Source organism: Phyllobates terribilis, unplaced genomic scaffold, assembly GCF_046119375.1.
Source record: "Phyllobates terribilis strain yellow unplaced genomic scaffold, ASM4611937v1 Scaffold_8__6_contigs__length_399053987, whole genome shotgun sequence".
Lineage (NCBI taxonomy): Eukaryota > Metazoa > Chordata > Amphibia > Anura > Dendrobatidae > Phyllobates > Phyllobates terribilis.
In genome coordinates this window covers 58,578,459-58,650,547 of record NW_027362768.1, presented here as the reverse complement: position 1 = coordinate 58,650,547, position 72,089 = coordinate 58,578,459, and positions in this window count along the sequence as shown.

The following is a 72,089-nucleotide window of genomic DNA, read 5'->3' as shown; positions in this document are numbered from 1 at the left end:
CAGCACATGCACTGTGCGCCGCAGGGGTTCTTCGGTTTCTGACCCGGGACCAGAGGGTATGTATGGGTTATACATACTACCGGCCAGTAGACGTGGCCTCGCTTCCATACATTTCTATGAACCAAGGCCGCGCCCTCTAGTCAGCCATGCCCACTGGACGACCGCGAAATCGGCGAATCTCCGCAGGGCACAGTGCATGCGTTGGGGAGATTCATAAGTCTACAGTCACACAAAGTCACTGCAGAATTATCAATTTGAACAGGAGAAGACTTTTTACTTTGCTTCAGCTTAGTTTTCAAAGGAACCATCAGCAGAAGCTGAAGTATGCATTGTAAGGGATAATGTATTCCAATTCCCTGTCTATAAATGATTAGAAATGTTAGTAGTCATCTCAGATTTATTTCATTTACGTATCACATGTGTACTTGTTATTTTGCTTTGTGATTTCTACATTTTTGTAATTTGCATTAAAAGATAGTTTATTGTAAACAATTTTTTCATCTATTGAAACATAGAGATGATGATGATAAAAAGACTTTTTATTCACAATGCATTTCAACGCCTTACTGGTGTCTTTTTCAAGTGAAAAAACAAATGACATTTGTTTTTTTCACTTGAAAAAGACGCTGGTACGACGTTGAAATGCATTGTGAATAAAAAGCCTTTTCATCGTCATCAACTCTGAAGAATTGATTTACTTCAGCAGCACAGTCCACTTACGTGTTCATCCAACTGGATCCAATATCTCCTGGAAGATTTATCCACCAGCCACAGGGCAGCAGCAGCTGTTTTTCTTCATGCCTTCATAGGAGTTGTGCCTGTCACAACTCCATCAGGTGAGTGTAACCAGCACTCTCTTACTCTCCCTCCATAGGGTATCACCCTGTGGCACCCTTCTGTTCACAGGTATCACAGGACCCAAAAGGGTACATGGATGGACTTCTCCACAAGAGGCCCTCGTTACAAACAAACACCTCCATCCTTCCACCTCATACCACCAGAGAGAGCCTGTTAGGGATATATATATATGGAGGGTGGAGCCAGGCAGTCAGAGTGAGTTTTTCAGAGGGTGTGCTGCCACTGAGAGCAGTGAAGACGCAGCACGTCTGCTGCTGTATTGAGGGCCCCGAGTGTGGCCGGAGGCAAAGAGGAGAGGAGAGAGGAATTGAGGGGGCAGAGAAGCATCATAGGCTCACCCCAAGACACAAATCGGACACCGGGCCCACGCCTACAGGGTCCTTTATACCCAGTAGGGATCACTGGCATACCAGAAGGACTTACAAGTCCCTGGTTGACCTGAAGCTAAACCCTTGACAGGACTAGGAACCACGAAGGCCCTGGCGGCCAGGGATAGTGGTTGCCAGAAAAAGGTCCTACTACCAAGCGACAGGTGAAGGAACAGCACGACACAGAAGCTAGGCCCAGTTGCAGACTGGCCAGGAGCTTAGAGAGAGGGAGACACAGACCAGGAGGCCTTATACCCGCTCACTGGGGAGAAGTCCTGAAGTGCACCCTTCCTACCGAGTACCCTGGACCATACCTGACATCCGCACCAGTAAAGGTACTGAAGTGAATCCCCTGTCTCTCAGTTACTCCTGCTGCGCCATCTCTCCTGCACCACAATCCCCAGCATCACCACCATCTTCACCTACACTGCCCCGGGGGCCCGCTCCGCCTGTGGGGAGCAGGAACATCCCAGCGGCCATCCCTTCACCCCCGGAGGTCTGCAGCAGCGCCGGTAACCATTACCAGAAACCACAGGTAGCGTCACGAGACAAACTGTACACTAAAGCCCCTTTTTAAAGAGAGACCCAGAGTACGGGCCCGGGAGCCGACTGCCGTGCCCTCCTAAACAAGGTAAAAGGCCCGGGGTACCGAGTCCCCTTTATTCCGCCTGGGTGACACAATCCTATTGTGCGCTCTGTTCCCCACATTTATATTTACATATACAGTGGTGGCCAAAAGTATTAGCACCCCTGCAATTCTGTCAGATAATACTCAGTTTCTTCCTGAAAATGATTGCAATCACAAATTCTTTGGTATTATTATCTTCATTTAATTTGCTTGCAAGGAAAAAACACAAAAGAGAATGAAGCAAAAATCAAATCATTGATCATTTCACACAAAACTCCAAAAATGGGCCAGACGAAAGTATTGGCATCTTCAGCCTAATACTTGGTTGCACAACCTTTAGCCAAAATAACTGCGAACAACCGCTTCCGGTAACCATCAATGAGTTTCTTACAATGCTCTGCTGGAATTGTAGACCATTCTTCTTTGGCAAACTGCTCCAGGTCCCTGATATTTGAAGGGTGCTTTCTCCAAACTGCCATTTTGAGATCTCTCCACAGGTGTTCTATGGGATTCAGGTCTGGACTCATTGCTGGCCACCTTAGAAGTCTCCAGTGCTTTCTTTCAAACCATTTTATAGTGCTTTTGGAAGTGTGTTTTGGGTCATTGTCCTGCTGGAAGACCAATGACCTCTGAGGGAGACCCAGGTTTCTCACACTGGGCCCTACATTATGCTGCAAAATTTGTTGGTAGTCTTCAGACTTCATAATGTCATGCACACGGTCAAGCAGTCCAGTGCCAGAGGCAGCAAAGCAACTCCAAAACATCAGGGAACCTCCGCCATGTTTGACTGTAGGGACCGTGTTCTTTTCTTTGAATGCCTCTTTTTTTTTCCTGTACACTCTATGTTGATGCTTTTTCCCAAAAAGCTCTACTTTTGTCTCATCTGACCAGAGAACATTCTTCCAAAACGTTTTAGGCTTTCATAGGTAAGTTTTGGCAAACTCCAGCCTGGCTTTTTTATGTCTCGGGGTAAGAAGTGGGGTCTTCCTGAGTATCCTACCATACAGTCCCTTTTCATTCAGACGCCGACGGATAGTACGGGTTGACACTGTTGTACTCTCGGACTGCAGGGCAGCTTGAACTTGTTTGGATGTTAGTCGAGGTTCTTTATCCACCATCCGCACAATCTTGCCTTGAAATCTCTCATCAATTTTTCTTTTCCGTCCACATCTAGGGAGGTTAGCCACAGTGCCATGGGCTTTAAACTTCTTGATGACACTGCGCACGGAAGACACAGGAACATTCAGGTCTTTGGAGATGGACTTGTAGCCTTGAGATTGCTCATGCTTCCTCACAATTTGGTTTCTCAAGTCCTCAGACTGTTCTTTGGTCTTCTTTCTTTTCTCCATGCTCAATGTGGTACACATAAGGACACAGGACAGAGGTTGAGTCAACTTTAATCCATGTTAACTGGCTGCAAGTGTGATTTAGTTATTGCCAACACCTGTTAGGTGCCACAGGTAAGTTACAGGTGCTGTTAATTCCACGAATTAGAGAAGCATCACATGATTTTTCAAACAGTGCCAATACTTTTGTCCACCCCCTTTTTTAGGTTTGGTGTGGAATTATATCCAATTTGGCTTTAGGACAATTTTTTTTGTGTTTTTTCATTGAAGACAAATTAAATGAAGATAATAATACCAAAGAATTTGTCATTGCAATCATTTTCAGGAAGAAACTGAGTATTATCTGACAGAATTGCAGGGGTGCCAAATTCTAGCAGTCTATTCAGTAGGGCTATCAGCTGTGTATCCACCAGACTTCTGCACAACACAACTGATGGTCCCAACCCCATTTATAAGGCAAGAAATCCCACTTATTAAACCTGACAGGGCACACCTGTGAAGTGAAAACCATTTCCGGTGACTACCTCTTGAAGCTCATCAAGAGAATGCCAAGAGTGTGCAAAGCAGTCATCAAAGCAAAAGGTAGCTACTTTGAAGAACCTAGAATATAAAACATATTTTCAGTTGTTTCACACTTTTTTGTTAAGTATATAATTCCACATGTGTTAATTCATAGTTTTGATTCCTTCAGTGTGAATGTACAATTTTCATAGTCATGAAAATACAGAAAAATCTTTAAATGAGAAGGTGGGTCCAAACTTTTGGTCTGTACTGTACATAGCCATCAGCTTTTGTTTTGGCCAAAAGATTTTTTTAAGCTGCAACCACAACAAGGTAGACTCTTCTGGCAGGGCCATACTCTACTCTGACCTATTAAACATTTCTTATAATATTCACTACTCTTTTTAGGTATATTTTTGTTTATTTTTCTTTAAGGGAATCTGTCACATATTTTTTTTAAAATGATCAATAATATCACATACAGTGAAGGAAATAATTATTTGATCCCTTGCTGTTTTTGTAAATGCAAATAAATGTATCTAATTTATACAATGTGATTTTCTTGATTTTTGGGGATATTCTATCTCTGAATGTTAAAATTAACCTACCCTTAAAATTATAGACTGTTCATATCTTTGTCAGTGGGCAAACTTACAAAAGCAGCAAGGGATCAAATAATTATTTCCTTCACTGTACAAGGGACAAATACCGTCACACCATTGCCGAGCCACATATTACCACCACATAGTGACCGAATAATACTACATTCAAGGAAGAAATACTGCCACACCATGACCAGACCACATATTACCACCACATAGTGACCGAATAATAACACATACAAGGTACAAATACCTCCACACCGTGACCAAACCACATATTATCACCACATAGTGACCGAATACTACAATACTGATCATTAATAAAAAAAAAATACAATACTAATATTACCATAAGTGCCATTGTACACAGGAGCTCTGTACATAGTATACAGTGTATAATATCAGTGTACAGGTAATACGGTAATCACCAGTGACATTATAAACAGAAGCTCTGTATATAGTGTCAGTGTACAGGTAATACAGTGATCACCAGTGACATTATACACAGGAGCTCTGTATTTAGGGTCAGTGTACAGGTAATACAGTGATCACCAATGACATTATACACAGGAGCTCTGTATATAGTGTACAGGTAATACAGGGATCACTAGTGACATTATACACAGGAGCTCTGTATATAGTGTATAGCGTACAGGTAATACAGTGATCACCAGTGACATACACAGGAGCTCTGTATATAGTGTACAGGTAATACAGGAATCACCAGTGACAAGATACACAGGAGCTCTGTATATAGTAGATAGTATATAGTGTCAGTGTACAGATAACACACTAATGTCTCTATTTGAAATCCTTCATCTTCGCTTTTCTCCTTCACCAAGCACAGACCTCCATCCTTCTTCCAGCCAGGACTCGTCTCTGCATAAAATAACACACATTTATATAGAGCATATTCACCAACTTCTACCCTACGCAGCTGAATATAGACATGCACCCACCATTAATATATTAGTTATTATGCAACCCACCATTCCAAATATAAATTGTGTCCCCACTAACTGTAAATAGACACTTTCCCCACCTAATAAATATATAAATTAATTAGAACCTGTACTCTTTCCCACAATTCATTACCAGTTACACTTCGTCATCCACTACGCCCCCCACTCTCCCTATTCATTATATTTACATGCCCCCCTCCACCCCAATTCATTTTGTCATGTCCTCTCTCTCTCCCACCCCACATCATCATCATTTACTCTACCCACCTCCAATTCATCATCATTTGTTGTCCCCCACCCTCAATTCATTATCATTTGCTCTCCCCACTCCCACCCTCAATTCATCATTATTTGTGCTCCCCATACCCCACTTCCAATTCATTTGCTCTCCCTACCCCCCGCTCCCAATTCATCATTTGCTCTTCCCCCTCCATTCCTAATTCATCATTAGCTCTCCCAACCCCCACTCCCATTTCATCATATGCTCTCCCCACCCCCACTTCCAATTTATCATGTCCTTCCCCCACTCCCAGTTCATCATGTGTTCTCCTCACCTCCCACTCCCAGTTCATCATGTGCTCTCCCCATCCCCCACTCCCAGTTCATCATTTGCTCTCCCCACTCCCCACTTCGAGTTCAGCGTCTGCTCTGCCCACTCCAAGTTCATCATGTACTCTGCTCACCCTTCACTCCCAGTTCATCATATGCTCTCCCCATCCCCCACTCCCAGTTCATCATGTGCTCTCCCCACCTCCCATTCCCAGTTCATCATATGGCCTCTACACCCCCAATCCCAGTTCATCATATGCTCTCCCCACCCCCCACTCTCAGTTCATCAAATGCTCTCCTAGTTCATCATGTGCTCTCCTTACCTCCCAAGACCATTTCATTATTTCTATTGAAAAAAAAAGTTTCATACTTACCTCAGTCTGGCATCTTGGCGCTCGATGACGGTGAGTATGCAATGACGTCATCGCGTATGTGCCATCTCCAGTGCATCACAGAAGACGTGGAGGGACTCCCTTGGAGTTGCACGGCCGTCCGAGCATGAGAGGTCCAAGGCTAAACTCCCTGTGCTGAGATGTACGCCAGTGGTGGCAAGCCAGCGCGCTATACCTGGGGATCGGTGAGCAGAAGCACAAGAGGGGGGGCCTCGGGCCTCCTTACTGCTGTTCACTGGGCCCCATACAGCAGTAAGGGCAGTAATGCGCTGATGGCAGCCCTGTCAGCAGGAGATAATTCCTACATGACTAGGTCTCGTGTGCATGGCAGTCAGGCTTATCTGGGTAACCCCCCCACCACTGATTGGCAGCTTGTTGACCATGTACACTGTACACAGGAAGCTGCTGATCAGGGGTGTGGGTGGTGTTATACAAGGCTTAGCATTCTGACAACTACTACATCTATAACAGATAAAACAGGGATTTTATCAAAACTACTAAAGCAGCCCAGCACAGTAAGTGACACATTACTGAAATCAGGCTGTCTTTCTCTATATTATGTTGCTCTCAGATCACATAACAAAACCTTGCTGACAGATTCGCTTTAAAAACGTCCCACGACACAAAAGGAAGCGCTCAGTCAGCTCCATCAACAGAAAAATAAAAATGTAGCAGGTCTAGTAAAATGGAGTCACAAAGCAAAAAAATTTGTTTCACAAAATTGAGATTTTTTTCATCACTTAAATAGATGCAAGTTTAGTATCAACATATTCACACTGACCTCTACAATCATGCTGGCAGGTCATTTTTACCACACGATGAACACTTTAAAATAAAAAATCCAAAAAACAATGGCAGAATTGCATTTTTTCACCATTTCATCCCACTTAGCATTCTTGTCCCATTTTTTAGTAAAAGCTTTGGTAAAATGAATGGTGTTATTCAAAACTACAGCTTCTTCTTCAAAAAAAAAACCTCATACATCTATGTAGACAAACAATAAAAAAGTTATTGCTCTTGGAAGAAGGTTGAAGTACAAAATCAAAAAATTCCTTAGTTATTAAAGGGATAATTTACTGAATTTGGGGAACATAAATTTGGGTTTATTTTCATAGAGAGCAGATCTTTTGAAATTCGAATTCTCAAAGTTTGCCAAATTTTCCCCAAAAATTTGATTTTCGTCAAAAAATTGGCACAAATTTCTATACAAGAAAAGGAGAAGAGAGGGCAGGGAAATGTGTAGGAGTGAGAACGGCCACTCAAAATGACATTAGCCAATTCAGCAATGGTGCCGGGCAAGAGAAACTGGCTTCCGGTTATGTTCAATATGACATATTTAAATATATTCCCCTTATCTGTGCAATCTGGAGATGAAAACCTCAATTTGGAGATACAGACAAGTCAGCAGGGCATTATGCAGAAATGAATACTGCCAACTGGGAACACTGATCTCTCACCACCAATGTACAAGATATGATAATCCTATAAGTGTCACAACGGCAATGCAGTCTGGAGAAGCGAACACGGTCACACAACATGACCTTATCCCACTCAGCAATAGTGCCAGGCAAGATTTTTTTTATATCTGGGAAATCACTAATTTTCATGTTATACATTATTTGGTTACAAAACAATCATATATACATTTTTCTTTAAAAATCCTAGTTATGTTTTGTTGGGAAAAAGAAACTATTAGGCTATGTGCCCAAGATGCAGAAATGCTCTGGATTTTTCCCTGAGCATTTCTGCATCTCCCTGGCAGAAAAAAACGCATGCGGATTGTATATGCGTTTTTCCTGCCAGGGACAAGCGGAAGTGAAGCGTTCTTCACATGCATTACCGCTTGAGGGTTGTCAAGCGCTTTCCAAGCGATTTTACCATCACTTGGAAAGTGCTTGTCAACTTGGTCACTCGTATAAATCCATGCAACCGGCATGAATTTATATAGTGTGACCGAAAGAATAGTAAAAAATAAAAAAAAAAATCTATACTTACCTTCTGATGGCCCCCGGAGTCTTGATTCGATGCGTCTCGGCTTGCCGGCAGCTCGCGATACACTGAAGGACCTGCCGTCACATGACTAAATGACGTTAGCGCAGGTCCTTCAGTCCACCGCGATCTGCCGGCAAGCGAAGACCAGCGCATCGTGGGCCATCAGAAGGTAAGTATAATATTTATTTTTTATTTTATTCTTTTTTTTACAGGTTCTATGGTACCCGGGTCTGGAGGAGAGTCTCCTCCTCTCCATACCCGGGTACCATCCGCACATTGAAACGCATGGAATGCGCATCTACAGATCCAGTGATGCGTAATCCATGCGTTCCAATGCAAGTCAATGGCGGCGAAAATGTAGCGCTTCCGCAAAATAATTGGTAGTGCTGCATTTTTTTCCGCAATGATAATCCGCAGCGGAAATTTTTGCAGCATGTGCACAGCACATGCGGATTATCATTGGGGAACATGGCAGGCCTTCTACCAAGCGTTTTTTAAGCATTTCTGCAGCGGAATTTCCGCTGCAAAAGCGCTTAAAAAATTCATCGTGGGCACACAGCCTTAATATTTGTTTTCCATAAATATTTTCAACCATTTAATATCATACTAAGAAGATAAATTATACATGTTTTTGCAGTTCTTGCAAGGCTCAAAGATTGTAACATGGTTCAAAAACAAGACGCCCGATTCATTAAGACTGGCATTCAGGGTGAAGATCTGAAGCCTCTGTCAATCCTTTACCTGAAATCACACAGCATAGCGGCTGTCAGTCATGGAGGTGGCAGTGCTGTGCAGAGAATAGAGCTGGACTGACAGAGGTTCTCTATACACAGGAACGCTTGGCTCAGCTGACTGCTCCTGTATTCTTTATTAAAACTCCTCTAGCAGCAGCATAGCTCCCAAGGACAAGAGGATCAGCCATTGGAAATCTAAAGTGCCAGATCCACCAGATGAGGTCAGGAGTGGGTCAAGAAGACCCATACACATTCAGACATCCATTTTTTTCACTAAGACCACTGCCCCACTATCAGTATTGGGTCAGAATTCGGTCAGTACTTTTTCTCAGGAGTGGGAGACAAAACCAGGAGTGGGTGATAAATGCAGAATTGATGCACTTGTTTCTATTATACCTTTTCTCAGATTGTTCTTCACCTGGTTTTGGCTCCACTCCTGAGAAAAAATACTAACCAAATACTGATCAAATAATGATAGTGGGGCCGTGGTCTAACAAGAAAAATGAACCAAGCATTTTTGATCAGAGTTTAAAATGTGATTCAACCCAAGTTTCATTAGTGTCATCAGTTTGTTCTTGAATTTCATCAGTTATTCTCTGATGAGAAAAAAATGTTTCTCTAGCTTCTCCTATAAACCAGTCCATGAAATATGGCATCCCGGTGATGTTTCATTTTTTAACTGACCAATTGTCGATTTTGATCCGACCCTTGGATCAATATCAGACAAGTCTTTGTGCTTTTGTGCAGACCACTCGGTGACTCCATAGACTATTAGGTCCAAGTTCTATGCATGAAACACAAGGATAGAACACATGTATGAAAAACAGATGTCTGAATAAGCCATTAGACTGTCTTCTGATTCGGCCAATATCTGCAGATTCGGCCAACTATAGTCTAATGTGCATAGGGCTCTGAAGTGTACTAAAGGGAAACTACTTTGTAATAGAAACAATTTCTATTTCATGGGGCAACAGACTTGAAAGTGCTACTATTGATAACTTAAAAAGGTGAGGTTTGTCAAGTAAAATATGCACATATGTAAAATACATAAAATATGTATTGAAATTCCGTACATTTAAGCATTGGGCAAGGCTTGGAGCAGTATTTCTATCTTAAACTTTGATCAGCAACTGGTGGATGAGTGATAAGTGTAGGCCTGGTGCTCTGAGAGCTCTGCGAAATTCAGGCAACACACATGAAGGAGACCCAACTTGGAGACCAAACATTTCCAATAATTATGGGCAGATAATAATGATGAGCGAGCACTAAAATACTCGGGTACTCTTTGTTTGAGTCAAACATATTGGAATGCTCGAGTTCTCGGTCCGAGTAACAAGCCCAAAGTAAGTCTATAGGAAACTCAAGCATTTTTCCGGCAGCTCCCCCAGGCGGTATGCAGAGGGCCTAAAAATTGCCCAAATCCTTGGGAACAGTGCTCGAATGACACGGGAACAGTATGGGGAAGACCCCTGGAAGCATCTCTGACTCCCAGGTCAATGCTGTCAATAATATTGTCAGAGTTATTACGCCACTTTTACAGACTCACAATAAAACATACAAAAACAAAACCAAAATGGATTTTCCTGGGAAATATGTTAAGGAGCATCCGTTTCAGGGTAATGACTTGTATATAAGGCAAAATAAATATCCAAAAACCAAAATGCTCCTCCACACCTTGGGCTATGTTCACACGTAGCGTTTTTGATGCATTTTTGCACTTTTGCATTGCTTTCAACCAAGACAAATGCATTAACCAGAAAATGTAATTTTAACATTTTACATTTACTATTCTTAAAGGGCCAGCAGTCGGCCCTTGCTATTGTTAGCCATCAGCCGGCTATGCTTTGTTGTTGCCATTATTAACAAGTGGGTTTCCTATACTGTTATTGCGTATGCAGTGACTGCAAGGGCAGCCAAAAATTTGGACGCAACTCAATACCCCTTTGAAGAGACATAGAGGAGGGTCTCAGTAAAAAAATTGTTCCCATTATAAATGAGCAGGTCTCCAATAGTGGTAATGCCCATGCTGTGACTGCAAGGGCTGCCAAAATTTGGGAAAAAATGCACTAACAATTTAAAGACACATAGAGCTAGGCCACAGTAATGAGTATGACATGTTCCCATTAGAAAGGAGAGGGTCTGCTATACAGTAATAGGGTTTGCAGTGAGTCCAACGGCTGCCAAAATTTATGAAAAACCCCACTAACAATTTAAAGACACATAGAGCTGGGCCACAGTAACGACATGTTCCCATTAGAAAGGAGAGGGTCTGCTATTCAGTTATAGGGTATGTAGTGAGTCCACTGGCTGCCAAAATTTAGGAAAAACCCAACTAACAATTTAATGACACATAGAGCTGGGCCACAGTAACGAGTACTGCATGTTCCCGTTAGAAAGGAGAGGGTCTGCTATTCAGTTATAGGATATTCAGTGAGTGCAACGGCTGCAAAAATTTAGGAAAAACCCTACTAACAATTTAAAGACACATAAAGCGTGCACGCACAACAGTGGAACAAGCAGTGGTGTCACCCACAGACACTGTTGCTGGACCCTGGGGTTCGGCCCACTTAGTCGGGTGCTTTGCTGCCATGTGCCTGATCATGTTGGTGGTGGTCAGGCTGCTAGTTTTGCTACCCCTGATGATGCTAGCCTGGCAGGTGGTGTAAATTACCTTTTTGGGGTTATCTGCAGAGTCTTTAAAAAATAACCAGACTCGGGAAGACCTAACAGTTGTACTGGCAACTTCCGTCGTGTTGGCATTACGAGGAGATCTTTCCCGCCTTGTGGCCACCACACTGCTTCTTCCTGTCTTTTGTGGTGCTATGCCTCCATCCCCCTGTGTGATGCTGTCCTCGCTCTGTATGTCCCCCTGCCAGGTTGGGTCAGTTACTATATCATCCACCACTTCATCTTCCACTTCCGCACCCCGGTCCTCCTCCTGACTTTCTGGCAATTGTGTCTCATCATCATCATCATCATCCACCTCTTGCAACAGTAATTGCACTTTCCCATCGTCGCCTTCATGTGACCGTGGCTGCTTCAATATTTGGGCATTGCTACATGCGTTCTCCTCTTGACTCTTTTGAAGTTGGCCAGGAGAGAGGCCTGAATCTACAAATGGAAAAATGAACAGCTCTTCTGAGTGTCCAAGTATGAGATCAGTTGTCTCCAGGCACTCGGCATGGTGGTAGGAAGGAGGATCAAGGTGAGGAATATGCGATCCAGACTCACGGCTACTGAGACTTGTCCGTGTGGAAGACAGGGTGGTGGCAAAGTGACTGGAAGCATTATCTGCTATCCAACCAACACATTTTTGACACTGCTCTGTGTTCAATAGTGTTGTACTGCGGTCCCCTAGTAATTAGGACAGGAAGGTCGAGCGACAAGATGTGGGTGTTTGTTGTGGCACAATTTCAGCTTGCCCACGGCCACGTCCTCGGCCTCTGCATGCACCATCACGTCCACTTCCCCGTCCCTTGCCATGCACCTTGCCCATTTTTAATGGAGGATAATATTTCTCACGTTCACGAGAAATGGCTGATTTTGGAACTCAATTATATGTGATATGTCTGACAGAGAACCACAATTCTAAATAGCAGGTCTGTAATTTGCTAATACTATTCTTCACAGACACCTAGTGTGAATAGCTTGACTGACACACTGCAACAAAATGAAAATGGAAGAAATGTCTGATTTTGGAACAGTCTTATAGGTGATATGCCTTACAGAGAACCACGGTTTTAAATAGCAGGCCTGTAATTTACTAATATTATTCCACACAGAGACGTAGTGTAAATAGCTTGACTGACACAATATAACAAAATGGAAATGCAAGAAATGTCTGATTTTGGAACAGTCTTATAAGTGATATGTCTGACAGAGAACCACGGTTTTAGATAGCAGGCCTGTAATTTGCTAATACTATTCTTCACAGACAACTAGTGTGAATAGCTTGACTGACACACAGCAACAGAATGAAAATGGAAGAAATGTCTGATTTTGGAACAGTCTTATAGGTGATATGCCTGACAGAGAACCACGGTTTTAAATAGCAGCCCTGTAATTTACTAATATTATTCCACACAGAGACCTATGGTGAATAGCTTGACCGACAGACTGCAATGGAATGAAAATGGAAGAATTGTCTGATTTTGGAACAGTCTTATAGGTGATATGTCTGAAAGAGAACAATGATTTTTAATAGCAGGCCTGTAATTTACTAATACTATTCCTCACAGACACCTAGTGTGAATAGCTTGACCGACACACTGCAATATAATGGAAAATGAGGCCAGTATTTTCCACGTTCAGTTTAAATTTCTAGATATTTATCGCTGAAATATGGAACAGATCTGACTTTATTCTGCAGTGAGAACAAGCAAATGGAGCAGAAAAATGGTGTACTCTGGATTGCGTTTTAAGCAAATATCCAGGATTAAGATAAAAAAAAATTTGCCCTGGCCTCTGATATCTGGAGCTATGTCTATAAATATCTGTAATTATTACAGTAGCAGCAGAAAGAACGTTCAATGGACCCTCTTGTGCTATATCATACACTGCAGTCTGTCACATACACTGCCTGCCTGCCTAGCACTGATTATATGCAGCTGGATTAGCTCTCAGAAGGACTGTTAGTTCAGATGGATATATATATATATATTTGTTGTGGAATACCTATACTAACAGGACGTTCAATGGACCCTCTTGCACTATATGCACTGCACTCTGCCACATACCCTGCCTCCCTGCCTAACTCCTGCTATCACCACAGAATATATGCAGCTGGATTAGTCCTCAGAAGGACTGTTAGTTCAGCTGGATATATATATATATATATATATATATATATATATATATATACACTAGCTATTGAACCCGTTCTACGCCCAGATGGCGAGCATTTTTATTGGTATATAGTCTCCCATGCTGGTATGTGCTGTCCTCCTACTGGTATTTGTGCTGCCCCCATCCTGTCCCCACCATCCTATCCTGGTATGCATGACACCCCTCATCACTATCCTGGTATGCATGGCACCCCTCACCCTGAATCCTTGTATGCATGGCACCCCTCACCCCCAATCCTGGTATGCATGGCACCCCTCACCCCCAATCCTGGTATGCATGGCACCCCTCAACCCCAATTCTGGTATGTATGGCACCCTTCACCCCCAATCCTGGTATGCGTGGCACCCCTCATCCCCATCCTGTAATGCATGGTACCCCATCTCTCATCCTATCCTGGTATGTATGGTATCCCTCATCCTGATATGCATGGGACCCTCACCCGAATCCTGGCATGCATGGCACCCCTCACGCCCATCCTGGTATGCATGGCACTCCTCATCCCTATCCTGGTATGCATGGCCCCACATCCGAATCCTAGTATGCATGGTACCCCTCATCCCCAATCCCGGTATGCATGGCACCCCTCATCCCCAATCCTGGTATGCATGGCACCCCTCATCCCCAATCCCGGTATGCATGGCACCCCTCATCCCCAATCCCGGTATGCATGGCACCCCTCATCCCCAATCCCGGTATGCATGGCACCCCTCATCCCCAATCCTGGTATGAAAGGCACCCCTCATCACCAATCCTGGTATGCATGGCATTCCTCATCCCCATTCCTGGTATGCATGGCACCCCTCATCCCCAATCCTGGTATGCCTGGCTCCCTCAACCCCAATCCTGGTATGCATGGCACCCCTCACCCCCAATCCTGGTATGCTTGGCTCCCCTCATCCCCAATCCTGGTATGCATGGCTCCCCTCATCCCCAATCCTGGCAAGCCTGGCACCCCTCATCCCCAATCCTGGTATGCATGGCTCCCTCATCCCCAATCCTGGTATGCATGGCACCCATCATCCCCAATCCTGGTATGCATGGCACTCCTCATCCCTATCCTGGTATGCATGGGCCCCACATCCGAATTCTGGTATGCATGGCACCCCTCAGCCTCAATACCGGTATGCATGGCACCCCTCATCCCCAATCCTGGTATGCATGGCACCCCTTATCCCCCATCCTGGTATGCATGGCTCCCTCATCTCCAATCCCAGTATGCATGGCTCCCTCATCCCCAATCCTGGTATACATGGTACCCCTCATCCCCAATCCTGGTATGCATGGCACCCCTCATCCCCAATCCTGGTATGCATGGCTCCCCTCATCCCCAATCCTGGTATGCATGGCACCCCTCATCACCAATACTGGTATGCATGGCACCCCTCATGTCCAATCCTGGTATGCATGGCTCCCTCATCCCCAATTCTGGTATGCATGGCACCCCTCATCCCCAATCTTGGTATGCATAACTTCCTCATCCCCAATCTTGGTATGCATGGCTCCGTCATCCCCAATCCTGGTACGCATGGCACCCCTCATCCCCAATCCTGGTATGCATGGCTCCGTCATCCCCAATCCTGGTATGCATGGCACCCCTCATCCCCAATCCTGGTATGCATGGCTCCCTCATTTCCAATCCTGGCATGCATGGCTCCCTCATCCCCAATCCTGGTATGCATGGCTCCCTCATCCCCAATCCTGGTATGCATGGCTCCCTCGTCCCCAATCCTGGTATATATGGTACCCCTCATCCCCAATCCTGGAATGCCTGGCACTCCTCATCCCCAATCCTGGTATGCATGGCTCCCTCATCTCCAATCCTGGTATGCATGGCACCCCTCATCCCCAACCCTGGTATGCATGGCTCTCCTCATCCCTATCCTGGTATGCATGGGCCCCACATCCGAATTCTGGTATGCATGGCACCCCTCATCCCCAATTGTGGTATGAATGGCACCCCTCATCCCCAATCCTGGTATGCATGGCACCCCTTATCCCCAATCCTGGTATGCATGGCTCCCTCATCCCCAATCCTGGTATGCATGGCACACCTCAACCCCAATCCTGGTATGTATGGCACCCTCACCCCCAATCCTGGTATGCGTGGCACCCCTCATCCCCATCCTGTAATGCATGGTACCCCATCCCTCATTCCTATCCTGGTATGTATGGTATCCCTCATCCTAGTATGCATGGGACCCTCACCCGAATCCTGGCATGCATGGCACCCCTCACCCCCATCCTGGTATGCATGGCACTCCTTATCCCTATCCTGGTATGCATGGCCCCACATCCGAATCCTGGTATGCATGGCACCCCTCATCCCCAATCCCGGTATGCATGGCACCCCTCATCCCCAATCCTGGTATGCATGGCACCCCTCATCACCAATCCTGGTATGCATGGCATTCCTCATCCCAATTCCTGGTATGCATGGCACCCCTCATCCCCAATCCTGGTATGCCTGGCTCCCCTCATCCACAATCCTGGTATGCATGGCTCCCTCATCCCCAATCCTGGTATGCATGGCACCCATCATCCCCAATCCTGGTATGCATGGCACTCCTCATCCCTATCCTGGTATGCATGGGCCCCACATCCGAATTCTGGTATGCATGGCACCCCTCATCCAACTCTGGTATGTGTGACCCCCCTCAACACCCAATCCTGGTATGTGTGGCCCCCTCACCCCCCAATCCTGATATGTGTGGCCCCCTCACCCCCCAATCCTGGAATGTGTGGCCCCCTCACCCCCCAATCCTGGTATGTGTGGCCCCCTCACCCACCAATCCTGGTATGTGAGGCCCCCTCACCCCCCAATCCTGGTGTGTGTGCCCCCCACACCCACCAATCCTGGTATGCGTGGCTTCCTCATCCTGGTATGTGTGACACCCTCATCCCCCAATCCTGGTATGTGTGACCCCCTCATCCCTGTCACGCTGTTCACACATACAAAAAAATAAACACTTATACTCACCTTTCTTCCCTGTGCTCCAGCGCTGCTGCGTCCTGTTCTGCCGGAGGCCGAGGGAGGAGTGTGGCTCCGGAGTATGCGCATGCCCATATTGCGCTGTCTGGCACCATTTTGCTGAAGACACACTACAAATGTTTCTTCAGTAAAATGGCGCCGGATAGCGCTATGCGCATGCGCCAATCCAACGCCTCACTCTTGCCCCGGTCTCCGGCGAAGAGAGGCGCTGCGGCAACGCTCCTCCCCGTCAGGTAAGTATGTAAGTATGGTGCCGGAGATCGCAGTATGCGTTCAGTGGATACGCATACTGTGATCTCCGGCGCCATACACTCCTCTTACATGTAACAGCTGGATGCATGCTTCTGTCTGGAGCCAGACTGTGCGTTGCACATGAGCAGTCTATAAAGGCTTCAGACAGAGACACGCATCTCCCGTTATATTATAGATATATATCTATATATATGTTGTGGAAAACCTATACTAACTATAAAAAAGCAAATCTCTCCCTGACGCAGGAGCACCTCTCCCTACTCTACCTGATTACATAGGGTACACTGTGACGAGCACAGCGGCGCCAGGTCTTATATAGACCTGATGATGTTGTGCGGCCAGCCAATCACTGTAATGCCCACAACCAACATGGCTACGGCATTACAGTGCGTGGAAGGCAATCCCTGCATGTTCATTGGCTCTCTAAAGAGCGCCAAACATGCAGGGAGGGGACCCAAGTTCTCGCCCGAGCAACCCGGAAATACTCGCCGAGCGCAAAGTTCGTCGAGCACAGTGATGCTCGGGCGAGTACTGAGCAGTGGCGAGCACATTCGCTCATCACTAGCAGATACCACTGAAGTTGCACCAATTTCAAGTTATTTATTTATTTTACTCACTTATATAGCTCCAATAATTCCACAGCGCTTTACAGACATTAGTGGCACTCTCCCCATTGGGGCTCATAATCTAAATTTCCTATCAGTCTGTCTTTGGAGTGTGGGAAGAAAAATGAGTACCCAGAGGAAACCGTTGCAAACACGGGATAACCTACAAACTCCTTGCAAATGCTGTCCTTGGTGGGGTTGGAACCCAGGACCCCAGAGCTGCAAGGCTGCTAATGTTTTTGCATTGATGACTCAATGTTCCCAGAGTTTGAAGCGTATCACTGCGATTCACACTGTTTGCATCACTGCTGTTTTGGGGAAAACCACTCCCAAGATTGTCTTCAAGCATGATTTGATACTACAGCATTAGCGTGTCCCTTTCCAGGGGGTGGAAGCAACTGGCAATATTTACTTTTGTACCATGGATCGAATAGTTGGAATCCAGTCGTCAGCACTATTGCTAATCCTAACAATATGGCAACAATCATGTTTCTGATAGTGCTGCAAGTGTTAGAACTAGTGTTGAGCCACCCCCGTAGTGTTCGAGTTCGGTTCGGTTCGTCGAACACCCGTGTGTTCGCCGAACTGTTCGTCGAACACCTTCGAACACCGTTAAAACCAATGGCAGGCAAACAAAAACACATAGAAACACATAGAAAACACCTTCAAAGGTGTCCAAAAGCTGACCTGCTCAGAAGACACAACTAACACATGGAAAAGTGACAAGTACATATAGTCATGCGAAAAGAAAAGAGGTGGAGGAGTAAAAGGAGGGGGAGACACAGATATAGGCATGTCATGCCCTTCTAAAATCCAAAAAGTGAGAAGCCGAGACGGCCAGTCCGCTCCTGCCCGTGCCACCTCCGTGTCGCCGGGTTTGTGCCAGAGCCGCGGTGAACCCTGACGGCCAGCCCCCCTCTCCCAATACTGGTGCCTGTCCGCTGGTGGGTCGAGAGAGCCCCCCTGTGGTGGAGGCAGCTCTAAGCTTTTTAATTTAAATTGTCCCTCTAATTTGAATGAATACACTTTAAATCCATTTACAAGGATCTATTGGAGGGCAAGTCTCATGCCAGCAGCCGTGTAATTCCAGCTCCAGTAGCGTCCACTAAAGCTGCTGCAGTTAAAAAGCTTTTATAAGGATCGAGCTCGGCTGTCCACCGCAAGGCATCCTAGTGCCAGTCCCAGCCCCTATGCCTTGGGGTGCCTCCTGATGCTCTTCACTAAGTATCCCGTGGTCTCGAAGCATTTCCTTTGAAAAAATTAAGTGTCCAAACTACAGGTGGTGTAGCTTGCTTAACAGCCGGGATAATCCGCTGACTAGCAGACACTGCTACTAGGCACAAAGTATTTCCTGGGCTAGATGCAGTTAAAAATTTGTAAGTAGATACTCTCGTTGGATGCTGAGAAAGCATTCCATAGAGTCTCCTGGCACGCCATATATGATTCTCTTAAAAAGCTTGGGGTAGGGGTCTAGGGGACCCTTTTATAGCCAAAATCACGGCCCTGTATCACAATACGTCACCTAGGCTGAAGATAAATGGAACTGTAGCACCGAGGGCTCGGTTGCTACAGACGTATTGCACCTCACCCAGAGGTGTGATATCTCACTCTCAGATAAGGATGGAGTGTGGATCAGGACCCGACACCTGCATGCATTACACCACATTGCCGTGGGGCAGGGCGACCAATATGCCCCTGAGATGGGCACGACAGTCCCTGTCCCTGGCTGGAGTGGGGGGAGGGAACACTGAGGAAGGGGAACCCTGCAGTGCAGGAGCAGGGAGGAAGCAGTTCCTGGGTGCATTGAGAAGGGAGTATAAAAGGTGGGCACCATCTTAGTTCAGTGCAGAGAAGTCTGAGCAGAAGTGGCAGGGAGCAGGGGCTCTGCATGAGCTCTGCTCCGGAGGCGGGCCTAGTAACAGAGGCCCAGGCCTGCAAGAGGGAGAAGGAAGGAAGAGGAGCGGAGAAGGCTCCAGGAACGAGGAATGAAGGGATCCCAGGGGTGCGGACGGGCGAGTCGCCACCGCACGCCCGAATCCACCTGCGTGGAGGGGTCAGGCCAAAGGGGGAGACCAGTCCCCGAACTAGTGGAGGCAGGAAACGACCCTCAGCTAGAAACCGGAGGCTCTGACATTTTATGTGGCGCAGCCCCTTGCTCCACCCGCTAGGAAGGCACCACATAGGGTCAGGGAAACTGGCGCCAAGTTTACCAAGAGGAGGCCCGAGGCAGCCGGACAGAAGTGTTGGTAAGAAAGGCCAGACAAAGGACACACAAAGGGGGTCCTGTGAAGCGCTCCAAAGTTATCTGGGAGTTGTCTGAGCCCCTCACCTGGTGAGCACAGTACGACGTGGGCAGCCGTTACCTGCAGACGTGGTCTGGATAATAAGAACTGTGAGTAAAGGCCCTGAACTGCATCACTGACTCCGTGTCGTTACTGCTGCTGCCCTGCACCATCACCCCCATCCTCCGCATACACTGCCCTGAGGCTATACTCCTCCCGTGGGGAGTTATGCTACGCTCTGCTGCACCCACAACACCAGCCTTAGCGGTCTGCCCTGTAGCGGCGGTTCACTCTGACCGCAATCCACGGGTGGCGTAGTCGGACATTTAAACATCAAAACCACATAAATAGTTCCGCCACTGGTTTGACCGCCCTGAGCCACGGAACAGGATCGCCGCCACGAAGAATACAACCACCAGCATCCACCAAAAAGGGTCCGGCTCCGGGTGTCCCAAGGCCCAGGGGGTGCGTCAGAACATTTTCATCACCTTTCACAATCACCAATGGGACAAGGCAGGGATGTCCTCTGTCCCCTCTCTTATACATCCTAGTGACGGAGCACCTGCTCTCATCAATTCGCCATAACCCCAATATTAGGTGGATTGAGGTGGGAGGCACCGAGTACAAGTGCTCTCTATTTGCTGATGATGTCCTAGTATATATCACTCAATCACATATATCCATCCCTGCTGTTATGGCTGAAATAGATCACTTTGTTACATGGTAAAATTTTAAAATCAATGCAGCGAAGTCTGAGGCCCTCGATGTCTCCCTCCCTAAATCCATATAGGATTCCATCCAGTCCAACTTTCCCTTTGCCTGGCCCTCACAGGGTATCAAATACTTAGGAATTCCTATTCATAGAGACCTCTCCCATCTATGTTATCTTAATTTTGGACCCTTTATTGAACAATTCCATACAGACCACGGTTGGCAAGTTAGAACTGTAAGATTCACTACGTGAACCACTGGTGTTTTGTGGAAAAGCACATGTACACCGCGTTCCAAATTATTATGCAAAAAGTGTTTAGGAGTGATAAGGGAAGAATTTGTTTGTTTGTCAGTTAAACTCATTGATGGTGATGTGTGTCAGGGCTCTTTATATCACTGTAAGCAATTGCAGACACCTGTGCTAATTAGTTTGGCAGGTGTGTCCAATAAAGGCAAGACTACTTAAGAAGGCTCTCTCACATTATTAAGCAGCCTACATTTTCTGCCAAAATGGGAAAGAAAAAGGATGTGTCGGCTGCTGAGAAGCAACAAATTGTGGAGTGTTTAGGTCAAGGCATGACTACAATCAACATTGTGCGATGATCAGGATGAAGTGTCTTGGCAATCAAGAAGTATGTAGCTGATTCACAGTACACACGTGTGCGTGCTGATAAGGGCAAATTGAGGACTCTTTCCTACAGGCAATTACGTCAGGTTGAAAGAGCAGCGGCAAAAAAGCCTTGTCATAGCAGCAGACAAGTTTTTGAAGCTGCTTGTGCCTCCAACGTCCCCCGAACAACAAGATGCAGGGTCCTTCAGAGGTTTGCAGCTGTGCATACGCCATCCTGTCGACCTCCTCTATCCACTTCACACAAGCAGAAATGGCTCCAGTGGGCCAAACATTACATGAAGACTGATTTCAAAACTGTTTTGTTCACGGATGAGTGCCGTGCAGCGCTCGATGGTCCAGATGAATGGAGTGGAGGATGGCTGGTTGATGGACACCCCACGCAAACACGGCTACAGCGCCAACAAGGAGGAGGTGGAGTAATGTTTTGGGCTGGAATCATGGGGAGAGAGATTGTCGGCCCCTTTAGGATCCCTGAAGGCGCTAAAGATGAACTCCATAATGTATGTGGATTTTCTCAAACAGCACTTCCTGCCATGGTTCAAGAAGAAGAACCGTGTATTTCACAGCAAGATCATTTTTCTGCATGATAATGCACCATCTCATGCTGCACATAAAACATCTGCATCTCTGGCTGATATGGGCATAAAAGGGGACAAACTTATGGTGTGACCCCCATGCTCCCCTGACCTCTACCCCATTCAGAACCTTTGGAGCATCATTAAAAGGAGTGTCTATGATGGCGGGAGGCAGTTCACATCTAAGCAACAGCTCTGGGAGGGTATTCTGTCCTCATGCAAAACAATTGAAGCAGAAACCATCCAAAACCTGACAAATTCAATGGACGAGAGAGTTCAGAAGCTCCTTTCGAACAAGGGGTCCTATGTGAAAATGTAACATCACCTAGAATAAAGTTTTGAGTTGAAAACTGTTTGATTTCAGTTTCTAACAACCTGCTAATGCTTATAATTTCAAAAATGACCATTTTTTTGGTCTTTATTAAAATGAAAAGGTTGATCGAAAAGTTTGGGGGATCTAAGAGTGTGGCAACCCAGTAGTCATGATTACTTCGAATTCTGACAATATGAGGGTCATGCTGCAGGTAGTGCAGCAAGAAGGCACTTATGTGTCTTGCGCATCTCGGAGCCCCAAAATTATTTTCCGGGCTAGATGCAGCTAAAAATTATTTTTAATTTTAAATCTGGTGAAGCTTATTATAGATGGCCTAATAGGATCAGTGCTGCACACTGCTACAAAGCCCAAATTATTTTCCAGTCAAGATACAGATAAACATGATTAGTAATTTGAAAGCTTAAAACGGTTGGTAGGGTGATTTTAACCAATCATCAAGCTTTTACTCTCCCCAGGATGACACAGGGATAGAAAAGTCGTTTCGGATCCATGATTTGTTCATCTTTATGAACGTGAGTCTGTCTACATTATCAGTGGAGAGCCGCGTGCGCTTATCTGTCAGCACACCACCAGCAGCGCTGAACACACGTTCAGACAGAACGCTGGCTGCGGGGCATGACAAGATCTCCAAGGCGTAAGTGGCTAGCTCCGGCCATTTATCCAGATTGGAAGCCCAAAAAGAGCAAGGGTCCAGTGACACAGTCGTGGCTTCAATGTTTACTTGGAGATACTCCTGTACCATCGTCTCTAGGCGTTGACTATGTGTCAGACTTCTTGTCTCCTGTGGCCTTGCAAAGGATGGGCTAAAAAAGTGGTGAAATGATTCCGCAAAATTGATGTTACCAGCAGATACTGTGGTTCTGTTACGGTTTGAGTGCTGAACACTTGACGGTCCCACGGTTGGCAAGTTGGAACTGTGAGATTCACTACGTGCACCACTGGTATTTTGTGGAAAAGCACATGTAAGATTCTGCAACAGTCTCTGCTGATACTCCTGCATGCGTGCATCCCTTTCTATGGCAGGAATAATTTCTGCAAATTTACTTTTGTACCGGGGATCTAACAGTGTGGCAACCCAGTAGTCAGGATTATTTCTAATTCTCACAATTCGAGGGTCATGTTGCAGGTAGTGCAGCAAGAAGGCACTCATGTGTGTTGCGCATCCAGGAGCACCAAGTCCCTGTTGTGTTGGTGGCGAGGTAACAATCATGCTTCCTTCCTCTGTCCTCTCCCCCCAACCTCGCACAACAGAAATGTGATCAAGGTCTCCCTCATCTGATGAGTCTTCCATCAGTTCGTCCTCCACTTCTTCCTGGGCTCCTGCACCTTCCTCACTAGTTTGGCTGCTACCATGCGCCCTGGTTAAACCATCTCCCCCACCCTCACATGCCTGCCACCTTGGTGCTGCCGACCGTCTGGACCTTGCAGATGTTAGCCCTTCCGCATACAACTCCTCCTCCTCTACTTCCTCCACCTCCTCTTGTGCCACCACCTGACTCCGAATTCTGTTTAACATGTGCTCCAGCATGTAAATCACCGGAATAGTCATGCTGATAATGGCATCGTCAGCACTAAACATCTTCGTCGCCATTTCAAAACTGTGCAGAAGGGTGCATAGGTCCCTGATCTGAGACCACTCCTCCAGCGTGATTTGCCCCACCTCTGAATCTCGTTGGCCCAGGCTATACGTCAGAACGTATTGCACCAGGGCTTGTCGGTGCTGCCACAGTCGCTGCAACATGTGCAGAGTTGAATTCCAACGGGTAGGCACATCGCATTTTAGCCGGTGAAGTGGCAGGCCCAACGACTTCTGTAGAGATGTAAGTCGCTGAGCTGCGGGATGCGAACGGCGGAAGTGAGCACACAGCGACCGTGCCCTCTGCAGAAGGCCATCTAGTCTGGGATAGTGGGCTAAAAATTGCTGGACAACCAGGTTCAACATGTGAGCCATACAAGGCACGTGTGTGACATTGCCCCGGCGAAGGGCCGCACCCAGGTTTGCAGCATTGTCGCACACGGCCTTCCCTGGTTTCAGGTCCAGTGGAGACAACCATTCATGAAATTGGTTCTCCAGAGCTGACCACAACTCCTCAGCTGTGTGACTCACATTTCCCAGACATTTCAATGTAAAAACCGCCTGATGACGTTGAGCCCTACTGCCAGCATAGTAAGGAGGTGTGCAGGATCCCTTCTGCGCAGTTAGAAAGCTTGTGGCATGACCAGACAGGCTTTGGGTGCAGGTGGAAGACCGAGAGGAGGTTGAGGAGGCAGAAGCAGTGGAGGAACTTTGACATAAAGAGGATTGACGCACAACTCGTGGGGACGGCAAGACTTGGACAGCAGCCCCTTGTCCTGCTGTCACCATAGTTACCCAGTGCCCAGTCAGCGACATGTAACGCCCCTGTCCATGCCTACTCGTCCAAGTGTCTGTGGTGAAATGCACCCTGTCACACACAGAGTTTCTCAAAGAAGCGGTGATGTTGTGTGCGACATGCTGGTGGAGCGCAGGCACACCTTTCTTTGAGAAGTAGTGCCGACTGGGCATCTGGTACTGGGGCACTGCGACGGACATAAGGTCTCGAAAATCCTCTGTGTCCACCAGGCGGAAAGGCAGCATTTCTGTAGCCAAGAGCTTGCAGATGGTGAAATTCAACCTCTTAGCTTTCTCATGGCTAGGAGGAAATGGTCTTTTACTTGTCCACATCTGAGGGACCGAGGGCTGGCTATTGTGCTTAGACGGGGTTGATAAGGGTGTCCCCGGCAAACTGCCGGTCTGTGAGGAAGATGCAGGCGGACATGTTAGGTTGCCTTGATCCAAAGGTGGTGCTATCGATGTCGGACAGCGCTCAAGACCAGCTGGTGTTACCACCTCCAAAGAAAATGATGACCTGCCAATCACGCTGGCTGTTGCGGGTAAAGAGGTGGCAGGTCTGCGCCCCAAAACAGGTGTGACTGCTGTCCCCCCAGTCACAGAGGATGAAGAGGCCGCGGATGCACAAGATATGGCAGACGGTGGTTGGCCCGGCCGGCTAGACCGCATTGTAGCACACTGAGCTTCCCACTGCAACTTATGCTTCATGTCCATGTGCCGGTTCATGCATGAAGTACTCAAACTATGTATTTTTTGGCCTCTACTTAGCTTTTGCTGACAAATGTTACAGATAACACGAGTTGGGTCATCTTTATCGATCTGAAAAAATGCCCAGGCTATGCAAGGCTTAGCACCCATGCGACCTGAAGAGCCACCACGACTTGTGGTGAGAGGCAGAGTTGTGTTTGAGGATGCAGTTGTTGACGTGCTTCCAGTACTACGTCTCTGTCCAGGAAGGCGCAACCTGACCTCGTCGTCACTAGCATCTTCCTCCACCTCCTCTGCTGACCTCATCTCTTGGCTGACTGTGGGTTGACAGTAAGTGGGATCTCCGACCTCATCATCATCACCCTGTGCGTTATCACACCCGTCGTCCTCAGAGCCAACCTGTTCCTGCCCTGACCAAAAACTAAAGTTGTCGCTCCAATCAGGTATTTGAGTTTTATCATCGTCTTCCTCATTGTCTCCACCAACAGGAGTTACAGTTTGGGAATGAGGGTCTACATTATGGTCAGAACCTTCTGCGTCTGGTCCTGGATCCGACTCATAAAGATTCTGGGCATCAGTGCAGATCATTTCCTCGTCTGGATTCACAGAAGCGCTGGAGTCGACCTCTGATTCCCAGGCTATAGTATGAGTAAACAGCTCTGCAGACTCAACCATCTGTTCTACCTCATACTCAGACGGGCAGCTGGAGATTTGGGAGCTGTGAGGAAGCAAGTGCGATTTGGGTGACACCTTTGAGGACTGGAGTATTTGTGATGTTGAAGTTGATGTGGAGGAGAGCCCACTTAAAGGAGCACTTGATATCCGTTGAAGCACCTGCTGTTTTTGTGCCTCATCTGGAATTTGTAGCGATTGGCGTGGCCGTAAGAAAGGGATCTTATCACATTGTCCGCTAAAAGAAGTAGACATTTTAGTTTGGCTGGAAGATGGTCTTTCTTCTGCACCTACCCCACGGACACAACCTTTTTTCCCCTTCCCAACACGCCTATTCCCCTTTCCACCAGCAGCAGGCCTTTTTCCACTCATTTTGGTGGTTAACTAATTCACAACTCTGGAGTTGTTTGCACAAAAAAACAATGGATGGTAACCGAGCAGAGCTGAGTGGCCAAACTGTGGTATTAGGCCAAAACTATTGGCTGGGTTAGATGCAGAAAAAAATTATTTTTAATTTGCAACCTGATGGAGGTCAGTATAGATGGACTAATAGACCAAGTCCCACACACCGCTAGAAGCCCAAATATTTTTTCAGAGCTAGATGCAGAAATTTTTTTTATTCAATTTGCAACCTGATGGAGGTCAGTATAGATGGACTAATAGACCAAGTCCCACACACCGCTAGAAGCCCAAATATTTTTTCAGAGCTAGATGCAGAAAATTTTTTTATTCAATTTGCAACCTGATGGAGGTCAGTATAGATGGACTAATAGACCAAGTCCCACACACTGCTAGAAGCCCAAATATTTTTTCAGAGCTAGATGCAGAAAAAAATTATTTTTAATTTGCAACCTGATGGAGGTCAGTATAGATGGACTAATAGACCAAGTCCCACACACCGCTAGAAGCCCAAATATTTTTTCAGAGCTAGATGCAGAAATTTTTTTTATTCAATTTGCAACCTGATGGAGGTCAGTATAGATGGACTAATAGACCAAGTCCCACACACTGCTAGAAGCCCAAATATTTTTTCAGAGCTAGATGCAGAAAAAAATTATTTTTAATTTGCAACCTGATGGAGGTCAGTATAGATGGATTAATAGACCAAGTCCCACACACCGCTAGAAGCCCAAATATTTTTTCAGAGCTAGATGCAGAAAAAAATTATATTCAATTTGCAACCTGCTGGACGTCAGTATAGAAGGACTAATAGAACAAGTCCCACACACTGCTAGAAGCCCAAATATTTTTTCAGAGCTAAATGAAGAAAAAAATTATTTTTAATTTGCAACCTGATGGAGGTCAGTATAGATGGACTAATAGACCAAGTCCCACACACTGCTAGAAGCCCAAATATTTTTTCAGAGCTAGATGCAGAAAAAAATTATTTTTAATTTGCAACCTGATGGAGGTCAGTATAGATGGACTAATAGACCAAGTCCCACACACCGCTAGAAGCCCAAATATTTTTTCAGAGCTAGATGCAGAAAATTTTTTTATTCAATTTGCAACCTGATGGAGGTCAGTATAGATGGACTAATAGACCAAGTCCCACACACTGCTAGAAGCCCAAATATTTTTTCAGAGCTAGATGCAGAAAAAAATTATTTTTAATTTGCAACCTGATGGAGGTCAGTATAGATGGACTAATAGACCAAGTCCCACACACCGCTAGAAGCCCAAATATTTTTTCAGAGCTAGATGCAGAAAAAAATTATATTCAATTTGCAACCTGCTGGAGGTCAGTATAGAAGGACTAATAGAACAAGTCCCACACACTGCTAGAAGCCCTAATATTTTTTCAGAGCTAAATGAAGAAAAAAATTATTTTTAATTTGCAACCTGATGGAGGTCAGTATAGATGGACTAATAGACCAAGTCCCACACACTGCTAGAAGCCCAAATATTTTTTCAGAGCTAGATGCAGAAAAAAATTATTTTTAATTTGCAACCTGATGGAGGTCAGTATAGATGGCCTAATAGACCAAGTCCCACACACCGCTAGAAGCCCAAATATTTTTTCAGAGCTAGATGCAGAAAAAAATTATATTCAGTTTGCAACCTGATGGAGGTCAGTATAGATGGACTAATAGAATGATGCTATGCCCAAAAGATTTACTTCACTAGGTGCAGTAAAAAAATTGGTATTCTATACACAGGTGGTATATCTTGCAACACAGATAGGCTACTCCACTGACTAACACACTCTGCAATAGGCCAAAAAGGATTAGCTTTGCTAGATTCAGCCAAATGCTGTGAAAAAAACTTGCACAGCACTGGCACAGACCTGCCTGGCAAAAACTGATAGGAACTGATGTAACCTAGTCCTGAAAAGGACTCCAATTACAATTAGTCTTTACTCCCACAATCTATCTATTTAAGAGCACAGACCTGCCTGATAAAAGTCGTAGGAAATGCTGTAACCTAGTCCTTAAAAGGACTGCAATCACAACTATTCCCTACTCCCAAGCTATCTGTATATTTGTGCGAAAATTGGCTTGAAATTAACAAGGTATAGCGCACACAGCAACAGCGGTGCCGTCTAACACGCAGCTGCAGCAGTGAGAAAATGGTGGCGACGGGGAAAATGGCTTGGTCTTATAGGGCAAGGACATGTGACATACACTGCCAATCACACATGCCCTTGCTTGTGTGAAAAAAAGCACTTCGCTCCGTGTGTGCGCTGCTGATAGGCTGACAGATTGCACCTCCCCACTGCAAATGCGGGAAAGAGAAAAAAAAATGGAGATCTTCATTGTTCCTGCAGAGATCCATCCCCTGCCCCTCCCCCCGCCCCGCTGTACACTCAAACTGCGTATTAACATTAATTTTCATCATTACTGAGAAAAAATCCAGTTATGATTTTGGTGCACGAACAGTTATCGAACATAACCTCGAACAGCCGAATTTTTCTCAAATTGTTCGTGTTCGCCGACCGGCTCGAACACCGCCCAAAACAGCTCGAATTTGAGATTGGTGAACAGTTCGAGTAGAACAACGCTCATCTCTAGTTAGAACCCTCCTGTTTGTTTTTTACATCTTGTCTTTTGTGGTCACGTGACCATCTGCCTTTATATTCCAACTCCGCCCTTCTGGCTTTCATGGACTTCAGTGTTGTTTGACTGTTTTGCTTGTCAGGTGCTTCTGTGCCTATCCTTGTCAGTTTGCTTGGTCCTTCTGGGACCTCTAGTATCTTTTTGTCAGTTTATCTTTTTGTGTTCTGAAACAACCTTCTCTGTTCAGGAGGTGTCCCATTTTTGTTCCACTCCTTAGTTATTTTAGGGACCCCTTCTTGTATGCTATAGGTCTTCATTCAGACTAGCCGAGGACTAAGGCGGGTCTGTTCACAAGGAACAGGCAGCCCGCCACATCGTAGGGATTCAGCTTAGTCTAACTGTAGGGATGGCTTTCCCCTTTCTTTCCTTAGTACTTGCTGCAGAACATAACAGAAAGTCCAGCCCAAGAAAAAACTAAAAGGAAAGAAATTGGGGGATCAGTATGGCTTCCATCCAGGATTTGGCTCAAAGCTTGCAGGAATTGTCTCTGGAGGTGACCAAGCTCCAGCAACAGGTGAGTAGCTGTTCTGGAGCGTATTTCGTGGAACATAAGGTAGGACTGCCTGATGTTTTTTTATGAAAAACAGTAAGAATTTTTTTTCTTTTAAAAATGCTTGTTTGTTATATTTTCGTTTGAGACCAAGGTCCACTGGGAATGAATCACAAAGCATTGGTTTTATTATGTCACTTTTGCGCAATGAACCACAGGGGTGGGCCTTTTCTCTCCAACATAATGATCCATGCTTAAGGTCGGTAGAAGAATTTTTTTCTGCTATGGGTCTATTATATGACGATCCCGATCGAATCTCATCTGCTGAGGCAATACTCAGGCGTTTGAATCAGGGGTCAGGTGATGTTGAAAATTATTGCACACACTTTAGAAGATGGGCTTCAGAAGTCAAATGGAATGATCCTGCTCTGAAATGTTTATTTCTTGCTGGTCTGAGTGAAAGGGTTAAGAATTTGCTAATTGCATTCCCCGCACCTGAGACTCTGCAGGATGCCATGCAATTAGCTGCTCATGTGGATAGGAGGCTGAGATCTAGGCAGAATGAGGTAAAGACTCCTGTAATGCCAGGTCCTAGTCCCCAGAAAATCTGCTCAGGCGGTGGAGAACGATGGAGGTTGGGGCGATGTTGCTCCGCTCTCAGGAAAGAGACCAGAGGTTCACTGAGGGATTGTGTCTTTATTGTGATAAAGCTGACCATTTGATTAAGTATTGTGTGCTTCGTTTAAGTAAAGAAAAAAAAAGGTCAGGTACGCCCGTATAGCTTGTTTACGCTCTGCAGTAGTATTTCTTTCAGGGAGTACTACTTTGCAGGAAAATTTGATTGAATTTCAGGTATTTGTGGATTGTGGTTCAACACTTAATGTGATTGATAAAAGGTTTTTGGAAAAACTTAAATTGAAATCCCAACTTTTGTCATCACCTATTTCTGTGATTGTTATTGATAACACTCCATTGAAATGTATTACTCACAAGGTTGCTGCATTTCCCCTTACTATCAATGGACTTCACCAAGAAATTTTGGATTTGGTTGTATTAAATAATTTACCCTCTCCGGTCGTTCTAGTATTGCCTTGGTTAAAACTGCACAATCCTTTGCTGGACTAGTCTACTAATATGATAAAGTCTTGGAGTCCGAAGTGTTATGATAAATGTTGTAATGGTCGCATTGCGGCTATGGAAAAAGGGGAATTACCTGTACCTATTCAAGATTTTTGGAGGGTTTTTTCAGAGGAGGAGTCGCAAGTTTTACCTCCACATAGGGATTATGATTGTGCCATTGAGTTTGTTCCGGGAGCTGCTCTTCCCAAAAGTCGCTTGTTTAATCTGAATATCCCTGAAAGAAAGGCCTTGGAGGAGTACATACAGACTAGCCTGGCTGCTGGTCACATTAGACCTTCTAAGTCGCCTGTGGCAGTTGCATTTTTCTTTGTTAAAAAAAGGATGGGGGTTTACGCCCATGTCTGGATTTTCGTGAAATTAATAAGATTACCGTATTACCCATTCCCGTTAATTCCTGACTTGTTTAACCAGTTAGTGGGGGCCAAGTGGTTCTCTAAGATTGATCTCCGGGGGCATACAATTTGTTATGAGTGAAGGAGGGTGATGAATGGAAAACTGCTTTTAACACTCCGGTAGGTCATTTTGAGAATCTGGTGATGTCTTTTGGTCTTACCAATGCACCTGCATTTTTTCAGAACCTTATTAATGATATCCAGAGACCTTTGATTGGTAAGAATGTGGTTGTGTATTTAGATGACATTTTGATTTATTCGCCAGATCTGGAGTCCCATTGGCAGAGTGTACGTTAAGTTTTGCAGTTATTGAGTGATAATTCACTCTTTGCTAAGCTGGAGAAATGTGAGTTTGCTGTGCGTAAAATTTGTTTTTTGGGCTACATTGTCTCCAGCGAGGGCTTTGAGATGGACCCGATGAAGGTTCAGGCTGTTCAGGAATGACCTAGGCCTATTGGTTTGAAATCTATACAGAGATTTTTGGGTTTTGCCAATTATTACAGGAAATTCATTAAGAATTTTTCTGTAATTGTTAAGCCTCTAACCGATCTCACCAGGAAAGGTGCGAATACGGTCCAGTGGACTTCTGAGGCCATCAAAGCGTTTAAGTATCTCAAGGAGAGGTTCAGTTCTGCCCCTATCCTTATGCAACCTGACGAGACCAAGCCTTTTTTGGTCGAGGTTGATGCTTCATCGGTGGGGGTCAGAGCAGTTTTGTCTCAGGAGAACAGGGATGGAGTACATCCTTGTGCCTTGTTTTCGAAAAAAAAATTTGTAAACCGAACTGAATTATGATGTTGGAAATCGAGAATTGCTGGCTGTTAAACTCGCGTTTTAACATTGGCGTCATTTTTTGGAAGGCGCTAGATTTCCTATTCAGGTTTTCACAGATCATAAGAATTTGATCTATCTGGATGCTGCCAAGCGCTTGAATGCCCGTTTAGCTAGGTGGGCACTTTTTTTTTCTCGGTTTCATTTTTCTGTTACCTATATCCCTGGTACTAAGAATGTTAAAGCCGATGCTTTATCTCGCAGCTTCTCTCCTACGGTCGGTGCCGAGGAGGAGGAGCGCATTTTACAGAAAGGAGTTGTGGTAGCGGCATTGGACTCCGTTTTGGAGAATGGGATTCTGAAAGCTCAAGATTATGCTCCATCTAACACTCCTCATGGGAGGTTGTTCATGCCTAGAACCTTTAGGAGAGCCTTGTTTGTGGAGTGTCATGAGTCTCGGTTGGCAGGTCATCCAGGAATTTCTGAGACTAAGAGACTTATCAGTCACAGTTTTTGGTGGCCTGGGTGGCAGAAAGAAGTCATCAAGTGGGTGCGTCAATGTAAGGTGTGTGCTAGGTCAAAGGCTTCACATACTCCTGCTGCGGGGTTGCTTTGCCCTCTGGACGTTCCTAGAGCGCCTTGGACACATCTCACAATGGATTTTATTACTGATCTGCCTGTGTCCAAGGGTTTTACTGTCATCTGGGTGGTCGTGGACCGTTTTAGCAAGATGTGTCATTCGGTTCCATTCATTAAGTTGCTCTGCGCCAAGACACTCGCTAAGGCATTTGTTAAGGAGATTGTCAAGCTTCATGGCGTTCCCACGGATATTGTTTCTGATAGAATACCTCAGTTAGTGGCTCACTTTTGGCATGATTTTTGTGACAGGTTGGGAGTCCATTTGTCATTTTCGTCTGGGTTTCATCCTGAGTCAAAAGGACAGACTGAAAGAAAGAACCAGGATGCAGAACAGTTTTTGCGTTGTTTTGTGGCAGACAATCAAGAGATGTGGTCTGAGTTTCTGCCTCTCGCTGAATTTGCTCTTAATAATCATACATCCTCCTCAGCTGAGTGTTCTCCTTTTTTTTGTTGTACTGGGAGACATCCGTCTTTTGGTTCGTTCTCCAAATTGGGGTCGGCGGTGCCGGAGGAGGAGAATTTGTCCGGTGATTTGAAGAGAGTTTGGACTAATGTACATTGCAACCTTCAAGAGGCTAACAAGAAGTCCAAGAAGTATTTTTACAGAAAATGTAAGGAAGTTTTGTTTACTGTGGGTGACATGGTTTGGTTGTCCTCAAGGAACTTGCGGTTGAGGATTCCCTCTAAAAAACTGGGTCCTAAGTTTGTGGGTCCATTTAAAGTGCTTCAAGTTGTTAACCCGTCTGCGGTTAGGTTGGATGTCCCTACTTCCTGGAAGATTAATCCTGTGTTTCATGTTTCCTTGTTGAAAAAGGCTGATGTATCAGATAGGGATGTCACTGTCACAGTTCCTCCTGTGGTGGAAGACGGCAAATATGAAATTTCACGTATCTTGAATTCTAGATGGCATAGAGGGAGAGTACAGTATCTCGTCTCCTGGAAGGGTTTCAGTCCAGAAGATAACTCCTGGGTAAGGGCAGATGATGTCTCTGCTCCTAGGCTTGTTAGAGCTTTCCACAAGAGGTTTCTGGATAGGCCTGGGACTGGAGGATCTGGAGGATCCTCATAAAAGAAGGGGTACTGTTAGAACCCTCCTGTTTGTTTTTTCCATCTTGTGTTTTGCGGTCACGTGACCATCTGCCTTTATATTCCAGCTCTGCCCTTCTGGCTTTGCTGGACTTCAGTGTTGTTTGACTGTTTTGCTTGCCAGGTGCTTCTGTGCCTATCCCTGTCAGTTTGCTTGGTCCTTCTGGGACCTCTAGTACTTTTTTGTCAGTCTATCTTTTTGTTTTCTGCAACAACCTTCTCTGTTCAGGAGGTGTCCCATTTTTGTTCCAGTCCTTAGTTCTTTTACTGACCCCTTCCTTTATGCTATAAGTCTTCGTTCAGATTAGCCGAGGACTAAGACGGGTCTGTTTGCAAGGAACACGCAGCCCGCTACATCGTAGGGATTCAGCGTAGTCTTATTGTAGGGATAGCTTTCCCCTTTCTTTCTTTAGTACTTGTTGCAGATCATAACAGCAAGAAGGCGCCCATGGGTCGGTCTCTTTCATGAGGTCCAAGTCTATAGTGTGTTGGTGGTGGGATAACACTCAAGCTTGCTTCCTCCATCCCCTCCTGGCACACACAGACAACAGAGAAGGAATCATTATCCTCTTCATCTAATAACTGTTGCGCATTCATCAACTCTCCTCCTCGTGTGACGACAGACCGGAACTTAGAGATATTGTTAACCCTTCCGCATCTTTCTCTGCTTCCTCCTCTTCCTCCTCTTCCCCTGGAACCACCACCTCCTCCCTCAGACTATTCAAAGTGTGCTCTAGCATATAGATGACCGGAATAGTGATGCCGATGACGGACTCATCAGTGCTAACCATCTCAGTAACCATTTCAAAAATGTGCAGAAGGGTGCAGAGGTCCTTCATCTGTGTCCACTCCACAATTGTGATTTGCACCATGTCTGTACTGCGTTTGCCCAGGCTATACGACATGAGATACTGCATCAGGGCTTGATGCTGCTGCCACAGTCGCTGCATCATGTGCAGAGTTGAATTACACCATGTCAGCACATCGCATATCAACTGGTTAACCGGTAGGCCGAAAGATTTCTGTAGCAACGCAAGTCGATGACCCACAGGTTGCGAATGGCAGAAGTGGACACACAGCAACCGTGGTTTCTGCAGCAGCACATCCAGGACGGGATAGTGGCATAGAAATTTCTGTACCATCAGGTTGAGGATGTGAGCCATGCGAGGCACATGTGTGAGGTTACCCCGAAATAGGGTCGCCACTAGATTTGCACCGTTATCACACACAGCCTTCCCTGGCTCCAGGTTCAGTGGAGACAGCCATTACTCAAACTCGGCATGGATAGCTGTCCACAACTCATGATCTGTATGACTGCGATCTCAAAGGCATATTAATTTAAGCACTGCCTGATTGTGGAGAACCCTGGCTGTGCAGTACGGAGGTGGTGGGAATTCTCTCTGCACTGTTGTAACGTGTGTCTCATTAAGACAGAGGTTGAAGGCGCAGGTGGAGGCCCTAGTGGAGGTGGAGGAGGCAGAAGTAGTGGAGGAAGTGTTAGATACATAAGTTTGTCCCGAAAGCCTTGTAGATTCCAAGACTTGGTGTCTAGTACTTTAGTTCTCCATCCCCTGGAATGTAGTAGTTTAGTTCTCCAACCCTAGCTGTTTAGCAGCTTAGTTCTCCAACCCCTTTTGTCTAGTTTAGTTCTCCATCTTCTGGTGGATAATGGTTAAGTTCTCCATCCCTAAGCGCCCTGCCGGCCTTGGGGATTTCAAGACTTGTGGAGCAGCCCATTCCCCCCTGTCCCCATAGCCACCAGAGTCAGGCAGGGTAGGGTGAACACAACAAACTGCTGGACTGTGAGAGACGTGCAGGCGGAGATATTATGGCAGATTGAGAAAGATGTGGTGTGCTCGGTGTCTGAGATCGGTCAAAAACATCAGGCATGCCCACTTCCGCGGCCGGAGACCTGTGTGAGAACACTTTCCACAGTGATGGAGGAGAAAGAAGCAGCAGTTGTGGTTGATGGAGCAGCCGATGGTTGGCGAGGCCCACTAGTCTGCATTTTAGCGTAGTTAGATTCCCAGTCTAAAGCATGTTGATCGCGCATGTGCCAGTTCATGCATGTAGTAGTCAAATTATTGCAATTTTTGCCTCTACTCAGTCATTTTTAACAAAGTTAGCAGATAACGTGAGTTGTGTCATCCTTTGCGGTCTCCAAAAGGACCCAAGATAGGCAACCCTTGCTGCCTCTGCTAACTGCAGACCCGCGACTGCTACTGGCCACAGACACAGCTGTGGCTGTGGATGCAGTGCTTGTCGTGGTTTCATCACTCAGTGTCTGTGCGGAAGCCGTCACATAACCTCCTCATCTTCATCCTCCTTCATCTCCTCTGCTGAGCTTCTCAGCTGCGTGCATCTGGGTTCACACCAAGTGGGATCTAAAACCTCATCGTCATCCTATCTGTTCTCCTACCTTCTTCATCTTCCTGCTCTGACAGCACAGTACAGTCCTCGTGCACCTCAGGTGTCTGAGTCTCATCAGTATCACCAGTATCACCAAATCTTTACACCATCTCATTCAACCCCCCCAACTTAACTATCCGTACAAGTCAATGGCTGCCCGTTCTTCCCAGTCCTGCATGCTTGACTCTGATCTCTCCTTCAAACCTGAAATCCAAGGCCTTTCGACTTCCTGCCAACTCCAACTCCAAAATATCTCCCGGATCTGCACATTCCTCAACCATGAATCTTCAAAAACACTAGTACGCACCCTCATCATCTCCTGCCTCAACTGGAGCCACTTCCTGCTCTGTGGCCTTTCTTCTAACAGTTTCGCACCCCTCCAATCAATCCTAAATTCTGTTGGCCAACTAATTCACCTTTAACCCCACTAACAAAGTCATTCACAATCTGTATCCTCCATACATCTGTGACCTAGTCTCTCGGTACTTACCTGCGCACAACCTCTGTTCCTCACAAGATCTCCGTCACTAATTCCCTCTCATCTCCTCTTCCCACAATCACATACAAGATTTGTCCCGTTCATCTCCCCTACTTTGGAACTCTCTACCCCAACACATCAGACTCTCGCCTACCGTGGAAACCTTCAAAAGGAACCTGAAGACCCACCTCTTCCAACAAGCACACAACTGCAGTAACCCTCGCTCCATCAGACCGCTGCACGACCAGCTCTACCTTCACCTAATGTATCCTCACTAGTGATGATCGAGCACTTAAAAGCTTGGGTACTCATTGTTTGAGTTGAGCAAATTGGAATGCTTGAGTGCTCGATCTGAGTAACGAGCCCAATGTAAGTCTATGGGAAACTCGAGCATTTTTCCGGCGGTTATACTCGACGGTGTGCACAGGGCCTAAAAACTGCCCAAATCGATGGGAACAGTGCTCAAATGACATGGGAACAGCATGAGGAAGACCCCTGAAAGCATTTCTGACTCCCAGGTCACTGCTGCCAACAATGTTGTCATAGGTATTACGCCACTTTTACAGACACAATAAAACACACCGACTATAAAAGGCACTTTTTTCCTCAAATTTTGGAGGAAAATGGGAAGTGCATGTTATAGTTCGAATGTTGGGGAGTATATATATATACTGTGTGGGGTGTGGGGGGAGCGGTAACGGCAGAGGGTACAGGAGGCATCAGCCGCCTGCTACAGCCTACTCTGTCCCCGCTGCTAAAGAAAATTAATATTCACTGCTCCCCACGCCCATGGGCATGGGGATCAGTGGATATTCATGCTGCTTAACAGCGGCACACAGTGTATCCACAGCGCAGCTCCTGCTGCTGCTGGGCGATCGCGTGTGTCCGCTATTAAAGGGCATGAATATTCACCCCCTCTCCATGCCCATGAGGGGGCCATGCATACCAGGATAAGGATGAGGGGGCCATGCATACCAGGATAAGGATGAGGGGGGGCCATGCATACCAGGATAAGGATAAAGGGGCCATACATACCAGGATAAGGATGAGGGGGCCATACATACCAGGATAAGGATGAGGGGGATCATACATACCAGTATATGGATGAGGGGGCCTTGCATTCCAGGATAAGGATGAGGGGGGCATGTATACCAGGATAAGGATAAGGGATGTCATGCATACCAGGATAGAGATGAGGGATGCCATGCATACCAGGATAGGGATTAGGGGTGCCATACATACCAGGATAGGGATGAGGGGTGCCATGCATATCAGGATAGGGATTAGGGGTGCCATGCACACCAGGATGGGGATTGCTGTGCCATGCATACCAGGATAGGGATGAGGAGTGCCATGCATACCAGAATAGGGATGAGGGGTGCCATGCATACCAAAATAAGGATGAGGGGTGCCGTGCATACCAGGATGGAGGGATGCCATGCATATCAGGATGGAGGAGTGCCATGCATACTAGGATGAGGATGAGGGCCACGTATAATAGGAAGAGGGGGACATATATACCAGGATGAGGGATGTTTTCCAAATTGGGGGACATTACCCCTATACCAGTGTCAGCAGCAGACCCCCTCCCCCTTAACAGTGAATCGTGACCACATTTTTTGCTTAAATTTTTATTTTCTATTTTCCTCCTCTAAAACCTAGGTGCGTCTTATGGTCCGTTGCGTCTTATAGTCCGAAAAATACGGTATGTTAAGGAACATCCTTTCAAGGGTAATGACTTGTATATAAGGTAAAATAAATATACAAAAAGCAAAAATGCTCCTCCACACCTTGGGCTATGTTCTCACATAGCATTTTTGATGGCTTTTTGCACGCACTTTTGCATTGCTTTCAACCAAGACAAATGCATTCACCTGGAAATGTCATTTTAACTAGTGTTGAGCCACCCCCGTAGTGTTCGGGTTCAGTTCGGTTCGTCGAACACCCGTATGTTCGTCAAACTGTTCGTCGAACTGTTCGTCGAACACCTTCGAACACCGTTAAAACCAATGGCAGGCAAACAAAAACACATAGAAACACATAGAAAACATATAGAAAACACTTCAAAGGTGTCCAAAAGCTGACAAACTGCTCAGAAGACACAACTAACACATGGAAAAGAGACAAGTACATATAGTCATGCGAAAAGAAAAGAGGTGGAGGAGTAAAAGGAGGGGGAGACACAGATATAGGCATGTCATGCCCTTCTAAAACCCAAAAAGTGCGAAGCCGACACGGCCAGTCCGATGCTGCCCGTGCGACCTCCGTGTCGCCGGGTTTGTGCCAGAGCTGCGGTGGACCCTGACAGCCAGCCCCCCTCTCCCAATACTGGTGCCTGTCCGCTGGTGGGTCGAGCGAGCCCCCCTGCGGTGGAGGCAGGTCTAATCTTTTTAATTTAAATTGTCTCTCTAATTTAAATGAGTACACTTTAAATCCTTTTACAAGGATCTATTGGAGGGCAAGTCTCATGCCAGCAGCCGCGGTAATTCCAGCTCCAGTAGAGTCCACTAAAGCTGCTGCAGTTAAAAAGCTTTTATAAGGATCGAGCTTGGCGGTCCACCGCAAGGCGTCCCACCGCCAGTCCCAGCCCCTGTGCCTTGGGGTGCCTCCCCGATGCTCTTCACTGAGTGTCCCGGGGTCCCGAACAATTTCCTTTGAAAAAATTAAGTGTCCAAACTACAGGTGGTGTAGCTTGCTTAACAGCTGGGTTAATCCGCTGACTAGCAGACACTGCTACTAGGCCCAAAGTATTGCTTGGGCTAGATGCAGTTAGAAATTTGTAATTAGATACTCTCGTTGGATGCTGAGAAAACATTCCATAGAGTCTCCTGGCACGCCATATATTATTCTCTTAAAACGCTTGGGGTAGGGGACCCTTTTATAGCCAAAATCATGGCCCTATATCGCAATCCGTCAGCTAGGCTGAAGATAAATGGAACATTATCATCAACTTTCATAATCACCAATGGGACAAGGCAGGGATGTCCTCTGTCCCCTCTCTTATATATCCTAGTGATGGAGCACCTGCCCTCATCAATTCACGATAACCCCAATATTAGGGGGATTGAGGTGGGAGCCACCGAGTACAAGTGCTCTGCATTTGCTGATGATGTCCTACTATATATCACTCAACCACATATATCCATCACTGCTGTTATGGCTAAAATAGATCACTTTGGTACATGGTCAAATTTTAAAATCAATGCAGCGAAGTCTGAGTCCCTCGATGTCTCCCTCCCCAAATCCATACAGGATTCCATCCAGTCCAACTTTCCCTTTGCCTGGCCCTCACAGGGTATCAAATACTTAGGAATTCATATTTATAGAGACCTCTCCCATCTATTTTATCTTAATTTTTGGCCCTTTATTGAACAACTCCATAGAGATCTTACTTCTTGGACGGTGAAGGATTTTTCCTGGTTCGGCAGAATAAATATACTAAAAATGAACGTCCTACCTAAACTCTTATACCTCTTCCAAACCATTCCCGTGGTAATTCCCTCAAATTTTTGGAAAAGACTACGCAGTAGCTTTTGCAGATTTATCTGGGCAAGTGGGCGTCCACGCATTCGGGGGGACGTTCTGATCAGACAAAAACAAAAGGGGGGCCTTAGCCTTCCGGATTGTAGAAGGTATTACATGGCAGCAGTACACGCTAGAATCCTGGACTTCTTCCATCATTCGGAGGAGAAATTGTGGGTCAAAATAGCTCAATCCATTTGTCCTAAAGCTCTTACCACTCTCCCATGGTGCACCCATTTAATTGTCCCCTCTCTTGGCCTCATGTCATATAGTACTTATGCCACTGCTTTGGCTTTGAGATACCAAAAAAAGCTTATCCTCAATCGACCCCCAGGGCCCCTTGCTCCCGATTTCAGATAATCCAGATTTCCCACCAGGACTATCTGCAAATAGATTTCTCGGTTTAAATAAATCCCATCCGATATTATTTTCTCATGTCATCTCCAATACTTCGCTGCTCCCTCTCAATGACTTGTTACAGGGAAGAGCCACTTCCCCGAAGGCTAATTTTGAATATAGCCAGTTACAACACTTCTATTCAACTGTGAAGAAGTGCACACATCTTCATAGAGATCTCAAAAACTTTGAAAAATTGAGCCTATCATTGTCACCCCCTACACACTCCATCTCCCTACAATATAATCTCCTCATTGCCCAGGTAACTGACAATAGGCCAGGATTCTGCGGTGCATGGGAAAGGGAACTGGGGAAGTCCTTCTCTGACTCACAATGGGATAAATGTTTCTTCCTAACACATAAAACCTCAATAGGGTCCAAAGCTCAGGAAACCTCCTTCAAAATTATCTCTAGATGATACCGAGTACCAGCAGTCCTTCATAGATGGTATCCAGTGGTCTCAGATAGATGTTGGAGATGTGGGGAGGGGGAAGGGACAATGTCACACATATGGTGGGCATGCCCTATAATAAATGCATTTTGGGCAAAGGTGGTTCCCATGATTGAGAAAATAACTGGTTTGACTATCCCTAGTACGCCAGAAGTCCTCCTTTTATCAATGTTACCAATAAGTAAACGTAGTTATAAAAGGTCATCAATAGGCTATCTAATACAGGTGGCTAAGAATGTCATTCCACGACACTGGAAAAGCAGAGACTCACCCACTGTGGAGGAATGGTTTGCGGAGATCTCCCTCCTTAATAGGATGGAGCATCTGATTGCCATCTCACCGGCTGATGTTGATAGATACTGTGTGATTTGGAGGGATTGGATTGATTTTCAAAACTCTGACGCCTACCATCTAGCCCCCAACTAAAGTTATCTGTGATGTCGGCACAACAATGATCATAATCGCACTCTATTGATTGGTGGTCTGCCGTGGTCCGCTCCCTCTCTCTCTATCTTTCATATGGAAAAATACATGCTTGATCTGGATATTGATGGAAAACCCTCCCTGTACCCCCCAATGTACTGTCGTTATGCAGAGATATATAGTTATACTACCCCTTTTACTATGTATATTGTATTTTCTTGTACTTTTTCAACACAAAAATAAAAAAAAACTTGAATTTGAAAAAAAAATTGTAATTAGATCTACAGGCGGTGGCTACTCCGCTGACTAGCAGACACTGAAGCTTTGGAGCAGACCTCTGATTCCCAGGCTATAGTATGAGTAAACAGCTCTTCAGACTCAACCATTTGTGTTACCCCAAGCCATAGTGTATGTAGTTTCTTAAGGTTAAAAGGGGGGGAAGAGACCTGGCTAACTTGGAATTGACGATGCCAATGTCATGTAAAACACAGCAAGGGGACTCCATAAAGAGTCTCCATTTTTTCCCAAAATTGTAGCACAGACACCACTTAAGTGGCATCAATTGTCCCACAGTTGCTTAAAATGGTTGGTGAGTAGTGTTGAGCCACCCCCGTAGTGTTCGAGTTCAGTTCGGTTCGTCGAACACCCGTGTGTTCGCCGAACTGTTCGTCGAACTGTTCGTCGAACACCTTCGAACACCGTTAAAACCAATGGCAGGCAAACAAAAACACATAGAAACACATAGAAAACACCTTCAAAGGTGTCCAAAAGCTGACAAACTGCTCAGAAGACACAACTAACACATGGAAAAGTGACAAGTACATATAGTCATGCGAAAAGAAAAGAGGTGGAGGAGTAAAAGGAGGGGGAGACACAGATATAGGCATGTCATGCCCTTCTAAAATCCAAAAAGTGAGAAGCCGAGACGGCCAGTCCGCTCCTGCCCGTGCCACCTCCGTGTCGCCGGGTTTGTGCCAGAGCCGCGGTGAACCCTGACGGCCAGCCCCCCTCTCCCAATACTGGTGCCTGTCCGCTGGTGGGTCGAGAGAGCCCCCCTGTGGTGGAGGCAGCTCTAAGCTTTTTAATTTAAATTGTCCCTCTAATTTGAATGAATACACTTTAAATCCATTTACAAGGATCTATTGGAGGGCAAGTCTCATGCCAGCAGCCGCGTAATTCCAGCTCCAGTAGCGTCCACTAAAGCTGCTGCAGTTAAAAAGCTTTTATAAGGATCGAGCTCGGCTGTCCACCGCAAGGCATCCTACTGCCAGTCCCAGCCCCTATGCCTTGGGGTGCCTCCTGATGCTCTTCACTGAGTATCCCGTGGTCCCGAAGCATTTCCTTTGAAAAAATTAAGTGTCCAAACTACAGGTGGTGTAGCTTGCTTAACAGCCGGGATAATCCGCTGACTAGCAGACACTGCTACTAGGCACAAAGTATTTCCTGGGCTAGATGCAGTTAAAAATTTGTAAGTAGATACTCTCGTTGGATGCTGAGAAAGCATTCCATAGAGTCTCCTGGCACGCCATATATGATTCTCTTAAAAAGCTTGGGGTAGGGGTCTAGGGGACCCTTTTATAGCCAAAATCACGGCCCTGTATCACAATACGTCACCTAGGCTGAAGATAAATGGAACTGTAGCACCGAGGGCTCGGTTGCTACAGACGTATTGCACCTCACCCAGAGGTGTGATATCTCACTCTCAGATAAGGATGGAGTGTGGATCAGGACCCGACACCTGCATGCATTACACCACATTGCCGTGGGGCAGGGCGACCAATATGCCCCTGAGATGGGCACGACAGTCCCTGTCCCTGGCTGGAGTGGGGGGAGGGAACACTGAGGAAGGGGAACCCTGCAGTGCAGGAGCAGGGAGGAAGCAGTTCCTGGGTGCATTGAGAAGGGAGTATAAAAGGTGGGCACCATCTTAGTTCAGTGCAGAGAAGTCTGAGCAGAAGTGGCAGGGAGCAGGGGCTCTGCATGAGCTCTGCTCCGGAGGCGGGCCTAGTAACAGAGGCCCAGGCCTGCAAGAGGGAGAAGGAAGGAAGAGGAGCGGAGAAGGCTCCAGGAACGAGGAATGAAGGGATCCCAGGGGTGCGGACGGGCGAGTCGCCACCGCACGCCCGAATCCACCTGCGTGGAGGGGTCAGGCCAAAGGGGGAGACCGGTCCCCGAACTAGTGGAGGCAGGAAACGACCCTCAGCTAGAAACCGGAGGCTCTGACATATTATGTGGCGCAGCCCCTTGCTCCACCCGCTAGGAAGGCACCACAAAGGGTCAGGGAAACTGGCGCCAAGTTTACCAAGAGGAGGCCCGAGGCAGCCGGACAGAAGTGTTGGTAAGAAAGGCCAGACAAAGGACACACAAAGGGGGTCCTGTGAAGCGCTCCAAAGTTATCTGGGAGTTGTCTGAGCCCCTCACCTGGTGAGCACAGTACGACGTGGGCAGCCGTTACCTGCAGACGTGGTCTGGATAATAAGAACTGTGAGTAAAGGCCCTGAACTGCATCACTGACTCCGTGTCGTTACTGCTGCTGCCCTGCACCATCACCCCCATCCTCCGCATACACTGCCCTGAGGCTATACTCCTCCCGTGGGGAGTTATGCTACGCTCTGCTGCACCCACAACACCAGCCTTAGCGGTCTGCCCTGTAGCGGCGGTTCACTCTGACCGCAATCCACGGGTGGCGTAGTCGGACATTTAAACATCAAAACCACATAAATAGTTCCGCCACTGGTTTGACCGCCCTGAGCCATGGAACCGGATCGCCGCCACGAAGACTACAACCACCAGCATCCACCAAAAAGGGTCCGGCTCCGGGTGTCCCAAGGCCCAGGGGGTGCGTCAGAACATTTTCATCACCTTTCACAATCACCAATGGGACAAGGCAGGGATGTCCTCTGTCCCCTCTCTTATACATCCTAGTGACGGAGCACCTGCTCTCATCAATTCGCCATAACCCCAATATTAGGTGGATTGAGGTGGGAGGCACCGAGTACAAGTGCTCTCTATTTGCTGATGATGTCCTAGTATATATCACTCAATCACATATATCCATCCCTGCTGTTATGGCTGAAATAGATCACTTTGTTACATGGTAAAATTTTAAAATCAATGCAGCGAAGTCTGAGGCCCTCGATGTCTCCCTCCCTAAATCCATATAGGATTCCATCCAGTCCAACTTTCCCTTTGCCTGGCCCTCACAGGGTATCAAATACTTAGGAATTCCTATTCATAGAGACCTCTCCCATCTATGTTATCTTAATTTTGGGCCCTTTATTGAACAATTCCATACAGACCACGGTTGGCAAGTTAGAACTGTAAGATTCACTACGTGAACCACTGGTGTTTTGTGGAAAAGCACATGTACACCGCGTTCCAAATTATTATGCAAAAAGTGTTTAGGAGTGATAAGGGAAGAATTTGTTTGTTTGTCAGTTAAACTCATTGATGGTGATGTGTGTCAGGGCTCTTTATATCACTGTAAACAATTGCAGACACCTGTGCTAATTAGTTTGGCAGGTGTGTCCAATGAAAGGCAAGACTACTTAAGAAGGCTCTCTCACATTATTAAGCAGCCTACATTTTCTGCCAAAATGGGAAAGAAAAAGGATGTGTCGGCTGCTGAGAAGCAACAAATTGTGGAGTGTTTAGGTCAAGGCATGACTACAATCAACATTGTGCGATGATCAGGATGAAGTGTCTTGGCAATCAAGAAGTATGTAGCTGATTCACAGTACACACGTGTGCGTGCTGATAAGGGCAAATTGAGGACTCTTTCCTACAGGCAATTACGTCAGGTTGAAAGAGCAGCGGCAAAAAAGCCTTGTCATAGCAGCAGACAAGTTTTTGAAGCTGCTTGTGCCTCCAACGTCCCCCGAACAACAAGATGCAGGGTCCTTCAGAGGTTTGCAGCTGTGCATACGCCATCCTGTCGACCTCCTCTATCCACTTCACAGAAGCAGAAACGGCTCTAGTGGGCCAAACATTACATGAAGACTGATTTCAAAACTGTTTTGTTCACGGATGAGTGCCGTGCAGCGCTCGATGGTCCAGATGAATGGAGTGGAGGATGGCTGGTTGATGGACACCCCACGCAAACACGGCTACAGCGCCAACAAGGAGGAGGTGGAGTAATGTTTTGGGCTGGAATCATGGGGAGAGAGATTGTCGGCCCCTTTAGGATCCCTGAAGGCGCTAAAGATGAACTCCATAATGTATGTGGATTTTCTCAAACAGCACTTCCTCCATGGTTCAAGAAGAAGAACCGTGTATTTCACAGCAAGATCATTTTTCTGCATGATAATGCACCATCTCATGCTGCACATAAAACATCTGCATCTCTGGCTGATATGGGCATAAAAGGGGACAAACTTATGGTGTGACCCCCATGCTCCCCTGACCTCTACCCCATTCAGAACCTTTGGAGCATCATTAAAAGGAGTGTCTATGATGGCGGGAGGCAGTTCACATCTAAGCAACAGCTCTGGGAGGGTATTCTGTCCTCATGCAAAACAATTGAAGCAGAAACCATCCAAAACCTGACAAATTCAATGGACGAGAGAGTTCAGAAGCTCCTTTCGAACAAGGGGTCCTATGTGAAAATGTAACATCACCTAGAATAAAGTTTTGAGTTGAAAACTGTTTGATTTCAGTTTCTAACAACCTGCTAATGCTTATAATTTCAAAAATGACCATTTTTTTGGTCTTTATTAAAATGAAAAGGTTGATCGAAAAGTTTGGGGGATCTAAGAGTGTGGCAACCCAGTAGTCATGATTACTTCGAATTCTGACAATATGAGGGTCATGCTGCAGGTAGTGCAGCAAGAAGGCACTTATGTGTCTTGCGCATCTCGGAGCCCCAAAATTATTTTCCGGGCTAGATGCAGCTAAAAATTATTTTTAATTTTAAATCTGGTGAAGCTTATTATAGATGGCCTAATAGGATCAGTGCTGCACACTGCTACAAAGCCCAAATTATTTTCCAGTCAAGATACAGATAAACATGATTAGTAATTTGAAAGCTTAAAACGGTTGGTAGGGTGATTTTAACCAATCATCAAGCTTTTACTCTCTCCAGGATGACACAGGGGTAGAAAAGTCGTTTCGGATCCATGATTTGTTCATCTTTATGAACGTGAGTCTGTCTACATTATCAGTGGAGAGCCGCGTGCGCTTATCTGTCAGCACACCACCAGCAGCGCTGAACACACGTTCAGACAGAACGCTGGCTGCGGGGCATGACAAGATCTCCAAGGCGTAAGTGGCTAGCTCCGGCCATTTATCCAGATTGGAAGCCCAAAAAGAGCAAGGGTCCAGTGACACAGTCGTGGCTTCAATGTTTACTTGGAGATACTCCTGTACCATCGTCTCTAGGCGTTGACTATGTGTCAGACTTCTTGTCTCCTGTGGCCTTGCAAAGGATGGGCTAAAAAAGTGGTGAAATGATTCCGCAAAATTGATGTTACCAGCAGATACTGTGGTTCTGTTACGGTTTGAGTGCTGAACACTTGACGGTCCCACGGTTGGCAAGTTGGAACTGTGAGATTCACTACGTGCACCACTGGTATTTTGTGGAAAAGCACATGTAAGATTCTGCAACAGTCTCTGCTGATACTCCTGCATGCGTGCATCCCTTTCTATGGCAGGAATAATTTCTGCAAATTTACTTTTGTACCGGGGATCTAACAGTGTGGCAACCCAGTAGTCAGGATTATTTCTAATTCTCACAATTCGAGGGTCATGTTGCAGGTAGTGCAGCAAGAAGGCACTCATGTGTGTTGCGCATCCAGGAGCACCAAGTCCCTGTTGTGTTGGTGGCGAGGTAACAATCATGCTTCCTTCCTCTGTCCTCTCCCCCCAACCTCGCACAACAGAAATGTGATCAAGGTCTCCCTCATCTGATGAGTCTTCCATCAGTTCGTCCTCCACTTCTTCCTGGGCTCCTGCACCTTCCTCACTAGTTTGGCTGCTACCATGCGCCCTGGTAAAATCATCTCCCCCACCCTCACATGCCTGCCGCCTTGGTGCTGCCGACCGTCTGGACCTTGCAGATGTTAGCCCTTCCGCATACAACTCCTCCTCCTCTACTTCCTCCACCTCCTCTTGTGCCACCACCTGACTCCGAATTCTGTTTAACATGTGCTCCAGCATGTAAATCACCGGAATAGTCATGCTGATAATGGCATCGTCAGCACTAAACATCTTCGTCGCCATTTCAAAACTGTGCAGAAGGGTGCATAGGTCCCTGATCTGAGACCACTCCTCCAGCGTGATTTGCCCCACCTCTGAATCTCGTTGGCCCAGGCTATACGTCAGAACGTATTGCACCAGGGCTTGTCGGTGCTGCCACAGTCGCTGCAACATGTGCAGAGTTGAATTCCACCGGGTAGGCACAACGCATTTTAGCCGGTGAAGTGGCAGGCCCAACGACTTCTGTAGAGATGTAAGTCGCTGAGCTGCGGGATGCGAACGGCGGAAGTGAGCACACAGCGACCGTGCCCTCTGCAGAAGGCCATCTAGTCTGGGATAGTGGGCTAAAAATTGCTGGACAACCAGGTTCAACACGTGAGCCATACAAGGCATGTGTGTGACATTGCCCCGGCGAAGGGCCGCACCCAGGTTTGCAGCATTGTCGCACACGGCCTTCCCTGGTTTCAGGTCCAGTGGAGACAATCATTCATAAAATTGGTTCTCCAGAGCTGACCACAACTCCTCAGCTGTGTGACTCATATTTCCCAGACATTTCAAAGTAAAAACCGCCTGATGACGTTGAGCCCTACTGCCAGCATAGTAAGGAGGTGTGCAGGATCCCTTCTGCGCAGATAGAAAGCGGGTGGCATGACCAGACAGGCTTTGGGTGCAGGTGGAGGACCAAGAGGAGGTTGAGGAGGCAGAAGCACTGGAGGGACCTAGAGAAAAAGAGGATTGACGCACAACTCGTGGGGACGGCAAGACTTGGACAGCAGCCCCTTGTCCTGCTGTCACCATAGTTACCCAGTGCCAAGTCAGCGACATGTAACGCCCCTGTCCATGCCTACTCGCCCAAGTGTCTGTGGTGAAATGCACCCTGTCACACACAGAGTTTCTCAAAGAAGCAGTGATGTTGTGTGCGACATGCTGGTGGAGCGCAGGCACACCTTCCTTTGAGAAGTAGTGCCGCCTGGGCATCTGGTACTGGGGCACTGCGACGGACATAAGGTCTCGAAAATTCTCTGTGTCCACCAGGCGGAAAGGCAGCATTTCTGTAGCCAAGAGCTTGCAGATGGTGAAATTCAACCTCTTAGCTTTCTCATAGCGAGGAGGAAATGGTCTTTTACTTGTCCACATCTGAGGGACCGAGGGCTGGCTGTTGTGCTTAGACGGGGTTGAGTAGGGTGTCCCCGGCAAACTAAAGGTCTGTGAGGAAGATGCAGGTGGATATGTTAGGTTGCCTTGATCCAAAGGTGGTGCTCTCGATGTCGGAGAGCGCTCAACACCAGCTGGTGTTTCCACTTCCAAATTAAATGATGACCTGCCAATCACGCTGGCTGTAAAGAGGTGGCAGGTCTGCGTCTCATAACAGGTGTGACTGCTGTCCCCCCAGTCACAGAGGATGAAGAGGCCATGGACGCACAAGATGGGGCAGACGGTGGTTGGCCCGGCCCGCTAGGCCGCATTGTAGCACAGTGAGCTTCCCACTGCAACTTATGCTTCATATCCATGTGACGGTTCATGCATGAAGTACTCAAACTATGGATTTTTTGGCCTCTACTTAGCTTTTGGTGACAAATGTTACAGATAACACGAGTTGGGTCATCTTTATCGATCTGAAAAAATGCCCAGGCTATGCAAGGCTTAGAACCCATGTGACCTGAAGAGCCACCACGACTTGTGGTCAAAGGCAGAGTTGTGTTTGAGGATGCAGTTGTTGACGTGCTTCCAGTACTACGTCTCTGTCCAGGAAGGCGCAACCTGACCTCGTCGTCACTAGCATCCTCCTCCACCTCCTCTGCTGACCTCATTGACTGGCTGACTGTGGGTTGACAGTAAGTGGGATCTCCAACCTCGTCATCATCACCCTGTGTGTTATCACACCCGTCGTCCTCAGAGCCAACCTCTTCCTGCCCTGACAAAAAACTCAAGTTGTCGCTCCAATCAGGTATTTGAGTCTCATCATCATCTTCCTCATTGTCTCCACCAACAGGAGTTACAGTTTGGGAACGAGGGTCTACATTATGCTCAGAACCTTCTTCATCTGGTCCTGGATCCGACTCATAAAGATTCTGGGCATCAGTGCAGATCATTTCCTCGTCTGGATTCACAGAAGCTCTGGAGCCGACCTCTGATTCCCAGGCTATAGTATGAGTAAACAGCTCTGCAGACTCAACCATCTGTTCTACCCCATACTCAGATGGGCAGCTGGAGACTTGGTTTGCTGTGAGGAAGCAAGTGCGATTGGGGTGACACCTCTGAGGACTGGAGTATTTGTGATGTTGAAGTTGAGGTGGAGGAGAGCCAACTTAAAGGAGCACTTGATATCCGTTGAAGCACCTGCTGTTTTTGTGCCTCATCTGGAATTTGTAGCGATGGGCGTGGCCGTAAGAAAGGGATCGTATAACATTGTCCACTAAAAGAAGTAGACATCTTAGGCTGGCTGGAAGATGGTCTTTCTTCTGCAGATGTTACTGTTGCTTTAACACCTACCCCACGGACACAACCTTTTTTTCCCTTCCCAACACACCTATTCCCCTTTCCACCAGCAGCAGGCCTTTTGCTACTCATTTTGGTGGTTAACTAATTGACAACTCTGGAGTTGTTTGCACAAAAAACGATGGATTGAATCCGAGCAGAGCTGAGTGGCCAAATTGTGGTACTAACCCAAAAGGATTGGCTGGGTTAGAAGCAGTAAAACAATTTTATTAGATACACAGGTGGTGGAGCTTGGTATAGATGGCCTAATAGAATGAGTACCAAACACTGCTACAGGCCCAAAATTATTTTCCAGGCAAGATGCAGCTAAAAATTATTAGTAATTTAAAAGCTGGTGGAGCTTAGTATAGATGGCCTAATAGAATGAGTACCACACACTGCTACAGGCCCAAAATTATTTTCCAGGCAAGATGCAGCTAAAAATTATTAGTAATTTGAAAGCTGGTGGAGCTTAGTATAGATGGCCTAATAGAATGAGCACCACACACTGCTAATATGCCCAAAATTATTTTCCAGGCAAGATGCAGCTAAAAATTATTAGTAATTTGAAAGCTGGTGGAGCTTAGTATAGATGGCCTAAAAGAATGAGTACCACACACTGCTAATATGCCCAAAAGGTTTTACTTGGCTAGGTGCAATAAAAAATTTGTATTACATACACAGGTGGTGTAGCTTGCAACACAGATAGGCTACTCCACTGACTAACACACACTGCTAATATGCCCAAAAGGTTTTACTTGGCTAGGTTCAGTAAAAAAATTGTATTATATACACAGGTGGTGTAGCTTGCAACACAGATAGGCTACTCCACTGACTAACACACACTGCTAATATGCCCAAAAGGTTTTACTTGGCTAGGTGCAGTAAAAAATTTGTTTTACATACACAGGTGGTGTAGCTTACAACACAGATAGGCTACTCCACTGACTAACACACACTGCAAGAGGCCCAAAAGGATTTGCTTAGCTAGATTTAGCCAAATGCTGTGAAAAACACTTGCACAGCACTAAAACAGACCTGCCTGGCAAAAAGTGATAGGAACTGATGTAACCTAGCCCTCAAAAGGGCTGCAATTACAACTAGTCACTACTCCCAACCTATCTGACTATTTAAGAGCACAGACCTGCCTGCTAAAAGTCGTAGGAAATGCTGTAACCTAGCCTTCAAAAGGGCTGCAATTAGAACTAGTCCCTACTCCCAAGCTATCTGTCTATTTCAGATAAAATTCGCTTGCAATTCACACAGTTATACTGTATAGCGCGCACACAGCAGAAGCGGTGCCGTCTAACACTCAGCTTCAGCAGTGAGAAAATGGTGGCGACGGGGAAAATGGCTGGGTCTTATAGGGCAAGGACATGTGACATACACAGCCAATGACACATGCCCTTGCTTGTGTGAAAAAAAGCATTTCGCTCCGTGCGTGCTGCTGATAGGCTGACAGACTGCACCTCCCCACTGTAAATGCGGGAAAGAGAAAAAAAAAATGGAGATCTTCATTATTTCTGCAGAGATCCATCCCATGCCCCTCCCCCCGCCCCGCTGTACACTCAAACTGTGTATTAACATTGATTATCAGCATTACTGTGAAAAAATCCAGTTACGATTTTGGTGCACGAGCAGTTATCGAACATAACCTCGAACAGCCGAATTTTTTTCAAATCGTTTGGGTTCGTCGAACGGCTCGAACACCGCTCAAACCAGCTCGAATTTGAGATTGGCGAACAGTTCGATTCGAACACCGCTCATCTCTAATTTTAACATTTTACAACCTTATCTGGCATGTGGTGTGTGACACATCGTCAGACACATCCTGTTTCATTTATGATGGAGGGACTCTGAAAGTCACAAAGCCTATTTTTATAGGTCCATCAGGCAGCCTTACTATTCTTAAACGGGGAGCAGTCGGCCCTCGCTAGCCGGCTATGCTTTGTTGTTGCCATTATTAACGAGTGGGTCTCCTCTACTGTTATTACGTATGAGGTGACTGCAAACTGCAAGGGCTGCCAAAAATTTGGACGCAACCCAATACCCCTTTGAAGAGACATAGAGGAGGGTCTCAGTAAAGAAAATGTTTCCATTGTAAAGGAGTGGGTTTCCTATCGTGGTAATGCCCATGCTGTGACTGCAAGGGCTGCCAAAATTTGGGTAAAAACCCACTAACAATTTAAAGACACAAAGAGCTGGGCCACAGTAGTTAGTACGACATGTTCCCATTAGAAAGGAGAGGGTCTGCTATACAGTTATAGGGTATGCAGTGAGTGCAACGGCTGCCAAAATTTAGGGCAAACCCGACTAACAATTTAAAAACACATAGAACTGGCCCACAGTAATGACATGTTCCCATTAGAAAGGAGAGGGTCTCTCATACTGTTTGCCTATGCAGTGACTGCAATGGCTGTCAAAAATTTGGAGGCACTCCAATGCCCCTTGCAAGAGACATAGAGGTCAGAAAGCCTCCTGAAAACAATGCAGCCAGTATTAGGAAGTGGGTCTCCCATACTGTTTGCCTATGCAGTGAAGCAACGGCTGCCAAAAATTTGGAGGAACTCCAATGCCCCTTGCAAAAGATGTAGAAGTCGAAGGGCCTCCTGAAAAAATGCTCCCATTATTAGGAAGTGGATTTCCCATACTGTTTACCTCTGCAGTGAAGCAACGGCTTCCAAAAATTTGGAGTAACTTCAATGCCCCTTGCAAGAGATGTAGAAGTCAGAGGGCCTCCTGAAAACAATGGTCCCATTATTTGAAAGTTTGTCTCCCATACTGTTTGCCTATGCAGTGAAGTAACAACTGCCAAGAATTTGGAGGAACTCCAATACCCCTTACAAGAGATGTAGAGGTTGGAGGGCTCCTGAAAACAATGTTCCCATTGTTAGGAAGTGTGTCTCCCATACTGTTTGCCTATGCAGTGTAGCAATGGCTGACAAAAATTTGGAGGAACTCCAATGCCCCTTGCAAGAGACGTAGAGGTCAGAGCGCCTCCTGAAAACAATGTTCCCATTATTAGGAAGTGTGTCTCCCATACTGTTTGCCTATGCAGTGAAGCAACGGCTGCCAAAAATTTGGAGGAACTCCAACTTCCCTTTCAAAAGATGTAGAGGTCGGAGGGCCTCCTGAAAACAATGTTCCCATTATTAGGAAGTGTGTCTCCTATACTGTTTGCCTATTCAGTGAAGCAACGGCTGCCAAAAATTTGGAGGAACTCCAATGTCCCTTGCAAGAGATGTAGAGGTCGGAGGGCCTCTTGAAAACAATGTTCTCATTATTAGGAAGTGGGTCTCCCATACTATTTGCCTATTCAGTGAAGCAACGGCTGTAAAAAATTTGTAGGAACTCCAATGTCCCTTGCAAGAGACGTAGATATGTTGATATGGTACATATCGTGGTGGAGGATGAGGATGTGGTGTACCCATGTCTGGGTGAGAAGACAGAGAAGTATGAGAATAGAGTTAGACCTCCCAAAAAAATACACTGTATTTGAGTTTATGTTACGCTACTAATATTCGGTGGTTTGAGAAGTCTGGCCCAATCCAGCCCTTGCTCATTTTTATAAGAGTCAGCCTGTCAGCATTTTCAGTTGACAGGCTGATGCGCCTATCGGTTATAATTCCACCAGCGGCACTAAAAACACGCTCTGACAAAATGCTAGTGGCAGGGCAGGCCAGGACCTCCAAGGCATAGAGAGCAAGTTCAAGCCATGTGTCCAGCTTGGATGCCCAATAATTATAAGGCACAGAAGAATCACGGAGAATGTTGGTACAGTCGGTAAGGTACTCCATCAGCATCTTCCCAAACTTGTCCCTCCTTGTGAGAGTATCCCCGCATCAGGACTTGTGCGATGGGAGGGTCTGAGAAAACTGTCCCAGAACTTTGACAGTGTTCCCCTGCCTCTGCATGGGGATTGCATTTGTGTCTCTCTCACCTGTACTCCTTGGCTGTCCAAAGAACTGTGACCTCTGCCGCCAGCGTTTTCAGATGGGAATTTTTTAATATTTCCACAACAAGGGCCTTCTGGTACTGACCCATTTTATTAGGCATGTCCAGCGTGGGAATAAGAGACAGAAAGTTTTCCCTGTAGCGTGGGTGTAGAAGTGTCACCAACTAGTAAGGACTGTCACCTAAAATTTGGACAAGGGTCACGGGAAAGGCTGCGTAACGTAAACTCAGCCGTGTGTGCCAGACTGCAAAGAGGCAAAACCTTCGTGTCCTCACCAAGAGTACACCTTACCTTGCTCTCCTCCTCATCCTCCTCCTCTTCCTCCTCCTCCCTGTCCTCAGGCCATTCACGCTGAACAGACGATATGACAGTTGTGCAGGTAGTACCGTCTATAGCACAGGAATCTAGCTCCTCTTCTTCCTCCTCCTCCTCATCCTCTTCCTCATTGTCACCCAATCCACCTTGGGATGAGATGAGGCTTGGCTGTACGTAACCACCCTGTATGGTTCCTTGCTCTATCTCATCGTGCTCCGCCTACAATGCCTCCTCTTTAATTGTGAGTAAAGAGCATTTCAGAAGACAGAGAAGCGGGATGGTGACGCTAATTATGGCGTCATTGCCGCTCAACATCTTGGTGGAGTCCTCAAAGTTTTCGAAGATGGTACATATGTCTGACATCCATGTCTACTCCTGAGGTCTTATATGTGGAGTCTGAACTGAATACCGACGGCCTTGTTGATGCTGGTAGTCAACAACTGCCCTCTTCTGCTCACAAATCCTTCCCATCATCTGCAATGTAGAGTTCCAGCGAGTGGGGACATCGCAGATCAGTTGGTGAGCTGGAAGTTGAAAACACTGCTGAAGCACGGCAAGGGCAGTGGAAGCTGTAGCTGACTTTCTAAAATGGGCACACAAGCGGCGTATTTTGACAAGCAGATCTGACACATCCGGGTAGGTTGTGAGAAACCGCTGAACCACAAGGTTAAGCTCATGGGCCAGGCATGGTATGTGTGTGAGCTCGCCTTGCCTCAGAGATGCCACCAGGTTCTGGCCATTGTCACACACGACCATGCCTGGCTGTAGGGTCAGTGGTGTCAGCCACAGATCTGCCTGCTCTTTTAAAGCTGTCAACAACTCTTCAGCATTGTGCGGATTGTCACCTATGCATATTAGCTTCAGCACAGCCTGCTGCCGCTTGTCCGAGGCAGTGCTGCAGTGCTTCCAGCTTGTGACTGATGAGGTCATTTCGGAGTTGGAGGCTGAAGAGGAGGAGGAGGCTTAGGCGGATGAGGTGCAGGAGCTGTAGACTGTGGGGGCAACCCTGATTGACCTAGGGCCCACGATCCTTGGCGTCAAGAGGACGTGTTCCGTCCCAAGGTCCAATTGGGTCCCAGCTTCCACTATATTAACCCAGTGTGCCGTCAGCGAGATGTACAATCCCTGCCCATAAGCACTTGTCCATATGTCCGTGGTTAGGTGGACTTTCCCAGTAAATGCATTGTTGAGGGCACGTCTAATGTTGTGAGACACATGCTCGTGTAATGCGGGGATGGCACACTAGGAGAAATGTGGCAGCTGAGGACCGAGCACCGAGGGATGGCCGCCGCTGCCATCAGGTTGTGGAAAGCTTCCATCTCCATGAGCCTAAAAGGCAACATTTCGAGCGCAAGGATTCAAGAAATGTGTGAATTTAGTAGTATGGCCTGTAAGTGGCTGGCTGCGTATTTGCACTTGCGCTCCAAGGAATGGGGTAGGGACAACTGGATGCTGCACTGGGACAAGGACGTGGATGTGCTTGCTTATGGTGCTAGTTGAGAGTGTGTAATGACATGTGCAGGGCGGGAGGCATCTTGGCTTGCGCCATGAACAGGGGATTGGCTTGCACGCACAACAGCAGGACAAGAAGTTGTGTCACCCGCAGACACTGTTGCTGGACCCTGGGGTTCGGCCCACTTAGTCGGGTGCTTTGCTGACATGTGCCTGATCATGCTGGTGGTGGTCAGGCTGCTAGTTTTGCTACCCCTGCTGATGCTGGCCTGGCAGGTGGTGCAAATGGCCTTTTTGGGGTTATCTGCAGAATCTTTAAAAAATAACCAGACTCGAGAAGAACTAACAGTTTACTGGCAACTTCCATCGTGTTGGCTTTATGAGGAAAGCTTTCCCACCTTGTGTCTGCAGCCACCACACTACTTCTTCCTGCCTGCTGTGGTGCTATACCTGCCTCCCCCTGAGTGCTGCTGTCCTTGCTCTTTATGTCCCCTGAAAAGGTTGGGTCAGTTACTATATCATCCACCACCTTGTCTTCCACTTCCGCACACTGTTCCTCCTCCTGACTTTCTGGCAATTGTGTCTCATCATCATCATCATCATCCACCTCTTGCGACAGTATTTGCACTTTCTGCCCATTGTCTTCGTGTGACCGTGGCTGTTCCAAAATTTAGGCATCACTACACACGTTCTCCTCTTGACTCGTTCGAAGCTGGCCAGGTGAGAGGCCCGAATCTACAAATGGAAAAGTGAACAGCTCTTCTGAGTGTCCAAGTGTGGGATCAGTTATCTCCGGGCACTCGGCATGGTGGAAGGAAGGAGGATCAGGGTGAGGAATATGCGGTCCAGACTCATGGCTACTGAGACTTGAATCTGTGGAAGACAGGGTAGTGGTGGAGGTGGTGGCAAAGTGACTTAAAGCATTACCTGCTATCCAACCAACAACATTTTGACACTGCTCTGGGTTCAATAGTGGTCTACTGCGATCCCCTAGTAATTGGGACAGGAAGGTTGAGAGACAAGATGTGGGTGTTTGTTGTGGCACAATTTCAGCTTGCCCATGGCCATGTCCCCAGCCTCTACATGCACCATCACAATCAGTTCCACTTCCCTGTCCCTTTCCATGCACCTTGCCCATTTGTAATCGAGGACAATATTTTCCACGTTCACGAGAAATGGCTGATTTTGGAACGCAGCTATATGTGATACATCTGACAGAGAACCACGATTTAAATAGCAGGCCTGTAATTTACTAATATTATTCTACACAGAGACCTAGTGTGAATAGCTTGACTGACACACTGCAACAGAATGGAATTGGAAGAAATGTCTGATTTTGGAACAGTCTTATAGATAATATATCTGTAGAGATCTGAGGTTGTGGGTTGTAAGTAATCACCTAGGCAGGTTAACAATGCAACAATATTATATTAATCACCTCCATAGTAATGAAGCAATTCAAAGTAAATGGCCAAAATACAGTTCTCTCAGTCCTTAAGTTCTCAACCTGGGATCAGTAGTTCCACTGGCTTTGTATAAGGTGATACCCACTGTCTCCCAACTTTTGGTTGTTCCACAGATTTCGTATCTCCAGCCAGTATAGTCTGTAGCCACAGTCCATGATCCTCCAGATGACAGATAAAACGATGAAAGCACAGATATCCAGTAGCAGCAGTCCTTCAATAAAGTTTAAATCAAAAATGACATATCCACAACTGAAGCACGTTTATGCACTTTAGTTGATAACAGATCTTCAACACTCCGTAAGCCATCCATCCATCAGCTCCAGGTCCACAGCCACAGATCCGAACCCTCCGGCATCCTTCCACCAACTCTGACTAAAACATGTCTGTCCTTTCTTTCGCTGGGATCAGTCCCCTCCCAGGTCAGAAGTGATCCCCCTCCCCCTTAAGCGTTTACTGTTAGCTAGAAACAATGAAGAATATTCTAGAAGCCTTCATCTGAGACTGCATGTAAGACCCCCTGTAGTGACAGATCCACTGTGTCTACAATCTATACACACATAATGAAATTATTGGCTGTTGGAACAATGGTTAGATACTCCTGAAATACAGATATCCTGAGATACAGATTAGTGGAATGCTGGACATTTTACAAGTGAATCTAGTGCACATGCTGACAAGTTAGCAGAACTATATAAAACATAACAAGTAAATCACTAATAAAACACAATAATAATATTGACAAAAATGGTGGTCCGTTGCTGGAAAAGTATCATAGTCTTTAGTAAGTGGGCAGCTCCTCACATAAGAGAACCACGGTTTTAAATAGCAAAAAATATTGGCCTCCATTTCCATTCTGTTGCATTGTGTCGGTGAAGCTATTCACACTAGGTCTCAGTGTAGAATAATATTAGTAAATTACAGGCCTACTATTTAAAACCGTGGTTCTCTGTCAGACATATCACCTATAAGAATGTTCAAAAATCATACATTTCTTCCATTTCCATTGTGTTGCAGTGTGTCGGTCAAACTATTCACTCTACGTCTCTGTGTAGAATACAATTAGTAAATTACAGGCCTGCTATTTAAAACCGTAGTTCTCTGTCAGAGATATCACCTGTAAAACAGTTCCAAAATCAGACATTTCCTCCATTTTCATTCCGTTGCAGTGTGTCAGTCAAGCTATTCACAATAGGTCTCCGTGTAGAATAATATTAGTAAATTACAGTCCAACTATTTAAAACCATGGTTCTCTGTCAGACATATCACCTGTAAGACTGCTCAACAATAATACTTTTCTTCAATTTCCATTCCGTTTCAGTGTGTTGGTGAAGCTATTCACAATAGGTCTCCGTGTAGAATAATATTAGTAAATTACAGGCCTTCTATTTAAAACCGTGGTTCTCTGCCAGACATATCACCTATAAGAGTGTTACAAAATCAGCCATTTTTTCCATTTCCATTCTGTTGCAGTTTGTCGATCAAGGTATTCACACTACGTTCCTGTGAAGATTAGTATTAATAAATTACTGGCCTGCTATTTAAAATCGTGGTTCTCTGTGAGACATATCAAATATAACTACGCTCCAAAATCATCATTTCTCGTCAACGTGGAAAATATTGTCCTCCATTAAAAATGGGCAAGGTGCGAGGCAAGGGATGGGGAAGTGGACATGATGGTGATGGTGCATGCAGAAGCTGAGGACATGGCAGTGGTCAAGCTGAAATTGTGCCACAACAAACACCCATATCTTGTCGCTCAATCTTCCGGTCCCAATTACTAGGGGACCGCAGTAGACCACTATTGAACCCAGAGCAGAGTCAAAAGGTTATTGGTTGGATAGCAGATAATGCGTCTAGTCACTTTACCACCACCACCACCCTGTCTTCCACATGGTCAAGTCTCAGTAGCCATGCGTCTGGACCGCATATTCCTCATCCTGATCCTTCTTCCTCTCACCATGCCGAGTGCCCGGAGACAACAGATCCCACACTTGGACACTCAGAAGAGCTGTTCACTTTTCAACTTGTAGTTTCGGGCCTCTCGCCCGGCCAGCTTCAAGCGAGTCAAGAGGAGAACACGTGTAGCGATGCCCAAATATTGGAGAATCCACGGTTACATGAAGGTGATGGTGGAAAAGTGCAATTACTGTCACAAGAGGTGGATGATGATGATGTGACACAATTGCCAGAAAGTCAGGAGGAGGAACAGAGTGCGAAAGTGGAAAATGAGGTGGTGGATGATATAGTAACTGACTCAACCTGGCAAAGGGACATACAGAGCGAAGACAGCAGCACACAGGGGGAGGGAGGCGTAGCACCACAACAGGCAGGAAGAAGAAGTGTGAAAGTGTTCCTCATAACACCAACATGACGGAAGTTGCCAGAGACAACTGTTTTCCCCAGTCTGGTTATTTTTTAAAGACTCTGCAGAAAACCCCAAAAAGGCAATTTGCACCACCTTCCAGGCCAGCAACAGCAGGGGTAGCAAAACTAGCAACTTGACCAGCACCAGCATGATCAGGCACATGGCAGCAAAGCACCCGACTAAGAGGGCCGAACCCCAGGATACAGAAGCAGTGTCTGCGGGTGACACCACTGCTTGTCCTGCTGTTGAGCGTGCACACCAATCCCCTGTCCATGGCGCATGCCAAGATGCCTCCCGCCCTACACATGTCGTTGCACACTCTCAACTAGCACCATCAGCAAGCACGTCCATGTCCTTGTCCCAGCGCAGCATTCAGTTATCCCTACCCCAGTCCTTGGAACGCAAGCGTAAATACGCAGCTAACGTCCCACAGACAACACTACTAAATTCACACATTTCATGAATGATTGCTCTCGAAATGTTGCCTTTTAGGCTCATGGAGATATAAGTTTTCCGCAACATGATGGCAGCGGCCGTCCCTCGGTACTCAGTCCCCAGCCGCCACTATTTCTCCCGGTGTGCCGTCCCTGCATTACACGAGCACGTGTCCCACAACATTAGACATGCCCTCAACAACGCAGTTACTGGGACAATCAGGATTGGCCCCACATTCTACAGTTCCTGCACCTTCTCCTCTTCAGCCTCCATCTCCGAAATGACCACATTAAGTCTCAAGCTGGAAGAACTGCAGCACTGCCTCGGCCAAGCGACAACAGGCTGTGCTGAAGCTAATATGCTTAGGTGACAAAGCTCACAACGCTGAAGAGAGTCTGAAAGAGCAGGCAGATCTGTGGCTAACACTGCTGACCAAACAGCCAGGCAAGGTCATGTGTGACAATGGCTGGAACCTGGAACTCTGAGGCGAGCTCACATATGCAGTGTGCCTGGCCCATGTGCTTAACCTTTTTCGAAACCTACCCGGATCTGTCGGATCTGCTTGTCAAAGTATGCCGCCTGTCTGCCCATTTTAGAAAATCAGCTACAGCTTCCGCCGCCCTTGCTTCAGCAGCGTTTGCAGCTTCCAAGTCACTGACTGATCTACGATGTCCCCACGCGTTGGAACTCTGTATTGCAGATGTTGGAAAGGATTTGTGAGTAGAAGAGGGCAGTTGTTGACTACCAGCATCAACGATTACGTCAGTATTCAGGTCAGACTCCACACATAAAACCTCAGGAGTGTACATGGATGTCAGACATATGTACCATCCTCCAAAACTTTGAGGATTCCACCAAGATGGTGAGTGGCGATGACGCCTTAATTAGAGTCACCATTCCGCTTCTCTGACTTCTTAAACACTCTCTGTTCACAATGAAAGAGGATGTATTGCAGGTGGAGCACGATGAGATGGAGCAAGGAACCATACAGGGTGATTCCACAAGAGCCCAGCCTCATCTCATCCCAACATGGATTAGGTGACAATGAGGAAGAGGAGGAGGAGGAAGAACAGGAGTTAGTTTTCTGCGCTATAGACGGTACTACCTACACAGCTATCATACCGTCTGTTCAGCATGGATGGCCTGAGGAGAGAAAGATGGAGGAGGAAGAAGGTGGGGAGGAGAGCATGGTCAGTCATCCTCTTGGTGAGGACACGGAAGTCTTGCCTGTTAGCAGTCTGGCACACATGACTGAGTTTATGTTACGCTGCCTTTTCCGTGACCCTCGCGTTGTCCAAATTTTGGGTGACAGTCATTATTGGTTGGTGACATTTCTAGACCCACGCTACAAGGAGAATTTTCTATCTCTTATTAGCTTGTAGGGCAGGCCTAATAAAATGGGGCAGTACTAGAAGGCCCTTGTTGTGGAATAATTAAAACAATTCCCATCTGAAAACGCTGGCGGCAGAGGTCACAGTTCGTTGGACAACCAAGGAGTACAGGAGAGAGAGAGACACAAATGCAATCCCCATGCAGAGGCAGGGGAACACTGTCAAAGTTCTGGGACAATTTTCTCAGACCCTCCCATCGCACAAGCCCTGATGCAAGGGGTACTCTTACAAGGAGTGCAAAGTTTGGGAAGATGGTGAGGTAATACCTTGCCAACCATACCAACGTCCTCCGTGATTACTCTGTGCCTTATAATTATTGGGTATCCAAGCTGGACATGTGGAATTAACTGGCTCTCTAGGCCTTGGAGGTCCTGGCCTGCCCTGACGCTAACATTTTTTCACAGCGTGATTTTAGTGCCGCTGGTGGAATCATATCTGATAAGCGCATCCGCCTGTCAACTGAAAATGCTGATAGTAAGTAATGTACAAAAAAATATACACAAATAGGCTTTGTGACTTTCAGAGTCCCTCCATCATAAATGAAACAGGATGTGTCTGATGATGTGTCATACACCACATGGCCAGATAAGGTTGTAAAATGTTAAAATTACATTTCCCAGTGAATGCATTTGTCTTAAAAAATAACGTAAAAAAATAGGATCTTTCTTTTGTATAAAAACCAGAGTCGCCAATGTAACCTCAATGTAATCACATTGTTCAGCTCCTGCTCCTCCTCCTTCTGTTCGGCCTCCATCTCCAAAATGACCACATCAGTCACAAGTTGAAAGCACTGCAGCACTGCCTTGGCCAAGCAGCAACAGGCTGTGCTGAAGATAAGATAACATGCTTAATGCTTAGGTGACAAACCGCTCAGCACTGCAGAGTTGTTGAAAGCTGTAACACAGCAGCCTGATCTGTGGCTCTCACCGCTGAACATACAGCCAGGCTTGGTCGTGTGTGACAATGGGTGGAACCTGGTGACGGAGAAATGACAGCCGGAGTAGATACGGTTTCTCTCTATGCCAGTACTTTCACCGATCTAAAGAATATGTCTGTGGTTAAATACAACTCCCACTTAGAAGCAGTTTCAAACTGAAAAACATTGGGCCCACCAGAGGATTTGATTCTGAGGGCTCACCTTTCTCCCCCGCTCAAGAGCCCGATAGCAGTTGCAAAGTTTGCACTATCATGAACTCTCCTGATGAAGAAGCCAGGGCCCACCCAAGGTTTCTCTGGTGGGACCATCCAACCCTGCCGAGAAGCAGTTCTGGCTAAGAAAAGTGTGTGGGAAGGTTCCCCGACACTCTATGGCTGCTTTTTTACTGATGTGGAAACCCACGCAAACACGGGGAGAACATACAAAATCCTTGCAGATGTTGCCCTTGCTGGGATTTGAACCCAGGATCCCAGCGCTGAAAGGCTTCAGTGCTAACCACTGAGCCAGTGTGCTGCTGTTCCCCTTTGATATCTTACAGGCTGGAGAAACTTGCACCTACTGCCACTCTATCTTCAGCTCCTTTGTGAGAAACTAATGTATTTGGGCAGCCACTCAGTCTACCAAATAGAATTCCTGAGAAGGAAATTGGGGATGGCTTTGTTACTGGTACTGGGGGCAGTGCTAATACCATGGCGTCGTACCATAGTTTACTGGAAATATTCCAGGCTGGTAGGAGGCAAGCCGAATCCCACAGAAAAGTACCAGAGGTAATGTTCAGGGACCCGTGCTTGTGGAAGGCGGAGATGATACCGGGAGAAATAGTGGCGGTTGGGGACAGAGTATGGACACCCGGCCGCTGCCGGCATGAGGTGTGGAGGAGCATTTTGGTTTTTGTATATTTATTTTGTCTTATATTCAAGTCATTACCCTGAAAAGTATGTTCCTTAACATATTTCCCAGGAAAATACATTTTGGTTTCGTTTTTGCATGTTTAATTGTGAGTCCGTAAAAGTGGCGTAATACCGCTGACAACATTGTTGACAGCAGTGACGTGGGCATCAGAAATGCTTCCAGGGGTCTTCCCCATGCTGATCTCATGTCACTTGAGCACTGTGCCCATCGATTTGGGCAATTTTTAGGCCCTCTGCAGACTGCCGGGGGGGAGCCGCCAGAAAAATTTCTCATAGACTTACATTGGGCTCATTCCTTGGTCTGAGCACTCGAGCATTCCAATTTGCTCGACTCGAGCAATGAGTACCCGAGCATTTTAATACTCGCTCTTCACTACTCAGAAGGACTGTTAGTTCAGTTAGATATATATATACAGTACAGACCAAAAGTTTGGACACACCTTCTCATTTAAAGATTTTTTTGTATTTTCATAACTATGAAAATTGTACATTCACACTGAAGGCATCAAAACTATGAATTAACACATGTGGAATTATATACTTAACAAAAAAGTGTGAAACAACTGAAAATATGTCTTATATTCTAGGTTCTTCAAAGTAGCCACCTTTGGCTTTGATGACTGCTTTGCACACTCTTGGCATTCTCTTGATGAGCTTCAAGAGGTAGTCACCGGAAATGGTCTTCCAACAATCTTGAAGGAGTTCCCAGAGATGCTTAGCACTTGTTACATATAGTTAGTAAAGCCGAATAAAGACTTGCGTCCATCAAGTTCGACCTGTTAGTTCTGTAATTGCTAAAGTTGATCCAGAGGAGGGCAAAAACCCCAAATGATTTAGCCAATCTTCACCTGAGGAAAAATTCCCTCCCGACTCTGAAACCAGCAGTCAGAATAAATCCCTGTATCAACCTACTATTTTATTCTATTTTTAAGTATATGCAGAAATCTGCCTGGTATCTAGAAAAGCATCCAGTCCCCGCTTGAACTGGTTTAGTGAATCCGACATTACCGTCTCCTCACTCAGTGAATTCCATATTCTCACTGCTCTTACCGTAAAGAACCCCTTCCTATGCTGGTGCTGAAACCTTTTCTCTTCCAGTCTTAGTGAATGCCCTCTTGTTACCGTAATATCCCTCCTTTTGAACAAATCCCGGGCAAGGTCTCTATACTGTCCCCTAACATATTTGTACACATTTATTATGTCCCCCCTCAACCTTCTCTTTTCCAGGCTGAATAGTCCTAGTTTTGCCAACCTCTCTGGGTATTGCAGTCCCTCCATTCCCCTTATTAATTTTGTTGCCCTCCTTTGTACCTTTTCAAGCTCATTTATATCCTTTCTATATATTGGGGCCCATAACTGAGCACAGTATTCCAAGTGTGGTCTGACCAGTGCTTTGTACAGTGGAAGAACAATGTTCTCATCCTTTGCAGCTATACCTCTTCTGATACATCCCATTACCCTGTTTGCCCTTACAGCAGCCGCCTGACTTTGGGCACTCCAATTTAGTTTGCTATCAATCAAGATGCCCAAGTCCTTCTCCATCTCTGAATTCCCCAATGGTTTCCCATTCAGTGAGTACTGGTGACTTCCATTTTTCCTTCCCATATGTATGACCTTACATTTCTCCTCGTTAAACCTCATTTGCCATTTAATGCTCCACCTACCCAGCTTATCCAAATCCCTCTGTAGGTCTTCACTATCCTCTTTTGTATTAATTGTTTTACATAACTTTGTGTCATCTGCAAATATTGATATTTTACTATTTATCCCGTTGACTACGTCGTTAATAAAGATATTAAATAACATTGGGCCTAGTACAGACCCCTGTGGTACCCCACTAGTGACGCTTACCCAATCTGAGTATATTACATTTATAACCACCCTCTGCCTTCTATCCTTTAGCCAGTTAGCTACCCACTTGCAGACATTTTCCCCCAGCCCCATCATTCTCATTTTGTATACCAACCTATTATGTGGCACGCTATCGAACGCTTTTGAGAAGTCGAGATACACGACATCCACTGGTTCCCCCTGATCTACTCGAGAGCTAACCTCCTCGTAGAAGTCAATCAGGTTTGTTTGGCAGGAGCGATTCCTCATGAATCCATGTTGGTTCGGGGTTAATAGATTATTAGCATCAAGATGCTCCATGATTGCCTCATTAATAAAGCCTTCAAAAATTTTGCCCACAACGGACGTCAGACTCACCGGCCGATAGTTTCCGGTGTTACTTTTTGCTCCCTTTTTGAATATTGGCACTACATTCGCCTGTCGCCAATCAAGTGGTACAGACCCAGTCTCAACAGAGTCCTTAAATATAAGATATAACGGTCTGTCTATCACATTACTTAGTTCCCTTAGTACCCGTGGGTGTATGCCATCAGGTCCTGGTGATTTGTTTATTTTAATGTTACTGAGGCGTTTCTGTACCCCAGCTTGGGTTAGATTTGTCATACTTAGTGGAGGATTAAGTTTGTCACTTCTCATTTCGCCTGTTAGTTCTTTTTCCTTTGTGAAAGTTGACGAAAAAAATTTATTTAATAGATTAGCTTTATCCTCATCTTTCTCTATGATTTTGCCTTCATCACTTTTTATCGGTCCAATATTATTCGATTTAATCCTTTTACTATTTATATACGTAAAGAACAGTTTGGGATTTGATCTACTTTCCCTAGCAATACGTCTCTCTGTTTCCTCCTTTGCTATTTTTATTTGTTTTTTGCAGGTTCTCGTTTTTTCCTTGTAACACATTAGTGCCTCCTTACTGTTTTCCTGTTTTAATCTCTTGAATGCCTCTTTTTTGCTATTTAACGCCCCTTTTACGTTCTTGTTCAACCATATTGGTTTCCTCTTATTTCTGGCCCTTTTATTCCCATACGGTATATACCTCTCGCACTGAGTATTCAGAATTCTTTTGAAGGTTTCCCATTTACTATTCGTATTTCCTTGATTAAGAACTTTGTCCCAGTCTATAAGTTGAAGGTTTTCTTTTAGCTGATCAAACTTCGCCCTCCTAAAGTTTAATGTTTTTGTTGTTCCCTTATTGATAACCCTACTGAAGGGCATTTTGAAATTGATAATATTATGATCGCTATTACCTAGGTACCCCCCTATCTGTACCTCAGTTATTCTATCAGGCCTATTAGTCAATATTAAGTCCAACACGGCCTTCCCTCTCGTTGGTTCCTGCACTAGTTGGGAGAGATAATTATCCTTGATATTTGTCAAGAACCTTTTTCCTTTCTGCGATCTACAGGTTTCTGTTTCCCAGTCAATATCCGGGTAGTTGAAGTCCCCCATTACAATCACCTCATTATGTTTTGCTACTTTGTCTATTTGTCCTAATAGCAGTTTCTCATTCTCCTCTGTTATATTAGGTGGCTTATAGCAGACCCCCAGTAATATTTTATTATTATTTTTTGCCCCCTCTATCTCTACCCACATGGACTCGACCCCCTCTTCTCCCTCTCCTATATCTTCCCTTAGTCTGGGCTTTAGACGTGACCTTACATATAAGCAGACTCCTCCGCCCTTCCCCTGTTTCCGGTCCCTTCTAAATAAACTATAATCTGTTAAATTTACCGCCCAGTCGTAGCTATCGTCTAGCCAAGTCTCTGTTATACCTACGATGTCATACCTCTCCTCCGATATAAGCGCCCGCAGCTCATCCGCCTTATTGGTCAGGCTTCTTGCGTTGGTCAGCATGCAAGATAAAACTTTGGGGTTATTTAGCATCCTATTCTTCTCTAACGATCTAACTGTACTATCCCCACCCCCCTCTCCACCCTCATTATATTCACTTCTCCCCTTCCCCCTTGCTTGCCTCACATCCCACCTATTTCCTTGGTTCCCCCCCCGTCTCTAGTTTAAAAACTCCTCCAACCTATTAGCCATCTTCTTCCCCAGCACCGCTGCACCCTCCCCATTGAGGAGCAGCCCGTCCCTACGGTAGAGCCTGTAGCCGACAGCGAAGTCGGCCCAGTTCTCCATGAACCCAAACCCTTCTGCCTTGCACCAACTCTTTAGCCACTTATTCACCTCCCTAACCTCCCGTTGGCGCTCCTGTGTGGCTCGCGGTATTGGTAGTATTTCTGAGAAAACTACCTTGGAGGTCCTTGCCCTAAGCTTCCTACCTAGATCCCTGAAATCATTTTTAAGGACCCTCCATCTACCACTCACTTTGTCATTGGTGCCAATGTGGACCATGACCGCTGGGTCTTCGCCAGCCCCACCCAGTAACCTGTCAACCCGATCCGCGATGTGCCGGACTCGAGCGCCAGGGAGGCAGCACACCGTTCAGCGATCCCGGTCTTTGTGACAGATTGCCCTGTCTGTCCCCCTAATAATAGAGTCACCCACTACCAGGACCTGTCTAGCCTGCCCTACACTTCCCCCCTCCCCCTCATTACTGGAGCATACACTCCCCCGGCGGTCAGAGGATCTGTCGTGCTCCAATAATGCCGGTTCTGAACCAGCCTTCCTATACTTCTTCCCTCTATCCCTTCTAACTGTTACCCAGCTCCCTGCCTGTTCAGCCTGCGCTTCCCCACTAAGCTCCACCCCCAGTGTTGACCCATTGAGTGTCTGCTCGGTGAGCAGCAAACTCCGTTCCATGTTGTCGATGCTCCTCAGTACCGCTATCTGAGCACTTAGATCCAGGATTTGGGCTTCCAAGTGCACGATATGCTCACATCTCTCGCAGCAATATGGATCCCTGAGCGGTAGCTCAGGGAATGCATACATTGCGCAAGATGTACACTGCACGGCTCCGGCCAACATGGACGTCATTCTAAATATGGGGATACAGTCAGTATATATGTACAAGTACAAAACACAATTATTTATATATAGGTGTATGGACGGGGATCAATTAGGGATGTGCAAGTGTATCGATTAGATATCGGCGCGGGATCAGTTAAGTATGGACGGGGGATCAATTAAGTATCAATTAAGTATGGACGGGGGATCAGCTGAGTGGGTCAGGTGGATTAATTAAGTATGGACGGTGTGTCAATTAACTATGGACTGGGATCAATAAGTATGGACTGGGGAAATAATTAATTGTGGACTAGGGAATCAATCAATTAATTATGGACAGGGGGTTTAATTAAATAGGATGGGGGGTAAAGCAAATAAATAGGTATGGACGGTGGGTCAATTAACTAAGGACTGGGGATCAATAAGTATCAATAATATCAATAAATATGGACTGGGGAAATAATTAATTGTGGTCTGGGGAATCAATCAATTAATTATGGACAGGGGTTAATTAAATATGGTGGGGGATAAGGCAAATAGATAGGGACTGGGGATGAGTAAAAGTGGACAAGGGGAATCTATTAAATAGGACAAGGGGGATCAATCAATTATGGGCTGGGGGGGTCAATCATTTAAATGTGGTCAGGGGGATCACTTTAATATGGACGAGGGGTGGTCGGGGATCAATTAAATGAGGACGGGGGGGTCAATTTAATGTGGTCAGAGGGATCAGTTAAATATGGACGGGGGTGTTCAGGGGAATCAATTTAAATATGGACGGGGGTGATCAATTAAATATGGACGGGGGGGTAATCAATTAAATATGGACTAGGGAATACAATACAATTACAATACAGATACAAATACAATACAGTACAGTACACACTTGGGTTCAGTAGGGCCGCTTATCGTGGCCTCCTGCCCCTCACTCACCTCCTCTAGGGACGCTGCACGCTATCACAGCGCGCTTGTCCCTCCGGTCGCCTCTTACCGGTCCTCCTGATCACCTCCTGGTCACCACCACCTGTCACCCTCCGCTGGCCGGCACTGCACGCTGCCACAGCGCTCTCTTGCGCTCGTCCCTCCGGTCGCCTCCTACTGGTCCTCCCGGTCCGCTCGGTCACCTCCGCCTGGCTCTCCTCCCTTCCCAGGAGCTCTTTTGCCTTCACCCTGCGGTCCAGCTCACCCCAAACCATCTCGATTGGGTTCAGGTCTGGTGACTGTGGAGGCCATGTCATCTGGCGTAGCACCCCATCACTCTCCTTCTTGGTCAAATAGCCCTTACACAGCCTGGACGTGTGTTTAGGGTCATTGTCCTTTTGAAAAATAAATGATGGTCCAACTAAAAGCAAACCGGATGGAATAGAATGCCACTACAAGATGCTGTGATAGCCATGCTGGTTCAGTATACCTTCAATTTTGAATAAATCCCCAACAGTGTCCCCAGCAAAGCACCCCCACACCATCACACGGTGGGAAACAGGCATGTAGAGTCCATCTGTTCACCTTTACTGCGTCGCACAAAGACACGGTGGTTGGAACCAAAGATCTCAAATTTGGACTCATCAGACCAAAGCACAGATTTCCACTGGTTTAATGTCCATTCCTTGTGTTCTTTAGCCAAAGCAAGTCTCTTCTGCTTGTTGCCTGTCCTTAGCAGTGGTTTCCTAGCAGCTATTTTACAATGAAGGCCTGCTGCACAAAGTCTCCTCTTAACAGTTCTTGTAGAGATGTGTCTGCTGCTAGAACTCTGTGTGGCATTGACCTGGTCTCTAATCTGAGCTGCTGTTAACCTGCGATTTCTGAGGCTGGTGACTCGGATAAACTTATCCTCAGAAGCAGAGGTGACTCTTGGTCTTCCTTTCCTGGGGCGGTCCTCATGTGAGCCAGTTTCTTTGTAGCGCTTGATGGTTTTTGCAACTGCACTTGGGGACACTTTCAAAGTTTGCCCAATTTTTCGGACTGACTGACTTTCATTTCTTAAAGTAATGATGGCCACTCGTTTTTCTTTACTTAGCTGCTTTTTCTTGCCATAATACAAATTCTAACAGTCTATTCAGTAGGACTATCAGCTGTGTATCCACCAGACTTCTGCACAACATAACTGATGGTCCTAACCCCTTTTATAAGGCAAGAAATCCCACTTATTAAACCTGACAGGGCACACCTGCGAAGTGAAAACCATTTCCAGTGACTACCTCTTGAAGCTCATCAAGAGAATGCCAAGAGTGCGCAAAGCAGTCATCAAAGCAAAAGGTGGCTACTTTGAAGAACCTAGAATATAAGACATATTTTCAGTTGTTTCATACTTTTTTGTTAAGTATATAATTCCACATGTGTTAATTCATAGTTTTGAGGCCTTCAGTGTGAATGTACAATTTTCATAGTCATGAAAATACAGAAAAATGTTTAAATGAGAAGGTGTGTCCAAACTTTTGGTCTGTACTGTAGGTTATGGAATACCTATACTAACTATAAACAAGCAAATCTCTCCCTGACTCAGCAGCACCTTTCCCTACTCTGCCTGTTTCCGGGGTAGACTGTGACGACATAGCGGCACCAGGTCTTATATAGACCTGATGATGCTGTGCGGCCAGCCAATCACTGTAATGCCCACAACCAACATGGCTATGGTATTACAGTGCATGGCAGGCAATCCCTGCATGTTCATTGGTTCTCTAAAGAGTGCCAAACATGCAGGGAGGGGACCCGAGCCCCCCCCCCTGAGCAGCCCGGAAATTCTTGGCGAGCTCCGAGCTTGTCGAGCACTGTGATGTTCGGGCGAGTACTGAGAAGTGGCGAGCACATTCGCTCATCACTAATCCTCACACATCCCTTGTAGATTGTTTGTGAGCCCTCTCAGGCAGGGTCCCCTCTCCACCTCTTCCAGTCGGTGACCCCTTTTCATATGTAACGCGCCATGGAATAAATGGCTCTATAATAATCTTATAATTTTAATTATACTATTTGTGCTGTGGGTCAATTGATGCCACTTTTCCTGGTGTCTGCTCTCAATTTGAGCTGTTTTGGTAGCTTTTGGGCCCTTTTGAAAGTGTTGTGCATGTGTTTGGTTTTGCCTCTCATTGATGTCACTGGTGTGTCACAAGTGACAGACAGTCGCTCTGCAGTTGGTTGCAGGAGATCTCTTCGTTTGGCATTACAGACATCTTTTTGAAGCTGTCTCTTTAGGACCCAGCAGCTATCTTCCTCTGGCTATTTAACACCCTGGCCTGGGTGTATAATTACCTGCTTTGTGCAAGAGGGAGGTGCCGGCGATATTCACATTATCCCTTGTGAAGGCTTGAGCAAGAGCAGTACTTCTACCTCTCTGGTGCTAGAGGACGTGTGTGCATTTGTCTGGAGTCATCTAAAGCTAAGCAATTTCCCTTGTTTGTCTCCTCTTGTCTGTAGTGGTCAGGGGGGATGGACTAATGCTCATCTCCTCCCTTCCCTAGCCAGAGCCCAATGCCAGGGAAAGACAGGGTGAGGTACTCGTGCAGCGATTGGTGAAGAACCAATATAGGGACGTTAGTGGAGACAGGGTGAGATTAGATCTACCTAGGAGGTCTCCACTCTCCCCTTTCCCTAGAGTCTGGGCTCCCTTTCCCTCTTCCCTTTGTGTTGCACTTAGCCTTTCCCACACCTTGCGTGACATTATCGAGTACATTTTGAATAGAAAAAAAACTTTGGTATGGTTTCAGTTGCAGAGCTCGCAGAGCAGCTGCGCAGTCTGTCTCTGGAGGTGAATGACCTCCGCTGTGAGGTTCAGCAGCAACATCAGCGGCTACATGTTTCTAATGTGGGGTCTCTGCAGGTAAGCCTGTCCAGCCTGAACCCAAGGTTGCCCCCCCGGATAGGTTTTCAGGAGGTAGGGACAAGTTTTTTGTATTCAAGGAGGCCAGCACTCTGTATTTTAAACTTTGTCCCTACTCCTCCGGAAATGAGGAACAACGGGTTGGAATTGTGATCTCTTTACTGCAGGGAGATCCTCAATCATGGGCATTTTCTTTACCACAGGATTCAGTTAGTCTTCAATCTATTGAGGGTTTTTTTGGGGGCTCTTGCCCTCATCTTAGATGACCCTGACCGACAAACCTTGGCTAAGTCTAGGCTACGTCGCCTTCAGCAGGGGAATCGGTAAGTGGAGACGTACAGTTCTGAATTCCGCAGGTGGTAGTGTTGAGCGAGCACTAAAATGCTCGGGTGCTCGAAGCTCGGGCCGAGCTCACCGTGATACTCGGGTGCTCGACCCGAGCATCAAGCCCAATGTTAGT